Source organism: Lepeophtheirus salmonis, chromosome 13 (genome assembly GCF_016086655.4).
Source record: "Lepeophtheirus salmonis chromosome 13, UVic_Lsal_1.4, whole genome shotgun sequence".
In the NCBI taxonomy this organism is placed as follows: domain Eukaryota; kingdom Metazoa; phylum Arthropoda; class Copepoda; order Siphonostomatoida; family Caligidae; genus Lepeophtheirus; species Lepeophtheirus salmonis.
Window position 1 is genome coordinate 29,567,517 of NC_052143.2, and position 69,491 is coordinate 29,637,007.

Sequence of the window (69,491 nt, forward strand, 5' to 3'; positions counted from 1 at the left end):
CTAAACTATTTAATACAAATTTATTTCAATTTTAGACTAAATATAAATAAAGGCTAAATTTAATTTTCATGGCCAAACTGCTTAAAAATAATTAAACTGCCAAAACTGTTAGAGTTTCTCAAAATACAAGATGACGTCAAATATTTTTCAATGTTTGTATGTATTATGAGCGTTCTGCTTATTTTGATGATTTGCAATAATTATGCTAAAAAATACTACTTGAAGTGAAAATGAGTAGTGGGCCTCTTCCAAATATTCAGTGGGCCGTATGTTGCCCTTTATCCACAGGTTGAACATCCCTTCACTAGATTATAAAATTGATTGCAATGAAATTGTATCAGAATCAAATCCTTAATGATCAAATTGCTTGTAATTAATTGTTCAATAATCAAATTACTCACAATCCTTTTACCAGAAAATGTAAATGAAGTTAAAATTACCATTGACCACTCTATTAGAAATTTTATAGATTACCCGGGCATTTTGCAAAATGCCCCATTTTCCAAATTATCTATAACATATATATATATAATCCTGTGTAAGACCGTGATAGCAAAATGTTATTTTTTATATATTATTTAAAATATTAAAGAATCGGCATTGGGTATTTTTTTGGAATCGTCCCATCACTAATTATTTGACTAATTTTAATAAGTAATTAATATCTTAGAGGGCAGGATATCAATATTTAATTTCAGAACTTTTCATGCATCCTTTTTTATTTTTTAAATATTCCGGAAGAAAATTAAAAGTTAAACTGAAAAATCTATCAAAATTGACCTTTTTTGACGGCAGATCTCTTTAAGTAGTAATAATATAAAGGAATTGAAAGGAAATATTAGCTTCCAAATATGATCTTTCAATTCATCTTAATTTTGTATGATTAGACACATTTTGTAAGAATTTCAATCAACATAATATAATAAATCAATAATCTTTCATATGCTGCAATGTTTTCATCAATTTCATAAACCGAGTGGTTCATTGAAATCTGAAAACTCACTCATTGTATAATTAATTAAGGTTGAGTTATTGAAATTAATTCATATTTCGATATATTAAAGCATAGAGAATTAGTTACAAAACAAAACAACCCAGAGCTCTGTAGTTTATGCACATGTCGAGAAAAGACCACTTGAGCATGATTGACAAATTTCCATTCGCACACTCCAAACAGTTTGGTGTCTACAGGATCACTGTCTACACTGTCAACAAGTCTGAAACGTTGAAGTGGAAGAAGGGCTCTATCAAAAAGGCCAAACTGGATCCTGATAATTTAAAGCAAAGGTCAGGCCAACCCCCCCACACCATGCACATCCAAAAGATATTGTGGTTTCACCCCAGACTATCTTGAGAGCTATCAAAAAAAGTGAGTGGAAAAAGCTTTTAGAGGGTGGAGAGGCGAGTTGGACACCAGAAATGAAAGAAACCCATCTCCTCCGTTGCAAGACTCTTATGAATTAGTCCTTTGAGTTATTTTCGACAGTTTTGGGCCCCTACAGCCCGGATACCACCCCTTGAATACAACTTTTAGGTACATGTTCAGGAGAAGGCTTGCAGTGTCTGTCATCCAAACACCGAAGCCCTCAAATCCACTGTCTTCTGCACTGGAACGCCATGACAGAGGACTACATCTGCAACTGGTACCAGGCTTTCCAACACCACCTGGAAGCCATCATTGCTGCTGAGGGCGGTTACATTAATAATTAAGAGAGCTCAGATACACATCTATTTATAATATTTATTTTGTTGAAATTATATGGTTTATTAATAAATTATATCAAGTTGAAGTTGAAAATTCAAATTGTTTAGATTTTAATGGATCACTCGATATTTTCATCTATACACAAACAGTTATTTTACGTCGAAATATGGTATGAATCCTAAACGCTCTAAAAAGGCGATTTAAAAATTTAAAAAACCTCTAAAAAGCTTTTGATTGTATGTTTGTTTTTTACGGCTAAAATAACAATAATAAATGCGGATTTTAAGTGGCAGGAATTCCAAGACATGGATTTTGTTACAAATAAAAAAATTGTGGTATTTTATAAGGTTGTATCGCCGTTAATAAAAGAGGATGAATCAATCCCGTCATGGAGAAAGAAATGTATAGAGACGACAACATGTGCTAATGATTGAGTCAAAATATCAGCCGACAATAGTGGAAATATTATGATTTCTGGATTGAGAATTTGTGAGCAATTGCTCAATCACTCAAAAAAATTATTCCTTTGATGATTTTGCCCTTTTTTGGCGTGAAAATTGTTCATTTTTCTAAACGGGTATGAAATAAATAGAGTAAATTATGATATTAGTTGGATTAAAAATAAGCTTTAGATTATTCTTTGATGATAGGTTTCGAGGGAAAATCCACGCTGCAAAAACCATCTCTTTTTGGAGGTAAAACTATGTACGAGTATATGATTCAATTATGTAGGGTTAAGATTACATGATCGGATATGTAGGGGAGACAAATTATGACAACAACCAATAAGAGAAAGGATAAATTCGCCCCAAAATGGAATGTTGAATGACACAGGGGAACATATGGGGAAATTTTGTACATAATCTAATTTATCTCTGAGTGCAGAATACAAAACTGATCTCAGTTTTTCTCTCAGTCATTTGAATTCTGAAATTTAAGGGATAAAAGTACTCTTATCTTGGGACTCTTATCGTTCAGTCATTTTTCACCCTTAAAAAAATCCCCAAATTAAAAGTAGGATTAATAACACTTATGTTAAAGTGTTTTTATTGATTCCCTAGATCTTATTCTGAACTTGTTATATTTCCATTTTTAGGCTGAAAAATGATGAAACCCGACAGTCTTCTTTAGACCCTTATAACTTATTAATAATAAATAGTGATGAAGTGAAATAGTGATAGCTTATATTATAGAAAATATTCAACGTATAATGTAAAAAAAAGATCTACTTAAAAAATAAGCATTTCCGAGGATTTTTCTTAAACTTTAAATTTTTTAAGTGATCCCACTTTTTACGGGTGGTGTACATGCAAATAGTCTACATTGTCATCATGCTTTTTTCCAATTTCATGACATCATGGCCCGTACAAGGAAAATCGAATCAATTGAAAGAAGATATTTCTAACTTGATCATCCATCTCAAGAGATATTCGAATTCGGATTCCAAATTCCACGAGGGACGACTGGTGGAGAATTCGTTGAGGAATACTACCAGACCTCATATAGGAGTAGAGTGGACTCCATTCTTGGGAATTAGATACCAGGATCGAAACAATAAAGTGATCCATTCACAATGGGTAGATAATTTTAATATTTCATAATGGGATCACTTAAAGAATACAAAATGGAACAAAAATCCTTGAGTTACCATGTTAATATTCGATATTATTATTTTTTTATTTTTACATACCGAAAAGGCTTACAATTTACAACACTAGAAATTTTTACGTACTACTGTCAAGAGCAAAATTATAAAAACGAAGGAGCGAAACGCAGCTGTTAGCATCAGCCCCTTTCGGAATTATATATATATGTATTTATATCAGTCCGATCTTTTTTACCATTCCAAGGTCCTAAGGACCTAAAGTCCTAACTTTCTTTTTATTTTCTTCACTCCTAGCTGGTATTGAAGAATATAAAAACTAAGAAAATTGATGGCTTGAATGTATAATAATACTCTTTGAAAGAGGATATGAATTATGATGAAACTTCAGCCACTCAAATGACGTACTTAGTGGTAACTGCAAAATTTAAGCTTTCGTAGTTTCTATAAAAGACCGATAAGGACCGGTTTTATTCGGACTTGACTGATATGACTGCAGTTTTTTAGACCGATCCAACACTAGCCATCAGCTGTTAATGTAGCATCTTGATCAAGGTGTTAGATAATACAGGTCTGTCGTTCACAACTTTTATAATTTGACATAATTTAGACAGCCCATTTTAATGACGTCACATATGTGTGGAAAATGCTAGCCCTTACTTGTATTTTGCTCTAAGATTACAAGGAATCTGACTCAAAATGTAAGATTTTCTACTTGCAAACTGGGCCTGGCACTATATAAAGAAGGATTACACTTTATTTTCATACTATACCCTTGTAGGTATGGAGAAAAAAAAATAGGTGAGCATCTATCCAAGTTTAGGAATATAATACGGTAGATAACTATTACTATTAGTTGTCTTGTAGTTGTAAATTTGAAAAACTGCATCTAATCAGTGTGAATATTTTTCAATTTTCTTTGGATAGGGGGATATACACTATTATTTTAATATTAGGTATAGTTTTATAATTAAAAAAATAATCATTATGGCGAAGAAATCAATTGTATATTTTTTTAAAAGTGGATATTATTTTTTCATAACATGTGAAAAAATAAACTTTTAACTAGATCTTAATTTGTTATTTATGTTGATATAGAATTTGTCTTGCTAACAGAACTGAAGATGATGCAATGAATAAGCCTCTCTCCAGAAAGAGATATATATTTTAGTAAATAATTGAATAATACTCTGGCAATCAAATTTTCTAAAGATTTTATACTCTCATGACCAAAATAAAACTGAATTAATCAATTAGAAGAAGAAAAAAAACATAAGAGTTTCATAAATTGGGAATGTAAATTTTGAAGAATATCATTGATACTTTATTATTTTTTCAAACAATACTAAAACAATTGTATTATTATTATGTTAAATTTTAACTATTGTTTTCAGTAAAAAAAAACTTATAATTATATAGTATGGAAAAACACTAAGCAACACACCTTTATTATCCACTCCTTATATCTTGATATGGAACAATAATGTAAATCCGGTGTGTTTTTTAGCTGGCCCGTTATTTTGTAATTGGTAATATAAAGAAGAATTTTCTTTTCCTTAGCATTTGTCATTATTATTTAATTCCTGAGTAGTGAACATTTTTTGCTAAATATATTTAATTATATTCAAACCCTGATTGAACATTTGTATGTACTCGTAAAACCTAAGAATTTGTTGCAGAATTATAATTGTAAGTTCTTGATACACTCAGAGTAGAATTGGGGATCAAAATAGGATTACAACTGCCTAATTTAGTATACCTCCCCCTTGAAAAATAATTGTCAAGCAACCAAAAAATCAACTTGGGGAAATAAATTTATCCATTTCCATGTACATATTTTGACTGTTTGATGTACAAGAACGGCAACTAAGATGCACTCTATCCTATCACAACCTGACATGATATCAAATTGTAACTACTAAGAGATAGTGTTACCAGTCCTTCAATATTCAGTCCAGTCCAGTCCATTGTTAGGACCGATCCGATCAGTCCTAAGGACCGTTCCTTAAGACTGTCGGTCCTTCAGACTTTAAGTCCGAGAAATGATTTTAAAAAAGAAGAGATAAAGTTGAGTGACGTCATCAACGACCGAACTTTATAAGTTTAAGGATTGATATGTAGGACTGAACTGTACTGGACAGAACTGTAATCTTCAGTCTTAAATAAGGACTGGCACGACACTACCAAGAGGAAGTCGGAATTTCTGTCGAAAAATGCAATATACTCTGGGGTATAATTTTCTTCTGATATAAACTTTGCTTCGAGCTTGGATTTTTCACATCATAATGTTTTCAATCCTAATTTAACATATAAAATCCAATTTAGTTTTTCCAAGACGTGCAGGACATTAAACAGTCCCTTCATCGTACATACAACTAAAACATCTAAGTCCATATATTGTTGTGTTACTCCCTATTTAGGAATATAGACTGCAGTCCCTCCAAGTACAGTCTCAGTACTGTACAGTTCAGTCCTAAAACTTATAAAGTTCGGTCCTTGATGACGTCAATCGACTTTATTTTTTTAATCAATTCTAGTACTGACAGTCTTAAGGACCGATGGGACCGTTCCAAAGAATGGATTGGACAGAACCGAACAAATAAGAACTGATACAACACTATGAATATCAAGTTATAGTTCAGTTAATAACTTTTAAAAAAGTCATGTTATGATGAAATTTTACGAAACATATAACATTAATATTAAAAAAAAGAATCTATTAAGTATTATTTAGATATCAAAATGTTGATACGATGAGGGGGAAACTTTTTATGCTAAAATCCTAGCACACACATTTGTATTTTGAATTCCTTTTAGGAAAATTAATTGGATCAAAGTTCAATCTATAAATAATTATATTAAAACATTCACTAAGATAAACTATTAAGCTAATGTAAGTGAACCACTCCGTACTAAGAGTTAACTTATTTTAAGATCCTAAACGTTCATTTCAACATATTTACTCTTCAGATACAAACCCAACGTATTTTGTAAATTTTTATCAAAAATTGCCACTAAATACCAATCAGGTTAATATTGAATAAACATCTATTAGAATAAAGTATTAAATGCCTATAACTTTCAACAAACAAAATGAATTAGCGTCTATAAATAAATGTGCTATTAGGAAAACTAATATAAAAATCCCGAACATTATGGATTATTTTATTGAAAAATATCAAAGAAGTTCAAGTCCTCAAAAATAACACATCAATTACAATAATTTTTATTAACAAATTATTGATTTAGTATAAAATATTTTGATTTAAACAAGACTAAAACATAGATACATAAGATTTTAAAAGAAATACCAATTAAGCACCTCACTAAACACTAAACTCAGCTTTCCCCTCTAATATAGATTCATAATTTTTCAGCACGGGATCAACTTCATTCTTAATGAATTGCTCCACTTGTTCACAAGCTCGTCCAGTAAATGATTTTTGATCAAGTAACTCATCCATCTTAGATATAATTGGAGAAAAGTAAGAATCTGACTGAATGCGTTGAATCAAATCATTCTCTTTTCCCATAACTTTTACCATCTTTCCAGCTTCCATTGAGTGTTCACGGATTTTTTCGTGGCATACCTGACGATCTCCACCTGCTTTCACCATAGCCATTATTATGTTTTCAGTCGCCATGAAAGGTAACTCTTGCATTATATGTTTTTCGATTACCTTTGGATAGACGACCAAGCCTTCAAAAACATTTTGAGCTGTTTGCAACACAGCATCTGCGCATAGAAATGCTTCAGAAATTGAGATTCTTCTATTAGCGGAATCGTCCAAAGTTCTCTCTAGCCATTGAGTGGAATGTGTGTGACTTGCATTAAATATGAGAGTCATTAAATGACGAGATAATGCACAAATGCGTTCACATCTTGTAGGGTTTCTTTTGTAGGCCATGGCAGAGCTTCCTATCTGAGTCTTCTCAAATGGCTCCTCAATTTCCTTTTCATGAGCCAATAAACGAATATCCGAACATAGCTTATGCATAGTGGATCCCAGTCCACTTATTGCTGAAAGGATGTTCACATCAACTTTTCGTGAGTATGTTTGTCCGGTGACTGGATACACTTCTGAAAACCCAGACATTTTTGCAACCAATTTATCAAGTTGTTGAACTTTTTCCGAGGGGGAATCCTCGAATAATTGCATAAAACTTGCCTAAAGAGTATGAAAAAATTGAAACATTATGTAAAATATTTAAAAATTATCCGTACTTGAGAACCAGTTGCTCCTTTAGTACCCCGAAATTTTAAATCATCTCGAACTCTTTTCAAATTAAGCTCATCCATTAGCAAATCCTGAACCCAGAGACATGTCCGTTTACCAACAGTGGTCAGTTGTGCAGGTTGAAAATGTGTATAACCCATGGTTGGTAGATCCTTATACTCCAAAGCAAAAGTGGATAATCGATTAATACACCTGGCAATCTAAAAAGAGCCGTTAAGTTAACACAACTAATTATAACTGATATTGTTTTTTTATTACTTTGGGCAGAAGAATATCTAAACCGTCTCTAATGGCAAGCAAGTCCGCATTATCAGTTACGAAACATGATGTAGCACCGAGATGAATAATTGCAGCGGCTTCAGGAGGACAAACAGTTCCAAAAGCATGAACATGCGCCATAACATCATGTTTGACCTCTTTTTCGCGTTTCTCCGCAACAGAAAAGTCAATATTATCGATGTTGGATCTCATAGATGCCAAAATCTAAAGGGCATTGCCGTATTTAGACATTAATTTGAGTCTTAATCAATGTGTCAATTGTGAAAAAAACTTAGGCTTGCGTTGATCAATATGAATGCAATCATTTTAGTCTCTTTATAAATATCTATAAAATTAGAAATAAATTGTCAAAATAAGGCAATGATTTCCTTAGGATCCATGGGATGAGATTCTCCTTTGGCGTCTCGGATCAAGAGTCCAACTTCTTTTTCAGCTTCGGCAAGATCACACCAAAGTGTTCTCCATCTTTGAATTTTCTTCACTTCGCCAAAATTCAATCTCATGGCTTCGGAGGCATAACGAGTGCTGAGTGGAGAACGCCATTCCATATAAGGATTTGACAGTGCCATCGTGGGTTAAACGCTAGTGTTCGTTGACGTTGTTGCTGGGAGAAAAACAAACTTTGTACTGAAATTGAAAGGTTGTTTTTTTACAGCAATAGGAGGAAGAAGGGAAGATTCAGCAAATGCATAAAGGAATACTTTGCTATTCTACAAAACAATGAAGGACTATTGAAAATAATGTATGCATATACATGCAATACTTTATCAATTAACCTATTCATCAATATATTTTGTGATTCAAATCTGATGTAAATTATCTGTTAACATTAAATAAATTCCTTTCACTACATAAATACCAGTTGGGACATCCTAATGAGTGCAACAACACTATATTTAGTTGGATAATTTGTAAATTATGCCATTATTAATTAAAAATACCCGGAAAATGATTGATGTACTTATTACGTACTCTCATACAAGATACTTAAGAGTCTCTTAGTACCTTGCTCTCACCAGGATAAATAATATGAAAGTGGGAGGAGTCTAATGAAATACGTCACACACAAAAATATACGTCACATCAGACAAATATAACAATAAAATACGAAATCAAACACAAATCTAGCGTTTTCACGGATGTCATAAATTGCTTTATAATTAATGGAGACGCCATTTTGGGGCTCAAAATTGATATTTTTTACTACATAAAATAGACAACAATCCAATAAACCTTGATAATACTCCATCAAATGACTTTGAGTTAAAAAATAATTAAAACTTTCATTGAATACTACTAGATCCCAATGATAAACACCGATATTAGAATTATATCAAGGTATTATGAACCAAAAATCCCTAAAATGGCTAGATAAGTACCATATTTTACATTTTTTATCGATTAGGGATGAGAATAGTAGGACATTTTCAGAAAAATATCTTATTCTTTCCATTGCAATAGTTAATTATTTTTCTACAGTCTGAACTATATTGTTCAGAAATAATATCTAACAATATGGAAATAATATTAGATAACAATGTAATAAGCAAGGTAACTTAAAATATTAGATTTATATATTTTATTATATTGTATTTCAAACTACCTTAGTAATAAAATATTGTTAATAAATTTTAGGGTAATATATCTAAAAAACAAGGCAATTGAGTGATACGATTTTTATAGACAGTAAGGTTTAAGTCTTCTATTTGTTGGCCCTACTTTGATATCCAATAGCTCATTAGTTTTCTTAATATCAATAAAAAAAGAGGTTTGATTGTTATAAAACTTGGGTGTTTAGTTTAGGCTACCAAAATGACCAATGTCAAAATTGTAACATTTAAATTTTGATATGTATTCTTTTTTAAATAAAACATAGGACATTTTTTCTATAAAAGTGCAATTTGATATAACAATGATATTAAATTTGAATAAGTTATATGGGTTTATGCTTAATTGCTTCTTTCTAAATCCATTTTTCATTTATTTGTTTAAAATACATTTTTGAAACTTCATATCGATGTACAAAATACTCAAGTTCATCCAGCTATGCTGAAAAATCCAGGAAAAACTTGCCAAAAGGGAATTTAAAATTATAAAAAATCACATTTTACCTATTTTTTTGCAAGTACTAAATGTCTTCACACAACACGGAATTTTTATGTAGCCAAAAACCATATTTTTATGATTAAATCAATAAGAAGAAAAATTTTAGAATGCAGTTTCTTCAAATTTTGGAAAATGATCTGATTTTTGCCTTTGATGAGCTTTGATATTATATTGTTTCCAATTTGCCCATAATTTATTATTGTTAAATTATTAAGTCCTAAAATAATCAGTGGGGTTAGCAATAAGTCAATATCAGCAGAGCCAGACATAAAATTGAAGCACATGGCTTTCCAATATGGTAACTTACAATCATTAATAGTTATGTGACTTCAAACATCACAATATGAGCAATTTCATTACATTTTTAACATTTATTCGAAAATTCTTTGAAATGATCAAGATAATTGTTTGGCTAACGAGCTTCTAATAATTTCATAGATACGTTTACATATTATAAATGGGCATTCATTACTAAAATTTGGTATGTGGTATTATTGGTGCATCTTTAAGGCCTCAGAACTGAGCGTTAGATTGAGATACAAAATTTCATTTCTGAGCTCGTCTAATGTCTACATTATTCTTCTTTTAAATTAATTATGAACAGAATGGACAATGGAGTTAAGGAATAAGTAATAACAATACAACAGACAAAAAATAATAAAGTATCTGAAGAGTTGAGACAAAAATTTTATAACCCTCATTAGTTTATCTTTATTTATTGATTAATAAACAATTAACTAATTTTTGTAACAAATGCGTTTTCATAAAAAACAAAGCAACGCTTTCGCCACTTCGGTCAACATAAGGGTGTGTTAATGAGGAGGCTCTGGTGCGAAGTGAATGACCCGCTTGAATGTGATGAGTACGAAGGATGGAAGTTATTAAGAGAATAAAGAAGAGGAAAATAACGAATTTGTATTCAAAATGATTACTTTTAACGGCCAGGTATTTAATGCTCTTAAAACTTATGTAATATAAGTTACAGGAGGACTTGAGGACTGATGTTAACATTTTAGACCCTTTTTAGAGCAGAAGCAAGGATTTATTTTTTAAAGATGTAGGCCCGTAGCTATTTTTATTATGGTGTAATAGCTGATTATTTATGTTCAATTTGTTGAAACATTAAAATTGTAAGAACCAGGATATATTTTATCATTATATAACATCCTGGTTTATTTTTAGGTAAAATAATTTATAAAAGAGTACTATATTACAAATAGAATTATCATTTATTAATCAATTATGAATTATTTGCGGATTGGCGTAAGGCCCACACGTAAATAAATGTACGTGTCTATTCTTGGCTGAAATTATTTGACAAATAAATTTATAAAATAATTTTCTATTAGAATACTAATAGAAGTAATATATAAAAAATAACTTGATTCGTACAACGGGTTCTACTCCCGGGCGTTAATGGGTCAATGACTAAAAGTAACACAGATAAAAAAAGTAGATATATAAACTTAGTTTATAGTCAATAAGGTCATAATTTCCACGTAGTCCAATATACAGAAAAATGCAGAAATGCGTTGATATGCCGTTCATAAATGATATACCATGTCATCGTACCTTTTTTGTTGCGGTACCTATTTGGCATTGATTGACTTTCGTAGCAAATCGTAGAGAACTCAATGTTTCGTTGAAAAATTCTTCTCTGGGTGAAATATTAACAAACATAAGTGTCTTGGAATTTCCACCAAGGGAATTTTGAAGGAGATGAGTTAACTTGGAATTCCTAAATGGAACATGGGATTCCTGAAAAAGATAACATAATAATGGATAACAACTAAATCTCAAGTTTTAATTTGAATGCTAATGACTTACTTTTTGAGCTAGAGCCATGATGACATTACTCAAGTTAGCTAGTGACTTATTTATACTAAGTGTTTCTTTGAGTCTAGCACCCTCCGACCCAGAGTGTTTCAATCTTTCAGAGCCAGCAAGATCCACCAAATTCAGACAACCTTGACAAGCTTCACTCGTTGTTGTATTTGATCCAGTTATTCTTAAAATGAAAACAGAATGCGAGCGAGAACTTCTTTCGTTGCAATTTGTGGCGGCGACAGCACGATTCTTCATTGAAAGCTTCAATAGATTGTTGATTTGTCCTTGGGATGTAACGACTTCAATCTATTTATAATCCCAAATAAATAAGAATAACGAGTATAATAATTTAATCAAACGAATCTAGAAATATCAAAATTGTTCTTAAATCAATCATCATACCTTGGCATTGCTCACATAAATTTCTCCTTTTTTATTCGAGTCCGACATTTTAATTTCGTATTTGAGGTTCTTTTCTGTTGCAAGTAAATCGTGAATCTCTTCATTGTATATTTCAAGAAAACTTGCTTCTAATTTATAAGCCCATCCCTTCATTATAAAAAATAAAATATGTAAGCCTAAGATGTTGCACACCAATGATTAAGATACACTACCTTTCCAACAAGTTGTTTAGTTTCTTCGAATATTTTTTTAATCGTCTTGGGTATCATGCCCTCACAACCAGAAGATTCGCCTCCCTCCATCGTGAATGTTTTACCAGATCCTGTTTGACCGTACGCAAAGACACATACATTATAACCATCGATTGCACTCTGGACTAATTGAGAAATTTCCTCGAACACAACATCTTGAGTTGAATCAGGTCCAAAAACCTTGTCAAACTCAAAATCATAGTTTGTGTTCTTCGCCTTTAAGCCCGTATCATGAGAAGAATCTGAAGATTTGAGTAACTCTAAGGATTTAGAGTCTTCTTTGATGGAAATATGATTGACTTTCCCATTTTGATGTAATACTTCTTCGCCAAGCAAAGGACGAAGACGACAAAAGACGCGAATGTTACCCTATAAAGAATTAGAGTAATTATTTTAAAACATCTACTTTCAATGTTTATGGCAATTACCTTTAACTCTTGTATAAGATTATGCAATTTCCGTCGTTCCGACTCAAAGGCTCGAGCTTTTTCTTCGTAGATTCTAATTTGTTCTTCTTGATCAGAAGACAATTTGGAGAGGCGACTTATTTCGGCTGTACTTTTTTCGTTTTCTAATTCAAAATGTTTAAGTTTGGCGTCCATTCCTGCGGAGGTGGAGGTTAGGGTTGCAACGGTAGACTTCAATCCGCGTAGTTCTTCTCTTTTAGAATCGAGTTCATCCCCAAGACTTTGGATGGATCTCTTTTGCGCATCTATTTTGAATTCAAGATCATTTAACTGGGATTTCAGGCTTTTGATTTCCATATTTTTCTGTTCTTCCATGTTTGAAGCTCTGGATTGTGCTTGACTGAGTTGTTGCATGAGTTGATGTTGATGCTCCTTCATTTGAGAGAGTTCTTCAACGTTCTGATTCACCATGTTTTCCTTTTCCACAACGTTGGACTTGAGTGCCGTGTTCAGATGTTCCAGATGCTCAATGCGATTTGCGTTGTTGGAAGATTTCTTCTCCATGATTTCTAATCTGCTTTTGAGGTCCCATTTCGGAGGTCCCGCTGGTCCTTTGCCTTTCCCCAACTGGGGTTTGTCCGTGGAGCGGAGTGAAGGAGGAGCAACGGGGCGAGCAAAACTGTCCATTTTGGCAGTGTGATTGAAAGAGCGGGCTGCACTCAAAGTGCTGTTGGTCCCTCCAACACCGCGCCTGGAAGGTCCCTTCATGATCATCATGGACTTGCTTTTGGCTTTATTCAAATTCGAAGGCAGTTTCGGGGTGTCCATTGCTAGGAAAATCAAAAAGGGACAAGGGTATGAATACGAATTGAGTGAAAAGGGATTGCACCTGCTGTTCGAGCCCTCTTGGCAGTTCCTTGCTCCAGATCCGTCGTGGTCGACCTCATAATATTACGTTTCTTAGTTGTTTCATTGTTTGAAATGCGGGGAGTGGGAAGAAGACTCGAAACTGGTCGAGCAATTCCAGATGCTTTTGAATCCATTTATTTATAGTTTGTCTTTGAATTAGAGAATGACGTTTGATACCAACTTTAGCAACCGATTTTTGAATTGAATTTTTCCTCCTTTTTCATTTTCTTCTCTTTCCTCCTTCTTTCCGATCTAACAACCTGCCACTCTCTGCCACTATTATATTATTAAAGCTGTTTTAAAGCTTTCTGTACTACTAAAGCTTTAAAAGTACTAGTCACACTGTATATGTTTAAAATATGGAAGTTCGAGCTTTTTTTGTAATTGCTGCCTGCAAAGAATTTTTTATTTTTCATAGCTGTTATCATTATTTTTTTACTCTTGAGGAGAGAACAATAAGCATAAAGTAATAGCTAGTGGAAGAAAGACGAAGAGTAACACTGATGATTTGTTGCGGAGTTATAGAATAGCAGAGATGAAAAAGGATATTTTGAAGTCGTTACCTGATGTTTGTACTTATATTTTATGTACAAAAGCTGTCATGATTTTTGTTTTATTCTTTTTCATTCTCGCAAGGCGTATCTCCATCATAAAGTCAATGGAGTCCTAAAGTTGTCAGGGATGAAGGAAGAACTTATAGGAAAGGATATTAATATTGCCTTAGACGATATTACATTTAAATCTGGACATTAATTATTTTCTCATTAACCCAGAGCATAAGGACTTGGACTCAGAACTAAAAAACACTAGGTGGAATCAAATACAGCTCTGAATATTATAATGAAGAAGCAAAGTAATTAATGATAATTGTGATAAAATAGTTAGATACGAGTATAAAATTAAAAATGTTTCTTAATATTTGGTTTCTTATATTGATTGAATTATCTAAGTTCTATTGATTATAATCTCGACGAAAATGTGTAATGGTCTCATTTATCAGTACATATTTAAGTTGTGCATACAAATTTTCCTATAATAAAGGTCTTATTTATATCATGAATGGATAACATTATCGCTGTTGATTTATTGATCGCATCACTATTTTCATTCATACCACTAAGACTAAATTTAAGAGTTTGGCGTAGTAATCGATCAGCAGAATGAATGAACAAAATTATTACTTCAGAGTTAAGAGTGTTGGTATTTTCAAAGTAAATAGGACAAAGTGTTACTATTCTTTTCAGACCATGAGTGAGACATGGGACATACAAAATCATTAAAAAAATGCTGCTGAAGGTTTTTGACTGATTTTATACAATAAGCTGCACCATCGATTAGTCTCTCACCTCAAAAATCGAAACCAAAAACGTTATTGAGACTTTTGACTTCAATACATGTAATTGTTCTGTTGTCAGCCTTCTTAACATCTTACAAATTTATTAAATAAGGGAAATCGAACAATGACCATACAGAGGACCAATCAACACTGCAGTCATGGATCGTAGTTCTGTTTTAGAGAAGAAGATTAAAATCTCCTACAGTTTTTTCTTAACCATTGACAACACTACTTTACCTTGGGACTCCATTGACTTTGTAATAGCGTGGCGAGAAGAAATGACTTTGCCTGTATAAAGTTCCATAAATTTTACAAAATTTGGATGACTATCAATATGGAGTGGGACATAGAAGGAGACATGTATCTTGTTCATATCAGTTATAAAATTAGAATAATCATGTCTTGATTCAATTATATTCCTTAAATACGGCTTTTCTTATGCTGTTGAGATTCAAATTTTCTAAAGGCTTGTATCCCAAAATAATAAAGGGCACATGACTAAAATCTGAAAGACTTACCATAAATCTTGTCCTTATCTCCTTCATGATCGGCGTAAAGGAGTTAAAATTAACATAACAATTATATAATGAACTTTAATCTTAAAAAAATGAAATACAATTGTTACATTTATTTGTTTTTGTCAAAAGCCTAATATTTTATATAAAACAAGTTAGAATTCTTCATAAGAAAAGTGAGCGATATTGGAATTGTGGGTACAATGAGATCTTATAATAAATCATGGATTACTTCAAGAATAAATACACAGAAAAAATTGAACTACCTATAATAATCGCATTATATTTTATTTTATCTTACATTAAGGAAGACTACAAGCTATAAAATTAACATAAGTTTTATTTTTAAATTGCACATCATTTTTATTAAATTTTAAATCAAATTTCGGTAATATCCTTCACAATTACACATTTAAACAATTTAAGTTTTTTTTGGGGGTCTTGATGATGACTATGTATTTTTTCTATGACGTCCTACATAATATTGAATCCAATTCTTGGCAATAACAATCTTGTACTTAAGAAACTAATATCAAATATGATTTCAATATTTAGAGGATATGGCATTTTAATATTCCGATAATAATATATTAAAGATCCATATCGTCTACTCTTACTATGTTTAAATTGAGAGTATTACCATTTTAGGACACAAATGATCCAGGACTAGATTATTTTCCTCATATTTGAACGTTTGGTAAGTCATTCAACGTTGATGAAAACTAAGTAAGATAATGAATTTATATTATAACCATTCTTGGCTAAACGATATTGTTTGGGAAGTTATGATTATGATATAAGTCCTTGTTGAACTAAGACTAGAGTTTAGGATCGACTTAGAAGTAATTCTTGTCATTTTGTTTTACTTGATACAGAGTACAATTTGTGTTTACTTACTTTCCAACCCTCTCAGACCTCCTCACAACCGATCTTATAGTAGGAATGATAGCGAGACTGCTCTTTTCAAAACATTCTTCAAATTGTCAAGGTTACCACGTTAATTTTCGTTTATTTAGCATACCGGTGGATACCATGATTTCCATCTCTGGTTATAAGTGTAAGTCCCTGTTGTACTCGGAGTAGAATTGAGGATCGATATCGTAGTATTTTCTTCCTAGATACTGTGTGGGATTTGTGTATATTTCCCTAATCTCATAGCTACTTGCCTATCTCCTTCTCCTCCTACCTTGACCTTTAAACTTCCCCCCTCATCACACCTGCTCTGAGCTAATTTAATCAAACGTCATGATAGCTGAACTGCTCTCCTCCCAAAGAATCTTTGAATTGTCAGGTTGGCAACGTTAATTTTCGGGTTCTTTAATATTGTTTACATATAGCCGTTTCATATTATTTCAATCTTTGCCGATGAGCATCACTACTTAAGGTGGGATAACTGCCAAATTATCATAGCTGATATATTTACTTTACAGAATTAAACTTGGAATCTCTATTATTTCATTATGAATAATGTCTTGATCCTATTTTTCGCAATAAAATGTATATAAGAAAATCATTTCAATAGACTGAATTTCTCTGTCCTAATTCTTATAAAATATTACTACTGTTAGATCGTCTTAAAAAACTAAAAAGACTACAGCCCTGCTATTTTTCCCACCTAACATTCTCACAAAATAAAAGTTCCAGGTTCCAACATCGATTATATCAACTTGTTTGTATTAAATTCTCGTGTAGGTACACTTGGGGGGGGCGGTAAGTTGCTTGCTACTTAATGTTTTTAGTAATCACCGGTAGTGAGGCGGGAGTAGTGTATTGCTCAACATGTCGAATAATTAATCAAATCCTTTTTGTTTCTGTACCTATATGACATTGATTGACCTATGTAAAAAATTATAGGCAACTCAGTGGTTCATACCTAGAGGGTGCAGGTAGGTCGAGTACTGTTCTCTCTTTCAATGCCAAGTTGGATGCATTTGCCCACCCCAATCCTCCTCCACTTAGCTAGACTAACAAAACCAACCAAGGAAAATCCAAGGACCCTGCGGGACCTCCGAAATTGGATCTCAAAAGTTGATAAGAAATCATGGAGAATGAACCCTCTAACAACGCCAGTGATTCCTATAAAAAGATAACAGGTATAGAAAATACCTAATGACTAATTTGAATTTGAATGCTAATAAATTACTTACCGAGCTAAAACCATGATAACATTACTAAGTTAGCTATTGACTTATTTATAATTTGTGTTTCTTTGAGTCTAGCTCCCTTTGATCCAAAGTCTTTCAATCTTACAGAGCCAGCAAGATCCACCACATTTAGACAACCTTGTCAAGCTTCACTCGTTATACTATTTGATCCAGTTATTTTAAGAATGAAAACCGAATGTAAGCCAGAGCTTCTTTCGTTGCAGTTGGTGGCGGGGAAGGAATGAGTCTTCATAGAAATCTTCAGTAGATAATTGATTGACCCTTGTGATGTAACGACTTCATTTAATTTAAATCCCAAATAAATAACCTCAATTGGAACATCTTAATAACGCACACAAGTACACCGCTGTGACAAAAGATAAGTTTGACTTAGAAAGTTATTGATGAGAAAAATCTTAACAAGAATAACAAATGCGAATATACGAAGAAAAGAATCACGACCTGGAATCATAACGTCGGAGGTTTCAGTCCTAATCAATAATCAAAAGTAATTGCCTAAAATCATTAAAATTAGCTGTTTAAAAAAATAATATTAACTATAATTATTTATAGGGTAACATTGCGTCTTTTTTCGTCTCTGTCCTTTGTTTAGAATACGTTTTAAAACAAAACGGTCAAGTCAATGACATTTCCATCAAAAAACACTAAACCCTTGGGAGTTTAAGTTTCAAGATTCTCAAGACATATGACTTAAAAGCTAAGACAACTGACTACCAAGGTTTTTGGACCTAATACAAATCAAGGTATTATTATAAAATAAAATTATCTATAAGTCCAGAGTGTGAAGGATGATTATAATGGGTATGTCTTAGCGTATGGCCAAACAGTAACTGGCAACACATTTATAATAGAGGGACAAGAGTCTTTCAGTTGTGAGTGCAGGATACCCAAGATGATAAAAAAATGTTCAAAGAAACTGAAACAACTTTTGAAAAAGTAGTATATCTTAAAATTGACACAGAATAGCTTAAGTTTACTTATTTTTTTTAGTGAAGGAATGGCCATGTAAATTAGAATCAAGTTTTCTCTTCAACGGTCTGAGTCGCATTGTCTTCATTCACCGAAACATTGGACTATTTTTTTAGAATAGCTACTTGTAATGATTAAAGGCAATTACTTTCTAATTATTGAATATGACTGAAACCTCTGACGTTATGATTCAGAGTTGCGATCCTTTTCTTCGTATATTCGCATTTGTTATTCTTATTAAGATTTTTCTCATCAATAACTTTCTAAGTCAAACTTATCTTTTGTCACAGCGGTGTACTTGTGTGCGTTATTAAGATGTTCAAATTGAGGTTATTTATTTGGGGTTTAGATAAAATGAAGTCGTTACATCACAAAGGTTAATCAATTATCTACTGAAGATTTCTATGAAGAATCATTCCGTCCCCGCCACCAACTGCAACGAAAGAAGCTCTGGCTAACATTCAGTTTTCATTCTTAAAATAACTGGATCAAATAGTATAACGAGTGAAGCTTGCCAAGGTTGTCTAAATGTGGTGGATCTTGCTGGCTCTGAAAGGTTGAAAAATTCTGGATCAAAGGATGTTAAACTCAAAGAAACACAAAATATAAATGAGAACTTCGATCATTTGAGTAATGCATCATTGCTTTAGCTCAAAAAGTAATTTATTAGCATTCAAATTACAGATGCAAGTCATTATCTATATCTCTTATCTTTTTCAGGAATCATTAGCGTTATTGGAGGATGATATCGATCCAATTTTGGAGGTACCGCAGGGTCCTTCGATTTTCCCTGGTTGGTTTTCTTAGTCTAGCGAAGTAAGGAAGGAGGATTAGGGAGACCAAATACATCATCCAAAAAATTGAGTTCCTTACTATGAAGGTCAATTAATCCCAAATAGGGCCTGTAACGAAAAGGTTACGATGAATTCTATATCGTTTATCAACACATTTCTTAATCGTTCTGTAAATGTACAGTGTGGAAATTATGTTCTTATTCACCTTGAATTAATTTTATATTTCGACTTTTTTGTATCAGTTACTTTTAGTGATAGCCCCATTCATGTCCGGGTATAGAACCCGTTGAATGAATTAAGTAATTTTTTATGTTACTATATTACAACTTTAATAAATAAATATTTTATAAATTTGTTTGTCAGATAATTCAGGCCATGAATAGGGACGTACATTTGTTTACATGTGGGTGTTATGCCAATCAACAAATAATTATAATTAATAATGGATAAATAAATAATGATTTTATTTATAATAAAGTACGCTATATAAACTATTTTCCATAAATAGAAACCAGGATGTTATATGATGATTAAATATATACGTGGTAGTTACAATTTTTGATGTTTCAACAAATGGCAAATTTATAATTAAATAAACACCAAAATCAAAATAGCTACGATTTTACAACTTATAATTAAAACTATATTTAGGAGCTCTAAAATGCACGTGAAATGTCGACCTTTGTCATCTAGATATGATGTATTCTGTCAAAATAGTACCGGGAATTGTTAATTTAAAAATATTTTTTTATGTTGGCAACTCTCTTTCATTATGAAGCCGAGTATGAGCGCAATTTGTAGAATAATTTGCTTGCAACACCTGGTCAATCTATCCTTGAAAGATCCCAGGTCTACCTTAAAGTACTTTTAGTGTACCTCACTAGTGCTCCACGATTTTTACAACGAACAAAGAGTTGCCATAAATTTTGTTTTGCGAACAAAATTTCATGTGCTGACGCGTTAAAAATGTTAGAAAAATAAACCGTGCATATGAGTAGTACGAAGCGTTCAAGTTTTTTTTTTATATTTGCCGTATGGTGTATCATGAATTCGTTCCAAAGGAACAAACGGTAATCAGGAGAACTATTTGGGCAAACTAAAGCATTTGCATGCAAAAATTTGTCAAAAACGGCCAGAATTATGCAAGAAAAACTCGTGGATTTTACACGACGATAACGCGCCATCGCAGAGAGCCACGACTGTGAGTGAATTCAAAGCCAAACGTGCAATAAATACCATCGATCAACCACCATATTCTTCTGATTTAGCTCGGTGTTACTTTTTTTGTTCCCCAAACATAAATTGCCACTCCGTGGAATCTGTTTTGAGTATTGAATCCATAAAACAAAATTCGTGGAAGGAGCTAAAGGACATACCAAAAAATGCCTATAAATTTTTTTTTCGAGGACTGGAAAAAACGTTGGCATAGTTGTATTGCATCCAATGGAGATTACTTTGATGGGAACAAAATAAATTTTAATGATTTAACGTGAAATTTGCGTTTTAAACTCCCGGTACTTTTTTGACAGAATGTATAAAGGTTAACTTAAATTATACTTAATCAATACAACTCGCATCTGACCAATTAAAGAAACATTTAGAATAAATATCGATTTAAGTTTTTTATAAAGAATCGTACTGTCGTCATTAATAAATTGCAACGAAAGAAGCTCTCACCAACATTCGGTTTTCACACTAAGAAAAACGATCCAATATTATAATCATTGAAGTCTGGCAAAGGTGCCTAAATTTGGTGGATTTTACTGGTTCTGAAAGTCCAAAGAAACAAAAATATTATGGGGATTTTTCTTCCTCCAAACACTTTTGTTTGGTCCATCACTTTATAAATAAAACTACAATTTAAATTATAAACCGTTCTTTTCTTTGTCAGTGGTCAAACTTACAAGAATTGCAAGCCATCAAATACATATTTTCTCATCCGTAGGCCGTTTATCAATTAATTATTATCATAATTTATGATTGCTTATTAAATATAATACCTAACAGAGACGAATTAACGTCAATACCATAAACTTTTAAAGGCCATTCGATCATGATTGAGTTACGTCCAGATTATGATTATCTATCCATGACGATATCAATGAATTTTAATAATATTGTATTACTTTTAATATTACACTATATTATTATATACTAATCTTATAACAACTGTTTCAATTCCAGAACCCAAGAGATAAATAGGGTTTGTATTTCAATCAACTTCTGAATATTTCTATAATCAACAGAGCAGCTCACCATTTCTTGGAATCAATTGGAGAACATAATTATTAAGCGATATTATGTTATGTTTTGTGAATATGTATAATACTTACATGATTAATGCATTTTGTAAAAAAAATTAGATTGTTTACAATAGCATATTTGGCATATTTATTTATTTATAAATAGGAACTCAATCGAAATTTTTGAATTTAATGATCAAAGCTTATTAATTCATTTAGCAGACTTACTTTTGTCTAATAAATTCTTTCTTTTTCTAGCAGAATGATTTTGGCTGTTCATTTCATAAGAAAAATAAATAATTAACAAATTGTACATATTGTACTAGATATTTTATCTAAAAAGTGATTAGATTTGTAATTATTTTGCCGTCATTATCCAAGACAAATTGTCTTCTTTTTTAATTAATGTATTTACAGTAACAGCAAATACATGTCTTGGATTCTTAAATGTAAATAATGTGTTTCTTTTAGTATCTACTATATCGCTATTAAGTGCTTAACTCATTCAGGGCTCAAATTAATCATTGCTCATTAATCATTTCAGTGAACCCGGGGCCACGCGGTCTATGTATCCAAACAATTTTAGCCATACCACTTCTCGATCTTTTGTTTACTATAGAACCCTGTTTAATTTTTTAAACTTATTAATTTCAAATGTTTTTGACAGCTTACACCATTTGGTAGGGTTCTTTAGGTAATATATATTAATAAGATTGGAACGAAACAAATAAAAAAATAGGTAGTTTATAACCTATTTAAAATTACATTCATGGGAAAAGTGATTTGATGCTCTGATAACAATTTGGCTTCAAATTACTTGGGTTTAATCTCAAGTACACAACACAAATATTATATCTATTATGTTTTATACAAGTTGCGATTTTGTGCAAGTTGCAACTTGTCTAAGCAAATTGTACAAGTTGCAACGTAAATATGAGCGTAATAATTTTAAAATAAGGATTTACAGTACTTGGGATGACGATAATGCAATAAATGAATCTTCCATAAATGATTGATAATGGTGTCATTTTAGATTATTTTAATAATAAAAAATGCTATAATATAAGTATTATGTGGCACATTATAAAGTTCAAATGTCAACAGTTATATTACTCATAAATACATAATAACCATGTAGTTTTAATGGATCAAAATGAAATGATAGTATCAATTAATAGTTGGTAATTAGAATGATCAATGTTGTAGTTAAATAATAGATTTTATGACGAAGAAATTGTAATTTGTAAACAACATTTTTAGCTAGCACTGCGTTATCTCGCTAACACAAAGATACCCTATGTATTTTGTTGTCAGCTGTGGATTCCCTCTTCTCCCTTGATACGTCATGGTTATTTCATAATTTATTATTTTTCATAAATACACGAAGTAAATAATTTATTCTATCTTATGGTCCGTTTCCAAAAAAACAGGAATACAATTTCTTGTTGATCCCTCGTCGTTTATCTATATATATATATAAAAGAGAGATTGTGTGTGTGTTTATAGATCTCCTTTATACGTTCCCACACCATTGACCCTAGGGGGCTGGTATTTTGCATTGGTCCCTATTTTGAGATTGGACGTGCTGAGACGGGGGTTTCGATTTTTTTAAGGGGGGGGGGTCATATAAAGGGGGCGCATGCCATGCCCAAAAACACACAAACAGTTTTTTGCAGCTCATGGAGACTAGATAGGGATTTGAGTTATTACTTATTTATCAAAAAGAGATTGCGTTTCAACTAACAACTGTAGAATAACTACGTTTTCTAAATTGATTCAAAATCAAAAAAGTTATGGGCAAAAAAAAGAAATCGGTAAAAATTGCAATTTCGTTTATTTGAGGTGCAAAAAAATGAACTTCCCATGGAATATGGGATTAGTAAAAAGAATAAAATTTGTAGAATTTTGTCTGGAGATTGGTTTGCATATAAATTTGCCAAATAAAAAATGATGTTTAACTGAAGTATCTGTCATTTTCTGGAGTATTTTTCAATTTTTTTCATTATTTCTCTCTTTCCCCCCTATTTTTTCATCAAATGTCAATTTTCAATATTTTTAAAAGAAATGCCACAAAACAAAACATTTTGGACTCTATCTGTTCATTGAAATATTTACAATTTTCTGAATATTTTGTTAACTAATTTTTGCAATATTTGTAAAAATGAACCAGTTATCGAAGTTTATGTTTTCGACAACATTATTCTTCATAACTTTTTGTTTTTGCCAGTACAAAAAAAATATTGATAGGTTTGTGTTTCTTTTACAATTCCAATAAATGCTTTTAACTATTTTTTTTTGCAAAATTAGTGCAAAAAAAGTTTTTTTCACTTTACTTTACAAATTTCGATTTGGGAATTTTTTGAAGTAAATAGAAATGGATCTCTCATCTAGACAATTTTTAGATGCATATATGTTTATATGTTATTTGAAGTTTATAACACATTTTTTTTTTTATATTTATAATAATAATACTAAGGTTACAAGAGGCAATAATAAGAGGGTTTTTTCGGGGAAGAAGTTGCTATGATGAGACGTTGTAAATTACCTTACTTAAACGGATTTATATAGTCTGAAAATCCAAGAGAAATTATCATTAATTATTAGAGTTATCAGGTTCTTTTTTGACAATAACGAAACATTTATATTTTAATTAATAGTATATAAAAGTATTTTCTGAATATTTTTTTAATTAATTGTACCATTTCCCTCTCCCTCCTTAGCCCGAGCAACCCCAGGTAATCTTTAGCTAGTGTAATGTATACATTTTAGCCATTTTATTATTTCTATGTAGAAATATTGGCTATTTCTTCATAGAAATAATATAAAAACTACTCTCTTAATCAAATATTACTGAACAATATTATAATACAATATCAATACTATGTAGATTTTAATAATATGTAATTTATTTTAAAAATTGTGAAGAAATAATTTGACAGTGACAGTCTACGAGTATATACAATATAAATAGTAGCTTGTACAACTGACTTATTTGGCTAACTACCAGATGATTTTGGGCCTTTTTTCTGTTTCTTTTCGGATGAAAGGTTGCGTGATACATAAAATATCACGACGTGAGCAAGATATTAAATAACATGGTAGTGGGAGGAGTCGAATCATTACGTCAGAATATAGATACATGACGTCACATTACACAAATATCATATATAATAATATTATTTATTAATAATTAATGGAAGATGTCATGGAGACTTCGACTCAAATATCCTCTCGGACTCCATTTCAGGTCTCTATCAAAAAAGGGTAAAACTCACTATGAAACCCTTGGAATTTCTCAAAATGCTTCAGTTAAAGATATCAAGGATTCATATATCAATTTATCCAAAGTTCATCATCCGGACTCTGTCAACGGATCTGCAGAGGATTTTCGAATCATCTCCGAGGCTTATGATATTCTATCCAATGCTAATTCAAAAAGAGTATGATGCTTCTCTTCCAATAACTGTGAGGGGTAAAGATGGGTACGACTATCGGAAACATGTTCGAGATACTCCTCCTGTGAGTAGAACTAGATCCATTCGAGTGGATATGAGTAAAAAGCGAATGGAAAATGCGTGGAGTCTCTATAAGGATCGCTGGGAGCGGGAGGAGGCCCGTTGGAGAGAATTGGACCAGCTAAAAAAAAGTACATTATTATTAGAAACAAAACCATTTCTGTAGAGCAGTGATTCTTAATTGATCACTTGTAATTCCATGCATAACTAATAAGTATTTTTTAATCCAAGGTTTGTGGAATGTTCAGTCTGATAATATAATTAATTGCTTCATAAGTATATAACTTATGCATAGGTGGGCATGACTGTATCAGGGCAAATACATTTAAATGTACTTAAGCATAGTACTTTATTAACATTTAAAGTACAAATATTAGGCTTATTTTTAGAGGTATTTAACTACAAAGTGCAAGTACTATGAATATTATATTGAATTATTATTTTGTCTCAATCCCGTTTTATGATTTAGTCTGTTTTGATAGGAAGTCAGCCTATGAATTCTTTGTAAAGAAGACAATTTATCGTCCGAGAGGACAGATCTAATGATCGTAAGCTGAAAATTACATCTTGTTATATTGTCAGATTGAAACAACTTTTCATTTTTCAATATATAGGTAGCAATTATAGATTTCCCTAACCAACGTAATTATATAATAGGTTTTAGAGGCAAAGATTCATTATATCAATATTTATCTCTTACAACTACATAATATTAGAATTGATGAAAATATTTATTGTTTTTAAAATATTTTTAAATGAAATACGCCCAATATTTTTCATAATATCCGCTCCAAAGTACTTAAGCGTTCCTTTTTAAACCAAGTATCAGCATTTGTGTTTGATGAATATTTAAGTATATCTATTAAATTATGGCACAACCTACTTTTGTTTTAAACTATTTTGCCTCAGGACATTTTGCCTTAAACTAGTGATGTTCCACGAGCAAGACTCGTTAATTGGTACTCAAGTTTTATGAGGTAAATCAAAAAAGACTAAAAAAACTCTGCTCGTGGGCATAAAAAGCAGAGTATTACTCGGAACTCGTCAAAACTTGGGATTTTTTTTTTCGAGCCAATCATAACATTAAATCTTCCTAGATTTAATTTATTTTCCAAATTTAGAATTTATGTTTTGCCGCAGGTAGAAATGTGTTGACTTTTCTGCAATGTTTACTCATAATCCCAGTTCTTTTTTAAAAAATAATCTTTGTTTGATTTTTTAAGACTAGCGGGAGTACACGACATTGTTTGGAATTACTTGGTCGTCTATAAACTTTTTTTTTATATTATTAATATGCATTAATATTAATAAGTATCAACATAATACAACATATTTGCTACAAGTTATAACCAGACTATAGTAAAATATTGATATATTGACTATATAAACTGTTGAATTACACTTATGACTACGATTCAAATAAGTTAAACTAATTTTTAGATTAATCTGTGGAACATAAACTACGAAAACAATTGTTTGTGGTCATCATTACCTTATATTAAATGTATTATAGTCCTTCTGGTATACTAGTATTAGTGTTAATATAAGATCAAATGTATAGCTAAGCTTTTAATAAAATATGACATTTATACAGTAGACTTAGTTAATGTCTACTATTTACATACATAATATATTCTATCATAAATACAGATCCTCTAGAGAACTACACAAATTTTTAAATGACATGTTTCAATATTTCATTAAAAAATAGGATTTTTTGACTGACGAGTTTTTAGGGAGCAAAAAGTGTTCGGGTGATTATCGAGTATTCAAGCGAGTAATGAGTATTCGAGAAAGTAACGAGCGATGCTCGTAATTCCTCGAGTAGTTTTTTTAGAAAATCGAAACTACTCATATAGTAAAATTCAGCTCATGGCACATCACTACTTTAAACCATTTCACCTTAATATATTAATTAATGATGTTTATATGTCTTTATTGTATTTTGATGATCTCTTTGAATTTTTTAATCAAAGAATGCAATGTTTATTACTATAAAAACATAAAATGGTTGTTTTCTGTTGGAAAAATGAAGGAATTATGCCTCAAAATTTCAATGCATACATACAATCAAAATCTCACAAGGCAATGAATTCAAATCAAATCAGAGACAAAATAGGTAATAAAATGAGTATAATAAAAAAAAAACCAATTCAACGACTCCAATAGAAGAAGTGCTAATCACTTCTCCGTTATTAATTTATTATAATTATACATGATGGAATATTCATATCGGAAAATACTCATGGATTGACAAACAAGCATAGTATGAGGCAAGTACATAATTCTATCATTATTTCAATAGAAAACAAACCTTTAATGCATTTTATAATAATAAATATTCCATATTTTGATTTATACATTCAAAGGAAACATCAATGTCAACTAAAAAAAAAACAATAAAGACGTATAAACCTCATAAAGTTATACATATTAAAGCAAAATATAATAAGGCAAAAATACTGGACTCTAAATTATAGGACTTGAGTACAATCTAAATGGTCTACGGGGAATATATCCAACAATTGACTTATTCAAAATGACCTCCTTTTACCTTCACAATGGCGTTAAGTATGTATATAAATTATTTGCGTGAATCATGCAGCATTGTTAATGAGCCAACCACCAATTTGACCTCCATGTCCTCTCCCTAAGATTAACATCCTCAAGTATAGATAGTATGAAGTTATCTTCTACATCATTCAAATTTGGGATTTGTTATAGAAACTCCCTTGTTATATACACAAAAAATGGACGCGTTTCTCTTGGCTTACATGGGACATGGGAAGATTATTATTTATAAATGAATTGGTATATTTTTGTTTCAAAGAGTGGAACAAAACTATTTATATTAAAAACCAATTTAATAGAACTTTCCATGTACCCTCTAGAATAATGCAATAATGTACATGTATTTATTAAGAACTACTGTTTTAAAATATTTATTAAGTTTGTAGATATTTTATTGTTTTTACTCTGTTTAATTAAAGCTTTCTTGATCTTAGGAATTTCGTAAGGACATAGATGAAATCAGAGCAAATATGAAAGACATGTCACAAGAAGAAAAAGAAATATTTTTAGAAGGAATGCGACAGTTTCGTCGACCCGAGCATTTTAAAAAATTTCGTAATAATAATAGAACCAAGCAAAATACTACTACGGGGACATCAAATCCCAATTTTTCATCTTCTTTTTCAAACAACTGCAATCATAATGACACTCCCCATAACTCCTTTTATTCCCAATTTCGAGAGGAAATGCTAAAAAAATCCAAGGAATTACGAAGTAAAGCGGAAGAAGTTAAAAAAATTTATGAAAATAGTGAATTCCTAGGAGAAAATTATGACCCGGGTAAGAAAAAGTCTGTCAAATATGACATTGATCAACAGGGTGAAGAGTTTCGTATATCTCAAAGAACAATCGTGATTATATTCGGTCTCTTTTTTACTTTTTTTATCATTGACATGAATTACAAAAACGATGTTAGAAAAACAAATCGATTCTTTATCATGGAAGAAGAGAAGAAGAGAAAAGAAGTAAACATAGAGTGATTCCTCTCATACTTTCTCTACATAGAAATTCATTCGTTCTATACTCATCTTACAATTCTGTCATAAACCAATTGTTATTAAAGTCATGCTTCATATATTGTCTTGTTGGTCAGGGAGGAAACTATTTTTATTTATCTAATGAATTATAGTGTTATATTATAATGTATACTCAGTAGTTTATTTATATAAGATTTCGGCTGTCTGGAAGTAGATCTGCCGAAAAATAATTTAACATTTGTGCATGCATGGGAGTTATAAGCAGAAAATAAGGGCTACCGATGTAAATTTGTAAAAATAAAGCGGAATCCAATGACTATGTGATAATACAACTATGTTACATGTCAAAACAAACTTAGTTTGTATGAATTTGGGCTACCTGTCCGTTCGGACAACATATACACTCTAACAACCTGTACGATAGCATAATTAGCCTGTCTCGTACGGTCGGACAAGTGTTCATGTGAAGTCCCGTCGGACTTCGTATCTTTGGTCCATTTTACATTCCAGTATTTATATAAAAGGAGATTGTCACACACTCCAATAACGTTGGTTAGATTATGCTCCTTAGAGTACGAGTTAGTCTTGTGAAATATTTTTTTCAACATCTTTCACAACTTATATTTGAAATTGGTAACATAGGTCAGATCTCAGTGCTATATATGAATTCTATATAGACAATATAAAGTAGATTCTACTTTAAGTATTTTTCTTCAATTTATGAAACTTCTTATATCCAAATCTTATCAAGTTCAGATCTAGAACGGAACAGTCTCGACGATTGAAAGAATATACGACTTTTATTTTGTATTAAAAAATAATACCAATCAAGAAAATTATAATTTTATACATCTTAATTATTGGCAAATGTATGTTGTGATCATGAGAAATATCGTGGATTGAACGTAATTTCTGTAATTTGAGGATAACAGAAATGTAATTTATTTGTTAAGCGCAAATATAGAGGAATTGGGGGGGGGGATATATAAAAATTGCCGACAACTCAACATCAGTGATGTCCAAAAGAATTGTTTTGATATTCATATCGGCCTCATTACCAGTTAAAGACACAACTGCTTCGTTTACCCATAACTTTTAATACCTTAACTGTATCCACGTAATACATACTTATGAAATTATGAGATATCTGAATTATGAATCAAGGAAATAAATTAAGAAATATGGAAAACAAGATACTGTGTGGACAACGCGCTCGGAAGAAATGATTCTCTTGAGCTCAATGTGCGTAGGTTGGATACTCTGTCGTTCCTAGAGAAGGACAAAATATGTTAAGTTAATGTATATGGACTTCAAAGAGAATTCCTAGGTCAGATGGAGTATTTGTAATATTATAATGTTTACTTATACATAATTTAGTCCAACTCCATGGGACCAATTAAATGAATATTAAAAAAAATCGTATAGGTTGTAAGCTTTTTCCACTTAATTATATACATGATATCAGATGACTCATCAGTCATCACGCAATCAATCTTGAATAAAATTTAAGAAAAGAAGAAATTCCCTTTTGCTTCTTTAATTCAAAAAGTATATATACCCCAGTATTTCATTAACTTATTTCGGTCATTTATGGGCTTCATATTTCATTTTGTGGAACTAGTTGAGATACTTCTAAATATTAGCTGTAGTCTGGGGCCTTTATTTGATATATGATACCTTCTTTTTTCTAATATGGCTTTTCAAATATAAATTATTTTATCTTTTTTCTATAAATAATCTTGAGCTTTGTCGATCTTCAAGTGGCATTTGGGGATTTCAATGGATATATCAATATATTTTATTAATAGAAATGTAAGATAATTAGATTCAAATTACAAATGTAGCCCTGGTACAGTTTCGAGAAACATCATCCCAGTTTGCTGATGTGTTGACGGTGCATGCATTTACAATCTGGCTTTATTATGATTAAGTTAGTTCATAGCTTTACTTTGTAATACATTTTCATAGAGTACTTCCCGATAGTTTAACACAAAAAATTAAATAAATTATAATTCTATCGTTCTATATATATTTTTATTAACCAAGGAAATACACTCATGGACAGTTAATCTATAAACATAATTATATAGGTAAATTACGAAATGCCGATTTACAGCGAGAGAAAATCTTGCAGAAGGCGTACACGGAAGTCTATAAATGTTTTGGGGATCCCGTAGAAATGCTGGATGTTTATTACTTAAATTGGGGCAATCAATTTCACGTCACTTATATTTAATGTAGATAAATTTTTAATCTTTCTCTCTGCTTAACTTTTTTTTCAGTTTGTTGCTTTGTTTAATCGCACCATTCGTTGGAAAATAAGCCATTTCAAAATAGCCTTCAAAACCCCGGATAAAAGTGTAATAGATTAATTAAAATTATAATGGACTTATAAACATTTATTTATCTAGTATCTTGTAAATTTTTCAAAAATTATGTTCATACGACGTACATCAATTTAAATCCGACATTGGCACCTTCAATCTTTATCAATGGGCAATATGAAAGTAAATACTTCGTCTTAATTTTTCAATCATTAATTGTCTGGAGAGCGTGGGAAGATATTCATATACTCGAATTTTGTATTATACAATTCAATTACTGGTATTTAAAAATATCATCTTTTGCACAACACTCAGGGGTGTCCGCAGGTGGAGGGTTTGTAGCACCCCCTCAAAATGAAGAAATTTATAAAAATCACTTCTATGGAAAAAAAATTAGCTCCCCCTCCAAAAAAATCAATTACCAAGACTCTCCGCCCCTCCAAAAAAACAAAAAAATCCTGCGGACGCCCCTGATCCTGTATTCTTCTATTCATGAAAATTTCATTTAATTCTCTTGATGTTTAAGAAAATTGTGTTGTTTTATTGAAATATCATATTTTATTAGATCACCAATTTTGGTGTAGGTTATAACATGAACACCAAGAAAATAAGGCATGGAATTTGGATGATAAATTGGTCATAACTTCCTTAATATTGAAGCTAGGGACATGATTTTTGTATCAGAAATGCCTTTTTTACCATTATCTGTTATATAAAACAAGTTTAAAAGGAAAAATTAGAATTAGAGTTTTGTTGTAACATACTTAAATTATATGAGTTAGACTTTATTGAGAAATATTTAACATAGAAATACAGCGTTGATAAATAAATTATACATCACTTCAAACAAAAAATACATATTTAATTTTCAAATGTCAAAACATTAAACATATAAAACAGTTATATTTTTTTCCCTTAGAGTCAGTAAAGGAAAAATTGAGAATTCAATACTGTTCTTATTTTGATTTAAAAATAGTACGAGAAGGCAGAATCATTCATGCATGCTTATAAAAGAGAGCTTTTTTGTTGCTTAAACGTCCCTTAAATTCAGAACCATTTCCAAGAACATCAAGTCCTCTTCATCAACAGTGACGGCCTGAGCACTTGAGTTTTTTGGGATTATTCTGATACAGTATTGGAGGAGGAGGAAGAAAAGCTATGGATTCCTGTAGTTGAAGAGACTCTGAGAGTCCGGATTGAAACGTTGTACTCTCACTGAAAGGTTAAAATAATGTATAAACACATATTATCAGAGAAGGAGTAATTATAATGAGGCTTACCTGGAGTATGCGTTATTTCGATTGAAATCCAAGTTCAAAGGACTCTCAATACAATACGTTGAGGGTTCTTCGACAATGACTGTATGTCGATAATCTTGGTCATAATAGTTCAATATCCCGGATTGGCATGCTTCGGGCTGTCTTGGTAGATCCATGAGCGCACTAAACTCTTCAACCCAGACAGAGTTGTTATAATCAGTCAGTGCGTTTGCTTGATGCTCAGTTGATGTAGCCACAGCATGAGGAACCTCATTTTCAGGGTGATTAAATCCATGAAGATCCCCTAAGGAATTACTCCAATCCAGACTCTGTATTTGTTCAAAACTAGGCAATTTAGTATCAACATCAGACTCCTCCTCCACGGCCTCTTCTAATTCGTCATGAATGTGTCGTTTGGCCTGATGAATCTTTTTGGCATACTTGGATTTAAAGTTTTTATCACAGTGAGTACATTCGAAGGGTTTCTCCTTGGAATGACATTTGTAGTGGTTTTTGAGGTGATGAGAAATCATAAAACTTTTGCCACATCCATTTTCAGAGCACTCAAAAGGTCTTTCATTCGTGTGAATACGAGAATGCTTCTTTAAGTCTGAGCGGGTTGTAAATAGCTTCGAACAAATTTCACAATTAAAAGTAGTACCATTGTGAAGTCGATTGTGAGCATTGAGTCTATAGAGGGTCGTGAAAGCATAGGAACAAATAGAACAAACAAAAGGTTTCTCTTTTGTATGAATGCGACAATGTACTTTAAGGCTGTATGATGATAGAAAGGCTTTGGAACATGAGTTACAGCGATACTGATAGTCACCAGTATGAACGCGTTGATGTGTTTTAAGATTTCCTAGAGTTGTATAGCTTCGTTGACACCCTTCGTGCTTACAAACAAACTATAAGAGGAGAAAACATACTCTTCAATTATCATGCCCTTGATACTACTACATCCCTTAATGGTACCCCCCACCCCAAGCCACGTAAACTTAAATTTAATGCGCCAACCCATATGCCGATGACTGGGATATACATTTATCTATTAATTAACATACGATGCAATAAGAGTTTACAGCACCTAAACAAGACCCAAAAGTAATATTTAATCCATTAAAACAGTGATTTCCAACCTTTTCATCATTCGGAAGTGTGGACCCCTTAGTTTTGGTCTAATATTTGGTTGCAGATTTTTATTATAAACTTTTTGAAGTCGTTTTTTTTTTTTGAAAATACATTTATTAAGGATCTTTTTTACAAATGACATTTCTTTATAACTACATTAAAATAACAGCACGAAATTTAAAAAAAAAACGTCATACGAATCCTCATTCTTTTTTAAAGAAATCCATAGAATACAATATGGATGAATAAGATTTTATTAAATTCCATATTTCCCTCCTTATATTCCCCACTCTGCCCATAAATGTCGTATATCCACACAGTGTGCTTACAAGGGACTGCACTTCCTCTAAATACATTTGTAGGCATAGAATAATTATCACCTTTTTATTATTGCTGACATTTCCGTTATGAATCTGGGATTGATTTATATCCTCCAAAGGAATCTCAGTCTCATTTGACATCTTCTTCCTCTCCTCAATCAGAATTTTAGCATATTTTCAAATCACATTTTCAACAAGCTTCACTCTCCTCTCTCCGTGTTTTCTTTTTGGCATCACAACGAATGAAAATTTGTTCTAGATTTCCTTCAGGAAAACACTTTTCAACTTAAAAACTAACTCAATGTTAAGAGTATTGTGTTTTTTTTATAAATTATATATATACACATATGTAGATAGTCAACACTGTTTCTTCCTCAAAGAAAGTAAGTTTTTTTACAACAGAACTTTCTTCGATTATTTTTCATAATACCTACACGCTCACGAACATCGTATTATTATGTACACTAAATACGTTTGTATATAACTTAAAGTTATAATAAACACATTTATAAATATGAAGCAAAAGGAGCAATTAAAATGGAAAAATCTGCCAAAAATCTGCTTTAAAATATTAAAGTTAAATAGGAAGAATAGACACACCTAAGGTGAACCTCTTGACATATGACATACTATGAGCCCAGTCCTTAATGATGTGATCATTCTTGGATCTTTGTGTTTGTATATAAACTAAAACGTATTTCAAAATTACTCAGCAAAAATTCCCAAAGGGGCTTCAAAAGCAAGTGAAAGTTATTTGCTCATTTTTCTTCCGAGTTACTTTTTGTTTAAACTACATATGTGGGCTGTCAATACAAAAGCAAGTCTGAATGATTTATCTCAAAATCGAACTTGCGGATTACATATTTTGTTTTCTTCGACGAGTTAGACGTCGGCAGATTTTATGGTTGAAAGGGGCCATATAAGGGGGCAATATCAGGGGTGTCCACAGGGGCGGGGGTTGGAGGGCCGGTAGCCCCCCTGCCCAATTAAGAAATATGTACTTTATATGTAGCAGAGCAAAACATGTAATATTTGATTTTTTTTCCAAAACATTTAACATTTATTTTCCGGAGAATTTAATTTTTTCCAAATAGCTGTGGATTTTTGAATTTTTTTTCAAAAAATATTGGAACTTTCATTTTTGAAATTTTTTGTGAATAGCTTAAAAATCGTGTTCCAAAAAATTTAATAAATGAATCTACCGCTATTTATATGTAAATATATTCATGTGGTAGATTTAAAAAAAAAAAAAAAAAATCAAAAAAATTTATATTATAAATTTTTTTCAAAAAAAAAAAATATTTTCTGTGAAGAGCTATGGATTTTTGATTTTTTTTTCCATAATAATTTATATTTGTAATTTATTTTCGCAAAAATTTGATTTTTTGAGAATAGTTGTGGATTTTTGAAACTTAATATTTGAAATTTGATATCTGAAATTTAATTTTTTTTTTTTTTTTTTTTTTTAAATTTCCTTTTTCAAAAAATTAATTTTTCTGTGAAAAGCTATGGATTTTTGATTTTTTTTTTCCAAAAAAAATAATTTTTTGTCAGTAACGATGGATTTTTCTATTTTTTTGCAAAACATTTTAATATTTTGAATTTTTTTTTTTTAAATTCCAAAATCCAAGGACTCCCCAAAATATTATCCTGCGGATACCCCGGAATATAAGTCTCTTAAATAAAATAAAGGTTAACAACTATAGCTCCAATTCTTGTGTATCGTAACTCATCCCACAAATTTGAATAATACCCCTATAACTAACTCGAATATGTCTGAAATATTTGGCAGTATTTATTGTATATGAAGTAATAAAATATATTGGGATTTTGTCTTTTTCTTGATTTTTGTTCAAGATTGTTTTTAAGTTGATGCAGCACATATGTAAAGTTTTGTAAATTATAAAGTACATAATATGTGTAATTTTATTTCTGACGACACAAAAATTATTTGATTTGTTAATGATCCAACTTGTTTATTTGAAGAATTCAAATTCTTAATTAATTAGGATAGGGTTGGGCCAAGCGGGTGTATTTTTGCATACGGAGACGTGTCACAAGTAGAGTTGGCATGCTTGTAAAGAAAAAAGCGCGAGGAGAACGTGGAAGCGAAGCATATGGTACTACTGTATTAAGACCCTTGTTAATATCATCTGCCTGTTATATGATTATGGAGGAAGGAAATTAATAACTTCAATAAAGAGGAGAACCTTCTTCATTTAAAATAGATTAGTTCAGGGAAAATATTGCACCCTCCTCCTTATCTCCTTTTACCTATTTGTTTTCTTTAACTTTTAGAGACTTTAATTTGTTTAACTTATTTAAAGCATTAATTGCCTCAAAACATATGCCAACGGTGATTATATCGAATGAATGGCTACTCTATACCTATATGCTCGTCATAGTTTTGATTTTCAATAAAAAAGTTAAAAAATGTATATTTTGTGTTGTCGACAATTTGATCCCCGCTCCCTTTATATTTTTAGTCATAGACACTCCAGATTTGTATTCCTTTTCAATGGTAGCTATATGAATAGGTAGAGATGGAGTTTGTGTAATACCACGAGGACAAGGCGGGAGCAAGATATATGGTACTAATGAGTTAAGACCCTTGTTCATATCAGCTGTTTTTTATATGATTTCGGGGGGGGGACGAAAATGAATAACTGGTATAAAGAGGAGAACCTTCTATATTTAAAATATTTTTAGTACATGGAATATATTATATTTATAGTTAAATGAATATACATTCACATTGTTATTAATTTTTAAATAAAATTTTAACCAAAGATAGGCAATAATTCTTTGTTCACCCTACTGTAATGAACCAAAAAGAAGAAAGAGCACACACATAAACTGTTTTTCCTTTTTTAATCAGTAAACTTAGTTTATTCTTTACACAAATCCCTTCTTTATGAATAAAGAATATCTAATATGCAAATAAAGTATTTCTTATGATTTTGATAATTGAGAACATAACATGAATTTGAAGAATATAATTATAATTGATAATTTCTGTCACTTCAGCAAACAACTTTCATAGGGAAATTGGAAGAGATATTAGTCAAATTGAAAATAAAAATCTAGTTACAGATCTGACCCCTTTTAGAATTGTGTACCTGAGCTCTCTTAATCATTTATGTAGCCGCCCTTAGCGAACAATGATAGCTTCCAGGTAGTAGCGGAAGGCCTGGAACCCGCTGCAGATGTAGTCCTCGCTCATGGCGTTCCCGTGCTGGCTGACAGTGGCTTTGAGGGCCTTGATGTTTGGATGGTGCACATTGCAGGTTTTTCGCTCAAAATGCACCCAAAAGGTGTGGTCGGGGGCCTGGCAAAATTTCTGTAGGGGGTTCAAAAGTGTCAAAAAAGAGTTCAAAATAGCTTAAAAGAGTCTTGCTACAGAGGAGATGGGGTTCTTTATTGTGTGTATTAAAAGTGGCTTCTCCACCCTCACTAGGCTCTTTCCGCCAACTTATTAGATAGCACTCTGGACATTCTGGTGAGAAAACTAGAGATCTCTTGCATGGGCCCTCATGGACTTGAAGGGATTGGCTTGGACTATTTTCTTTAACTCCTCTGGGTCCAGTTTGCCCTTTTTGACAGAGCCCTTCTTCCTCTTCAACACTTTAGACTTGCTGACGGCATAGATGGGTGGTCCTGGAGGCGCCCGACTGTTTGGAGACTTCTGTCAGGGGATTTCCAGCCTCAAGAAGTGAACGAATGGAAATTCGTCGATCACATTCAAGTGTTATTTTCTGGACTTGTATATAGGCGAAAGAGCTCAGATTTGTTTTGTTTTGTAGCTAATTGTTTATTTTTTAATATATTAGAACATGAATTAATGTCAATCATTCTACTTTAATTAATTATTGAGTTAGTAAGTGTTTAGATTTCAATGGACCAATCAGTGTCACAATCATTTTCTGTTCCTTTTATTTTTACATAGCAGCAGAATATATTTTATACAAGACTGGGGATCGGACACAGCGGTTAAAAAAATGATGACTGATATATGTTGTCCTTAAGTTGATTGGTTTATATTTTGTAGTCTAGTTACTGGACAGGTTCCATGATCTTGTGTTTTCCTTCATAGCCTTAAAAGTATATTGCTATCTATGTAAATATATGTATGTCTATTATTTGAAATTGTCTCCTTGTAAGGATGCCAAGTTCATAATTCAGGTTAGATCCTGCATTAATATTTTATTTTAGTTCATCTTGTACTTTATGTCTTTTTGAGGAAAAATATATACATATAACTAAATATTCCCTATCATATATTCAAAAATATCCTTCGAAGATTCTCTACTCAAATCCTACTCTTTTAAATCTATTTTAGATTACATCAAATATAATTCATGTCATATATAGATTTTTTTTTTACGTAAAATGATACAATAAATATAATTTGCAAAATATGGAATACAAATGATGCAAAAAATTACATAACATGGATTGTTTTGCTCGATTCAATGAATGATTAATCTTGTTACATCGTGCATAATATTTAAAATGAATAAAGAAAAAATTATGGAGATATTAACACTTTTTAAATACCTAATATTTGTCTAAATTATACTGTAATAATGAATGTGATTAGCCAAATTACAAAGCGAGTTTGTTTTTCAACAGCTTTTGACCTTTTTAAATCGTAGTTTAATTTATACTGGGTGTATCAAAACTTTTCTCCGATCAATTTAAATGATAATATCTCAAGGTTGCGTTGACAGGGTTTAAAACTTCCGGTGAGAGATGATAGTTAAGAGTATAAGCTTTAGATTTTCCATGTTTTGTCTTGTTATTTCACAACTATGGATAAATTGAATCGCGTAAAAGTTCTCTCTTAGTTTCGTGCAGGAGTTACAAAAAGAACATTGTAAAGCAGACCGATTTGGACCCCAAAGTTGTACGTTTCAAAGTATACATTCCGAAGGGCCATCAAAAAGTAGGATGAAGAAGCCCCTTCTTATGGATGCCCTCAAGTCCAAACACCTTCTTCGTTTTCAAAAATAGACTTGGACTATAGAACCAGTGTTTAATCATCGAAATTATCGCTATATTGCATTTGGGGATGTTCCTGAGGGTGTTAACATAATATTCACCACAAAACACCCACCCTCAGTCATGAGTTGGGGATTTTTTTTGCATTAAATGACCTCAAAATTGCCTTGATTTGGTTCCCGAGTGAGTATAGGCTCAGAGCAGCCGACTATATCATTCAATGTATGTAGGTCAAAATTGATCCCATGGGATCCCATGGGTCAAAGCCAGTGAAGTGACCCAGTCCTTCCTCCAAAAGAACTTGGCTGTTTGGATCAAAACAATAAGGACACCATACTCACCAGACGTTAAACTTATGAAGTACAAAGTTTTTGATTAAGCTCAGGGTTCCGAATCAGGAAATAGTCTTGATACATCCGGTACATATCTACTAATACTATTCTATTAATTTGGAATATGAAGTTATTTAGCTATATATAGAGGTGGGTAAAAGCCACTATACTGCCAGTTCAAGTCCAGTCTTTACTCACAAGTACAAGACTTTGAATATTATCATCGAGTTCAGTTCAATTTCTCAGAAAATAAAAGATACTTTAAAGAGTACTTTATATCAGTTGAAAAAAATTGAAACTAGAATGGACACTCGTTGGAGCGCCAAACCTCTGCATAAAATAAAATTGAGTTATGTATCTAATTTTTCCTATGAAAAATTCGAACAACTGATAGGACTGATCCTAAGACTGACCTGGACCAAATAAATAATGACTGACACAATACCCAACTACTCAGAACTTTTTTCAATCAAATTACATTAAAATTATAAAATTTGTTTGCTGTATATTTTTGTTTCTGTTGGGAATAGCCAACTTGACGTACAAAAAAGTGATCCAAAAGTTTGATAGAATTATGAATTAGCTCTGATTTATCTTCTGTGTTAAAGTGTATATTTTATCTACACCAATGATTTTTTTGCTTCTTTTTGTTAGTTTGTTAGTCACCAGGATTATCCAAAAGTTACTGATCGATTTTGATCAAATTTGGTACAAAGATTATATATACTCACAATAAGAGACCTTTAAATTTTTAGAAGTCAAGATCAAAGATTAAACCGTACGAAAATCATATTCGATTATAACCCTGGAACAAATTAGGATACATAATAGGTAATGCACTCTACTGAGAGCCCATTCTAATATTTATATGTGTTCATTATCCAATTTGGTTAAATTAAAAATTTATAGTAAATACATATTCCATTTTATTGAATTGATAATTGTTTAAGGGTTAAAATTTCTATTAAAACAAATTAAACTAGAATAGGGGACTCTATAGAGCACCAACCCTTCCCCAGAAATCAAATTGAGCTATGTATCTCAATTTGTTCCTAAGTTATGCTTGTTTTTCGCCAACACAGTTAAACAGGGGTTATGTTTTGCCCCAGTTTGTTAGTCAAGAGGATTGCGGGAAAAGTTACATATTTATTTTGATCAAACTTGGTACGAAAATTATATATGGTCACAGTAAGAGGTCATTAGATTTTGAGAGGTCCAGGTAACCCAAAACGTAAAATGTGCATGATCGACCATAACTTTGGAAAAAATTCAGATACATAACTCAATTTTATTTTAAGGGGAGGTTTTGCAATCTATTTAGGACCCCTTCTAATTTACGTTTTGTATTACCTCAACCTCTCAAAATTTAATAGCCTCTTACTGTGACCATATATAATCTTCGTACCAAGTTTGACCAAAATCGATCTGTAACTTTTGTAGTAATCCTGGTGACTAACAAACAAACTAACAGTGGCAAAAACATAACCTCTGTTAAACTTCGTTTCAGAGGTAATTACTTTCTAGTTCAAGTCGATTTTCGAGCAGGGATGGGCCAAGTACATTTAGAAGAACTTTAATCAAGTACATGTACTAGACTTATTTTCGGAGGTATTTCAGTAGTAGGGAAAAGTTACGGATCAATTTTTATCAAATTTGGTACGAAGGTTATATAAGGTCACAGTAAGAGGCTATTAAATTTTGAGAGGAGAAGGTCAAAGTAACATAAACAATTAGTTTTTATTATAAATAAATATATATAATTTATAATAAAATGGCCAATATATATATTTTACATATAAATTAAATTATAGTAAAGAGATTTTTACAAATTCTTTCATATTGTCACTGGGAAGCTTCTAAACGTGTATAAAAATTTAAAAAAAGAACACTCATGTAGTAATAAAAAATAAAAATTGTAAAGAATGTGACTAGTGAGAAAGGTTAACGAGTGCCAAGCATTTCATCCTCAATACATTCCGGTATTACTGAACTGTTTAACTGGACTCCGCGCTATTTATTTGTGTAAACATTAAAAAGATAACACGTAATAAATGTATCGATCTTCATGTCCACTTCGTCCTTACAGAAACTATATTTTCTTTCTTCTTCCAGGGAGTGTTTGGAATTCGTATAGTGAGGGTCTATTGTTAATCGGTAACAAAACCACTTCTGATGTGAGTTTGTAAAGGGTTTATATAAAATTCGCAAAACATTCGTTAAAAATGCATAATTGACAATAACTTTGCAACATATTGAGGTACAGATTATAATGTATGTTTAATAAAGATGCTTCATATTTCAAAAATCCAACGTAAGAAAAATGAGCATAGGAGGAGGTTTGCCCTTTACCAAGTTCCCATTCTAGTTATTCATTGTTGTGTCTCCATCCCATTTTATGAGTTACATGTAGAATTCCTTGCATAAAAGTTCTCAAAATAGAGAAGACAGATCAAATCATCATATGCAATTTCATATTTTAACAAATCAGTAGCAATAGGGATGTAAAGCGCTAGTATCGCGTCAAAACCTCATCGGATTTTAAACGGTAATTCACGTCGTTACCTTTATTGTATCACATCGTTACCTTTATTGTATCACGCAACCTTTCTCCCAAAAAGAAACGGGGAAAAAGGCCCGAAATCATCTAGTAGTTAGCCAAATAAGACAATCATACCAACTGCTATCTCTTAACTACTAACAGACTATAATTCACATATTATTCTCCACCATTTGGAAAATGAATTACATATACTAGCGCTAACACGCTATCTTAAAGATAGCCAATGAAAAATAGCTTATTGATGTTATAATTCTAAACTAAAATGATCTACTAAAAACTTTAATTGTATAATAGGTAAATTCCTATTGTAAAACCTCCTTGTATACAATATTTTTTGTTGCTTCTGTCTATTTCATGTGAATATTATCAAACCTGGATTTCCATTGACACTCTTGAAAATGCAACATATTGACCATGTAAAAATACTGATTTTGGTAAACATAAAGCAATTTTTTAAATGTTTGACCCAGTGATTTATTTATTATCATTGCCATTGCTATCTTGCATTGTTCCTTCTTCAACCATAAATATAATGAAGATTGAAGATACATACTAGGATTAACTCGCTCATTCTCTTTCTAATTCCCTTTTTTTAATTCGTATTTAATATAAGTTTTTCCTTTTTCTGTTACTAAGGAAAAGACACACACATAAATTATTTTAATTATTTAGGATTTATATATTTAATTTGATTAAAATCCTACATAGTATTTTATTTGATACTGCCAATATAATATTGCCAATTAATATTTTAGTGTAAGCGTAGTTATACATTTCTATTTATATATCATACACAAAATTTCTTCATCGATATAATAAAATGGCCAATAAATATATATGTTACAGGGAATGTATGAAAATCCAGCATTATATATAATCCCTAGATAATGTATATAATCCCTGGCAAGGGGGGGATTACTTTCAAATATAATAATAATTGCCCCAAGCCGTAAGATCTAAACAGAGCATTAGTCCGCTCAAAAAATCCTGAGCGCGCTCCCACTTAGTTAATAATTTTATGAGCGCTCTCTCGCTCCCGTTTGTTTTATAAATCAATGAGCGCGCTCTAACTCTATTAAAAATAAGCGGCGCTCATTTTTCGCTCGTATAGGAGTATCTGCATCTGACAACTCTTTATGATTGCAATTAATTTTCGGACATTTATATCCTCATATACGGGTATGACTTTTTTATAAATGAGCGAAAATTCGAGCAATTTTATTGCTCTTCTAAAATGGCGAGTACGCTTCCGCTTGTTAGTCAAAATAATGAGCGCGCTCCCACTCTTGCTCAAGAATTTTGAACGGCGCTCACTAATTATTTGGATCTAAATATATTTGAAGATGCAAGAAGGGGGTTTAAATACACAAATTGAAGTTTTCGCATGGGCAACTTAGGTAATTCAGGATTGAATCTGCTTTATATTCTTATAAGTTATAACTTATAATGTGAACTTTTGATGACATCTTAATAATGAAGTAATATTTGATGAGTTTTAAAATGATGGGTATCATTCTAATAGGAGTATATCATTTTCCCCCATTAGAAATGACGCATCAAGTATAAAGGTTTCTTTTGTTTGGCGTATCAGAAAAATACGACAAAGAAAATAATATTTATTTTTAAGGTTTATTATTTCAAATGCTTAATTCATAATAAAGTTTTTTAATCATATCTTGTCAAAATTTGATACTTTGCCTAAACATATACTGGTCCATAGGTATATATAATACTTAGGAAAGGTATAACACAAATGTCATTTATAATATAGTTTGCTTGACACCATCAGGCATTATATACATTAACTAAGTATTCGATATAATGCCTAATTATACATATTGTCGGTAATATATATATATATATATATACAACGACTACTAGGGATTAACAAGATATTTTATTACTGTCCTTTTGAAAACAGAGCATGAGTACAATATTATTTATTACTTCATTTATTTATGAAAAAGAATAAATTATGAAATAGCCATGACGTACCAAGTGAGACGAGGGAATAGACAGCTGACAACCAAATACATATAGTATTTTTGTGGTAGCGAGGTAACGCCGTGAATGATGACTGAAAACATTATGAAATGTGAAGAAACTAAGCTGAAAGTAAAGTGTATAAAACAATCCCACGGATTAAATTGAATTTTTCGATAGAAATTCCGACTTCCTTTTCGTTTCTACAATTAGGGATCCTGTCAGGTTTTGATAGGATAGAGTACACCCTATTTTCCATTCTTGTAAATCCAACAGTCTCTATTGTAGATTAAATAACGGCTGCAATAATACATTAAGAGTCAAAGACTCCCCATCGGCTGTGTTTGATGTACAATAATAGTTCAATCAAAACCTGAGAAGATCTCAACTTTTAAAACAAAGAGGAAATCCAATTTCTGTCAAAAAATTCAAATTACTTTTATTGTGAGATAAACTTTGTTGTGAGCTTGAATTTTTTTAAAATTTCATAAGGTTTTTAGTCATTATTATCGTTTAAAATCCTATTAAGTTTTGTTGTGATACTAGCGCCGTACATCTGCAGACAATCCCTATATAACCATATATTGTTTACATTTAGAAATAGATATTACGCTTGATAACAATAATCATTGTTTTAAAACATTTTTAAACAAAAAAATTCAAATGCATATGTACCTCTCATTACTATTGACATAATATTACATGAAATATTAAAGTGTTCATAAGTGTTACTTTTTCACTCAAGTAATAGTACTCCTGTTTTATAAATATAGATTGCGGGAACACAATGTCCTTTTTTATAATGCATGACAATCAGGCTGTAGAAGAAGTAGCAAGATGGTTGTGGTTCCATTCTAGAGGCAAGATCCTACGGTGTTATGAAAGTATTTTAAATAGGTGCTTTTTGTCCAAATCAGGTAATTGGAACTGGATTTAAATAGGAAAATCAAACATTTTAAGATATTTGCAGAATATTCAATAACTTATTACCTAATCAACTCATCATCTACAATTACAAAACAAAAAAATGTTGTAATTAAATTTGGCATCTTTTTGAATAAAATAGCCGTTCCTTTAAAACCTCTCAATCAAAAGATACTTCAAGAGAAACATTAAAAAAAATAAAAATCCTTGCGTATTAAAGTACCAAAATTCGGTTTATTCAGTGTATGGATAATAGGAGACGTCACCTATCTTTTAAAATTGTGTCAAATAAAACTTTAAATATCTACTACCACGATTGAGTACTTAATTTAAGGACCTAAGGCCATCTAAGTCCAAGTATCAATTTACTTGGCTCCATCCCTGGAACTTTTGAGTACGAGTCAATTATTTGATCAAGTTGAGATAGAAATCTTCAAATATGGACACTAGTCCAAGTCAAGTCGCAAGTCTCCCATCACTGGTTATTCCTTGAATTATAAGTTTGATTTAATGTTCATACTTCCCGTGAGTAGAAAATGCATTTTTACTCATTTTGAAACATTATTTCGGATAGAAATGCATTTATAAATAATTTGTATTAATTATTTATGTACATAAGTCATCAATCTTTACCCTGTCAAAATAAATTAATTGACATTTACAAAATGCAATTTTATTATTCAAGATAGTAACAATAAGTAATAGTGCGCTCATAGTCGGAAACATCCTAAAAATATCTTAATATATACATTAGACATATATAAATATTAGGATTTCTCTTTAGGGACTCCGTTTTTCCGTGATTTCTCCATAGGAAATTTCATGGAAATACTTATTATCCTAAGAAATCCTGTATTTAATCATTTCATAATGTAAGCTTCATAAAACTAGCAGAGTGTGCCTGCGTTGATGGGCATACAAAGAGTGAAGGTAGAAGAAAAGAAACAGAGAAAGGGATATAGAAAGAGACAGAGAGAGAAGAGAAGAGGGGAGAGACAGAGAGAATGATAGAGATATAGAAAGAGAGAAACAGGTTTTCTTTCAGTCCAAAATAGCCTTTTAATGACCTGGGATGGTCAAAAAATATCAAAGGAACATGCTTGGTTATTTTATACGTAAACTTTCCGACTGATATTGTTTGACAGTTCTTGTTTCCACGTGTCATAACACCGAAAACAAACTTATAAATGTGCTAGCGGTATTACCTAGTATTGCCTGAGTAATTAGACGTAGGCTAAAATACAGATTTTTTTTTAAGAATCTGAAAGATAACTCCCCGATAAATCCTCATTGTTGCTCTCCGTTTTTTATGAGCACACGTACCTACTCAATACTTATATCAATTCATATGACGTGTGCTCTCCTCAAGAATGAAACTAATATAATAAGAGCTTGAGATCACCATATTAATATGATGGTATGACTGATGAGTGCTTTAGTTTAAAAGCAAAACAAAGTACTACAACCCTTTTGACTATGTGCCCCGTGTAGAGTCCAGGGCATGTCCCTTCAGGCACAAAAACATCATGCCCATAAAGGCCACTGTAAACGAACACTGGGCCGATAGGTCCAAAGAATACATAAAAAAGACGTACTAATCCCTCAGCAGGCGTCTGGAGGACATTGTGGAAGATTAGAGGAGACAATATACCCTAGAAATTGGTCTCGAAGTATTTTTTAATATGTCTCTTTTGATTGTTCAGATTTTAATGTTGCACCCGGTGGGAGTAATTCATTCTCTCGCCCAAACTCACATAATAAGGTGCTGATATTAATAGGGGTCTTAATTCAATAGTACAATATGCCTCACTACCGCCTTCTCCTCGCCCTCTTTTTTTTCCTATGTCTCATTTTCAAAGGATATATTTATATCCCTTTTTCTATGAGCAAGTTCTTATTCATTAAAAAGTATTGTGAGCATATTTTAAAGTAATATGAGCTCCTTAAGTTACTTACTCTTTCCTTGTTATCTCTTAAATTAGAATAACAATATAAAATATATCATTTTAACAAGATAAATTGTTTTAATATTCAGCTCAAGAAGTGTTTACAATAATTTTGGGAAAATTTGAGATAAAATAAGAAATTTTTAAAAAGAAAGGGCTTTATCAAGACAAATAAAGAGTTCCATATCATCTGATTTAATGTTTCTGGAGCATACTGAAAAGTATTTGCGATAAAATGTGGATTCAAAGGAATAAGAATCAATTTTATAATGATCATGAAGGTCGTAGGTTGCTTCCAAAGTCTTATTTACAAGATACTTTTGTATAGTGGTAGATCATGGAGGACGTGGATACCGTGATCACCAGAAGTCCAGCCAAGTCCATGAGGAATCATGCCAAGGCTGTCAATGCCAGGAGTCCGGACTGTAGGAGGTATGTGAATCATTTGGGGATGTCTTCTAATGTACGACGAAATCAGCAACTGATTTGAACAGCAAACAAGGCCAACCAGGTCAAGAGAAGCCAGGAATTGTTGACTTAGTGTAAACTTAATTGTTGAATAGTTAACCCTCCTCCTCAGACTCTCGACTATGCTATTTATAGAAAGTCAAGAAGAGACCGTGTGCTACCCCTCACCGAAATTTGAATTACTCCAGGCCTATATCAAGCAGCAGTGGGTGGCCATGTATGAGGCCTTCATAAAGAAGTGCCGCTGCGCCTTAGACTCAGGTTGGAGGCCATAGTAGCAACCAGAGGAAATCATTTAAAAAAATAGAAAGATACTCGTATATCAGTTGAACTCCTTTTCATTCTTGAAAAAGTTTAGTCTATTTGTTTGTTATAAATATTTTCATCGATTTCTCAGATTTCATTCGAGTTTGTTTCAATTTCACAATTATTATATCGTGTCTATAGCGTTAAGACCTCATGTGAATGCAAGCCAAAAACATATAAATATCTTGCATTTTCTCAGAAAATGTTTCTGTATGGACGGGGCATTAATATTATTCTAGAGTTGAGATGTTTGTAAGCAAAAAATACTTTTAAAGGTTAGAAAATGAACAACTGTTGGTGCTATTTTTTTTTTTTTGTAAATTATTGAATAGGTTGTTGTGGTGTTGACTAATCCCTTTGAAGTAAGTATTCTCTCACATCCTTGCTGTAAATTGTTTTAAAAATGCATCATAAAATAAATATATAAGAATTTCAATATTTTCTCTTTATAGCACTAATTCATTTAAAGAACAAAACAAAAAACAAGCTGCTGATATTAATAAGAGTATTAATATATTAGTACCATATATATTGCTCCAACTTTCTCCGCGTGCTCTTTTTCTCCCTAGAAAAATGTCAACTCTACTTATTAGAGGTTGGGAAAACGAGTGAGTTAAAATGAATTATTCTTTTTAACTTGTACAATTTTCTTATACAAGTTACAACTTGTACAAGTTATTTATGCGTAAACCGCGTTATCAGATTCTTCCACTCTGGAAGCCGTTTTTATTCCACCACTATTCCCTTACTTTTTGTCCAAGGACACATGTCCTTCATCCCACCCGAGTGGAATCCACTGGACTTTGCTGTACAGAGTGTCTTAGAGACCAACATAACTCCCCACTAAAGTGTGAAATCGCCTCCATCGTTGCTGCGTTAGGCAATAAATACAAAGAGTTTGTGAGCAACTCATACAAGGCTTTCCAGCGCCGTATTGAGGCTTTGATTACTGATAATGGTGGCCATATTGAGGGACTAAGTTCGCAAAGGATTTGTTGACAAGTTTTGTTATAAAATAAATTATTGTAGAAAAAAATAAAATTTGTAAGATGGATCAAAAGCTACTTTTTGAGTCCACGTTTTGCTTACGAACCTTGTATGTAAAATGTTTAAACTGACAGTTTTTTGTTCAAAGACATAAAATATATTCATCATATTGTGCGTTTAATGTCAACGTCATAAGTAAATGTATATTTTGTGTTGTATGTATTATATTCTAGGTCAAGGCGGATTATTTTAGATTTGTATTCTTGAAAAGCTGATTTGAGCGACTTTTTCTGATTTTTCCAAGAAATTTGACATTGACTAGATACATTTTTTATGGTCCTGCAATATTGGACACATACTCTGTAGTAGGCTGGGTCGTACTTTCCATTTTTTCGAAAATGAAGAACCGGTAGGGTTTCTTATAACGTAGATTTCAAAAACGTAATTTTCAAAAAGATATAATGACCTTAAGCTACATCAATTTCACTTTGAAAATTAGAGAAAGGCAGTTTTTTCTATATTTTCCAGTGCTGGTTTTCTTTATGTACTTTATTGATATTCATATTAAGAGAATGTATATGTATTGTCCTACATGGGAAGAGTTCAAATATGAAGAATATTAATCATAACTTAACATTAAGTTAAGTGAATTACGGTTTGATAGTTTGATGACTAGAAGGAGATAATCATAGGGGTAGAATGAATCTTGACTATCAGAGGAGAGAGTGGACCAAACGGAAAACCGAGTAGTCTATCTGTCTGCATCAGAAAAACGCCTCGTATAAACAGTGGGGCTTCTAGCATCATTGACCGAATCAACTGGTCAGAGGGAGTGTCAGAGCCACCTCTAAACTTCTCCTTAACAACTTCCGAGTCGAAGAACTCTATCCAAATACCAATGAAAGGGTTGAAATGGCCATGCCACACACAAAGTTGTGAGAAGGTTTTTTAAATGGTTACACCAGATTCTTCACTGTATTTCTCACAAGAAAAGAGAGATGGAGTAATTAGGAATCTGGAGGCCAACTGGAGAGATATGTCAAAGAATGACTCCGAGCAAGGCCTCTATAACCCTCTAAAATTAAATAAACTATAAGAAAGGTATATTGAAAGAAAAAGTTGAAACTCTTCAATTGGTTAAAATGTAATTTAAATATTTTAATTATTTAATGAAACAAAATTTTTGGAAATAAATTATTCTGAATTCTGAGATTTATTTTCTCTTATTACATATTTAGAATCAAAATAAACAAACTCATAAAATATAGCATTACAAATATGCATCATAAGGTTAATAAATAAAAGTATATGTTTCCAAGTATTCTCCGAACAAAACAGAGAATTGAAATTACTTCTTATTTATCTATTTTAAAGTGCACAAATAACTGGGTTAGGATGATTTAATGATTAAAATTTTGTAAAAATTGAATTCTTCACATCAAGAGCAATAAATATACATGCCTTTAATATGAACATCTATAAATTATATAAAGGATACCGGGAAAGGAAAATATAGAAAAATCTGCAATTTCTCTAATTTTCAAAGCGATATTGATGTAGCCTTAGCGTAATTCTATCTTTTTGAAAATCACACGGTAAAAAAAAACACTACCAATTTTTGATTTTCGAAAAAATGGAAGTACGGCCCACCTTACTCTGTTGGCTATACGTAAGGCTGTAAATCGTTAGCACTTTGGCTATGTAAGAATAAAACTTACATGAACGCCATAACAATTTCAATAATATTTGGGGAAGTGGAGTGTAGGTGCCATGGCGTTTCACTAAATTAGGTGCAAGCAGCTATGAGAGGGAGAAAATAAATGATGACGTAAGTAGGAATAACTATCATCTCGATTCTTAATTCTATTCAGAGTCCAGTAAGGACATACACTTTTAATCCACTAAGTAATCCTTTTCCATGAGCGCACACATTGTATACTGTATATCAACAGGATAATCTTGACAATTTGAACGGTGTTTAGCTGTCATGACGTTTCATTAGAATAGCTGAGAGTATCTCTAAGATAAAAAATAAATACAAGTTGCCCTCTGTATCTAGCAAGAACATAGGCAGGAATTATTCCAGGGTTTCTTTAATTTATAAAGCTGTCATCATTATTCGGTCATTCTTGAGCGGGGAACATCTAACTATAAAGACGTGAGTTCATGGATAACGAACATTAACACTGATGACTTGTTTGAGAGTGTTAAGTGTAAGTCCTTGCGACTAGGAGTAGAATTGAGGATCAACGCCGTTGCAAATTTTTGCCTATATCATTGCCAGATACGCTGTGAGATTTGTGTTTATTTCTCCTCTATTATAGCTGTGAAATGTTTACCTAATATAACATAATGACAGCTAAGCTGCTCTTTTTTCTCGAACATTATCTTATGCATTATGCGTGTACACGTATATACGTAGGGTTATAATTTGTAAGCATTTCTGGTATGTAAAAGGTAAACTATCATGGAAACCATGACAGTTTCAACAATGTTTTTTAGGAGATAAGCTTAGCTGTCATGGGATTTTGTTAAATTAGCTACAAGTAGCTGTGATATGAAAGAAACAAATAAAAGTTACATTTTGTAACAAGCAAGGACATCAATACTATACTCTTATTATACGACTATGTGTGAAGCCTGTGACTTTGAAGCCCAGGTGCTATGCCGAGTACTTAGCAGTCAGGTTCCGGAGTTTTACTGTATAGTCTTCGTACGAAATATAGAAATGTCTCTATTTGACTTTACAAACAAAACAGTCAACATGCTTAATGAATATGTATATTTAATATTTATGTATTTCCCATATTTTTTATATTTAATTGGCCATGACATGAAATGTAACCCTGTTATTTTTTTACTTTTTCCGCCTCATTCGTTATAACATTTTGAAAATTAAAAGAAATTACACACTATTTACATAAATCAACAACAAAAGATCATTACATATATACACACTTTATTAGCTAATGATTAAGGTAGATCGAAAAATAAATGACATAATTCCATTGATTGAGTTATTAATTACATGAGCTGCATCTTTCCGATTGCGGAGGATAACCCTATGGAAAATTGACGGCCATTATACTACATTTATAGTGATATATCTACAAATGAGTCGGACCCCTTTGAGAATCCATTGATAGTTTCCCCATCTTCAGTTGGGTGACAATACAATTAATCACCAAATTTAATAAATACCACCAAAGACACATGGAATTTGTTTATCATAACCGTGTGACCTCCAAAAAGGTAAAAAAACCACCGCCACCACTTAAAGAAAACCTATAACATCGCATGTGCTCGAGGTCAACAGGTGGCTTATAATAAGCTTTGGGCCTTGAGGCAGATTAAAAACTGCTCTCACTGCTTTGAGAACCATATAGGCTTCCTATTTCCTAATACTTTTTTAAATGTGAGTTTTTACAGCTGCTATCTAACAGGTTTGCTGAAAAGTTCATTTGTATTTTGGTGGTCATCCAATCAAAAAAAAATCTTCGATTTCAATGCGAAACGGTAAAAATGGAACGATAATAAAGTAACCGAGTGAATTCTTTTTTTACTCGGGACAATGACCTCAAAAACATTATGGGACGTATTGGAAAGAGCCAAATCTCAGATGTTGGGCAGTGGTGCAAAATTGTTAGGGGGAGCTGCAGTAGACTGGGGAATATTTTATTAAGAATTTTTTTGTTATTTGAAAACAGGAGTAAAGAATGTTTTCAAGGATTTCTTTTCAAAAAATACCATACGATCAAATTCTGAAACTGATAAACAATTTTAATCTTGTAAATTTTTTTAATGAATTACAAAAAAAAAAAGACTCCATCAATAATACGGATAAGGTGGGATTTTTTTTACATTAGAGGCCTCTACACAGTATACAGCATTAGACCTATCAAAAATATACCACATTTCCCCTCATGCTTTAAGATATGAGAATCTCAAAAACCAATTTTTAGGCATCTAAATATATCATATTTTGATGATTTTGGCTAGTTTTTGACAAAAATTATAAGTAAAAACAACAAATAATTGTCAAAAAAGACATAAAGCTAAAATATGATCATTTTGAATAAGAATTTTTGTATATGATATTATCCCAGATTACCCAGTACAATGAAGGTAAAGATAAACATTTAGATACGCGAACGGCACTACTAAAATAGTATACTCTCATCTTCAATATTATTTTCTCTTATATTTACCCATCTTTTGGGAGAAAAATATAAATATTTTTGACTTTTGCGAGTCATAAACACAACTTTAAACGAGAAGCAGTTATAATTAAAGTTTTACTAGTCCTCTGCAAGGCTAGATCTTGCAGTTCCAAGATACCCATGGGGCTGGATAAGCTCAAAGGGATGTCAATCTCCATTTTAGACACTTTTAGGGAGGACAGCTATTGCAAGGTTCGTATAAAGCTTACCAATAGACCAGGGAATTCTCTAGACCAGATATATTAGAGATGGCTCTTTTTGGTTAATTGAATTAAATAAATGAACAAGATTCCCGCGTCGTGGCGTCAACAAAGAGTTGATGGAAACTACGTCATAGATATAGTTTATTTTTACTTAATGATATATTGGAGAAAAGGAAATGAGTGTGTGAGGAGTCTTTAAAGGAAAGATAAAACACGCATTCAAAAAAGATGTTGACCTGTTTTTATGTTGGTGCATGTGCAATATTTTATTTATTCATTTAAAAAAAATTGTAATCATACTTCTAATTTAATCTAACTATGTACTAGTATTTTCGTTTGAATTTCCAATAATGTAATAATTACAATCTTGGATTGAATAAATCAATATTCACCTTGAAAAAAAAAAATATTTTCGATACACTTATCTCAATTTCTGTTTATTTATTACCTTTTCTAATACCAATATCAAAATCAAAATAATATACCGTTTATATTATTTATATATTTTCTTATACTTCTAATACTAAAAAAAGTAACATGATTTGTCAACATATAAACAATTTTTTACAAAAATCGGAAAAATAAAGCTATCTCAATAATTTTTTGTACATCATATACACAAACATCCAAATATTTCATAGACATAGTTGAGTCAATGATAGCCTTTGTATTAAAATTTGTGGGATGAGTTAAATTACACAACAATTTTAAGTATAGTTTGGAACTTTGATTTGATTTAAGGGGGGGACTTATAATGGGCCCGATATGATCTTTCAAATAAAATCTGTCAATGATGCTATCTTGACGATCAATTTTGACTACTTTAAGTACAATTAACAGCACAACCAAAGGGTTGATATGTGTAATTTATTCATACAAAATTTACAATAATTCGCCCGAGAATATCAATGTAGTCTACACTCAACTTTTAGAAAATTCATTTCGGTTTTCTTTTGTGTTTACAGGGCACATATTTAAATTATATTGGCTCATAACAACTACTTCATTAGACAAAAATAATAGTGCGATCTAAAATGTGACAGGAAAAAGCAAAACGGCAGTGGGTGTGCCATCTCCTTCTCCAACAATAAGATCTTCACAGTGGACGCTGTTCTGAACAGGAAAAATGATCGCTTCTTGCCTGAATCAAGAGCTCAGGTTAAGGGAACCTTTAGGACCAAACATCCAGCTCAGTGCATGGTCCTCGGTGCCGTGGCGTACGACGACAGTAAGAGGCATCACTACTTCTTCAAGGCCGACAAGCCAGTCACCACAGACTTCTATTACAATGCCCCCAGGTCCCATGTCTTCTCATAGTTGAAGAGCACGTTCCCAAGGGATAACCATATGTTTGCCCAAGACGGCGCCCTGGCACATACGTCCAAGAATGTGAAGCATTTCTGCTAGGAGAACATGGCTGCCTTCTGGCTGGCAGACTTTAGCCTTAGTCATCACCCGATGGGATCCCCCTCGACTTTGTTGTTTGATGCATCTCGGAGGACAAGATGAACAAGACTTCTCACCCAAATGTAGACGCCCTGCTGGCTTTGATCACGGGGGATTGGAGCAACTTGTTCTCGGACTTTATTAAGGACAGTTGTGCTTCTGTTTGTCTCCGTATTGAAGCCATCATTCAGAATGGAGGGGACATATAGAATAATAAGTGTAGAAAATTGTTAAATTACCTACTTTTGCTTCACACATTTGCCATAAGAATAGCACTGAATAAAAATATGTAGAAGTGAAAACGGCTGTTAAAATTTTCTAACTTTTAATTCCTCACCCTGCATATTAAGATTCAATAAATTATCTCTTTTGAGATAAGAAAGTAAATGATGTCTTTGCTTTAAAAGTTTTAAGTAGTGAATACTGTGATAACATCTCCGCTAATGTATTATGACATTTGTATTGAAAATGACATATCCCTTAACTAAATATAAATCAACTTGAGCTATTTTAATTTGTTGAGTCAACTCTTCTAGGAACATTTATTTTGTAATAAATGTTATCACAAGAGACGAAAAGGATGTGATAATGGAAGATTGAGTTTTTTATGTAGTTGCAACCTGAAAATGAGTTTTATTTTGCGAAGCTGTTATCAATATTCTTAAATTCTTGAAACAGGAACATCTAAATATAAATTAATAACAAGTGCAGATGAGGGTTTGATCTGGAAGTATACAAGATACAGAAGCTATCTATTTGAAAATATTTGTAAAAACCATTTACTTTAAACCTGAGCTGGGAGCGACAATATAACAATTGTTCTAATTCTGGGACTCAGTGAGACTTTTATTCAGAAGGTTGGGAGGGAATTTAAGGCCTATGAAGGGGATTTGAGGCAACAACAATGCAGGTAGAGGTTTGCTCCGAAGGCTACATCTCCCAAGGTCTTCGGGTCAACACTGATACCTATATGAACGTGTTAGACATCAAGGTTAAGCCCGGGACTTACATGGTTACTAAAGAGAGACCTTACATCTGGTATCAGGACCCCAAAGACAAACTTATCAAGAAGGAATTCCAGGATTTGCCAGGGGACGAATTGGCGAAGGCCTGCTCGCGCTTTTGGCCTCTTATAGATACTTTAATTGAGGATGTAGGTGATTTTATTAAATAAAATAAATTAGAATCCATCCAGCTTGTAGAATCTGGTTTCATTTTTTTAAATTTGAAACCTGGTTGGAGAGAAAATTACCTTTGAAAAAAAAAATCATTATTTTCGCGGCACAGATAGTTTACATAGAGATAAGATATGCAAGCCTTGTTGGAACTGGAGTAGAATTGAGGATCGATATAAGAGTAATTCCTGCCTATATGACATTGCAGTGGGATTTGTGTTTATGTCCTCTATCTCACGGCTGCTTGCAACTGATCTATTAAGACGTCATGACAGCTAAGACACAATATTGTACATATTGTTCATTTTCGGTTTCTTTTTTTTAGGATACCGGGAGATCATATGCACATAGGGACGACAAAATGCGAGAATGATTGAACAAAGATATCAGCAGGACTAAGAGATACATGACTAGAGGTGGGCATTTCTGAGAGTGAAAGAGAAGGCCGGAGCGAGACATACGGTACTTCAGAATTAAAACCCATGTTAATATCGGCCCTCAGTTATAAGAAAAGAATATATATACATAAATTGAGCTAGAAGAACAATGCTGGTAGTTCAGATGAATTGATAGCTTTCTTTTATATTGCATTAAAAAGCTGAAATTCAGGCCAACTTTTGATTATAAAATATAAATCAATATTTACCAGAATATCAACTTACATGATTATAATTTCTTCTTATTTTCTGTTGCTTGCTCCTATATCGGAGTAATTCTTTCCTATGTCCTTGTTTATTTCCTTCTCCCCTTGTCACAGCTGCTTATAACAGGTTTAATGATAAGTCATGATAGCTATTCTTCAAATTGTCAGGATTCATCTTTGGTTTCTCTTTTTTAATATGTCTAAAATCTTACCGATTAGCATCACTGGCTTTTAAATAAGGGAAGTTCTCGTATTTATAATAGTAATTTACAATTTATTCAATAATAAAAAAAAGAAACCTGTCAAATAAATTTTTTACAATACATTTTTACACGTTGGATAGCTGTTTACATCAACTATGCTTTAAAGTTACGATTGAAATATTTTGTTTTCTTAATAGAGATAATAAATGTATAATATTTTGCACTTTTGCTACCCCAACATTGTTCCTCATTCCTCTGTTCATCCCTTTCGAAAAAGTTTTGCAAACATCTTAACGCGAACTTGGCAATATTTTCTAATAATTTTTGTCTTAATGTTATGAAAATCGGGTAGCAATATATTTGTTATTTCTTTTTCGGATTTTGTTATATTTTTTAAATCATTAATTTTTATTTAGTTTTAATAAAGTTGGCAAAATTGCTTCTCGGCTGCATAAATATACTTTCGAGGATTTCCTTGATACAGCAGCATAAAAATTTGCCGGTATAATCTTTTAAATCAAAGAGTTTTGAATACGGGCCACTATCATTAGTGTCCAAAATAAAAAAAAATAAAACAATCCGAACAAACAGACTGATATGTCTTAATTTGGTTTAAAATATAACCTGCAATATAATATAAAATATCATTTTGTTGTTCAGACAACACACTATCTTTTTTGAGCTGAGAAGTTAGTTCTTGAAGAAAGGATGCATTATCTTCTTCGTCAGATATCTTTCTTCATTTTTTTAAATCATCTAAGAAATCGATTAGATATTCGCCATCATCATATCGATAATTAGAAGATCCTTTTTCCTTCATGAACTGACTTAAAGTAATAATTTTTTTAGATTTTTTTGAGCATCTAATGATGTTGGAGTTGGCTCTTACACCTAATACGGCAGAATTAATTTTCAACGGCATCTTGAGTAAATCTTCCAGGAGTTCCTTGTGCAACTGAAGGATGGAAGTTCTCGACAAAATGATACCAGTTCGCTATGGCTTCCAATAACCTTTTTTCCCCCATGACATTGACGAATGAATTTGATTACCTTTTTTAAAGTCTGAAGAGTCCCAATAATTTCCTCGATTGAAGAAGACTTCCTCCCTATTGGTAAAAAACTTGAACAACTCATTTTCACAACCTTTGTTGAGGCTAGTTTTGTACCATCAAGAAAATTTGCAAATGCTTGAAATAGTAATCATCACTTAGTACCAGGTATGAACTATACAGCGGGTGTGTTTGAACCTCCCATCTAAACTCTTGGAGATTCTGGCGCGTCGTTAAAGATGTGTGTGGTCTGGAGTAGTCTTGATGAAATACAAAACCCTTTCTATTGACCAATTCTGACCACTTCTATCTGGTCCGTTGTTGACGATATAAGTTCAAAATGAGTGTTCTGCCAGATGAGAGCACCTTATAGTGGATGATTAATTTCGAATCCTATCAAACACAAAGCATAACCTTCTTGTCTATTAATAAGGGCTTGGAAAACGTTTGAGTGGGTTCATCGTGCTTTGACCACAATATTTTTCGTCTGTTGTTCTCGTATGTGACCCATTTTCATCGTCAGACACCATACCTTTCAAAAATGTATCCGTTACGTTTCCGCATAAAGTGGCAAACATCAATTAGATAAAAAAGATTCTTTTGCATCAATTTGTGTGAGACCCATTTATCGAAGTATCGAATTTTATTCTTTTTTTACTTCCATTTTGGAAAGCTGTAACACTGTAGATGAACTTTCTTTAGTTGTACACTTAAACTTTAATCATACTTTAAGCTTTTTGAATGAAATCATTAGATATTGCTCACTAAAGACATCTACCGAAGAGCGCTCAGAACTTTTTACTTAATCTAAATAACACTGAAAAGGGAAAAGAAGTAGACAAATTGACAGCTGGCAAACAATACTGTGACCATCAATTTTTTATGACATATTTGTTGCTTTTGTATGTCTTTACTTTTTCGGGTTCGAACTTTACTATTGTATCTCGATCAGATAGTGATTAAATAATTAATAAAAAATCATAGATCTGGGATGATGAGTCTATTTCCAACGGACTGTTTGATTTGTAAAATGTTAATGAATCATAGTCGTAGTCTAAATTGATGTTAGAAGAAACTCCATCAATTTAAAGAAAGGAATATTTCTTGAAGAATCAGAGTTTTGGGCGGAAGATTTACCTTTCCTTTATTTCTTGTAGGGTGATGCAATCGCACCCGAAACTAGAAATCCTTGTTAGAATCAGTGGAACCTAATTTTGGTAATTATTTTACTCCAATTTCCTCGATTGTAAAGTGCAATAAGTGATCGTGACTATACCGTATATTTAATAGACATTACTAAACTTCAGTTAAGAAAAAAAAAAAAAAAAAAACTTTCCATCCTTTTTTTCTTATTAATTATCCTTTTAATATAACATAAATTTAAATTTAGTATGTAAATATTGTACAAATATTCCAATGTTGCAGTTCCCCCTCCTCCCCAAATTCTAAATCATCGACAGAATCATATGTCCCTTTTTATAGTATTGCCATAACGCCAGTTGAACATATATATAGACACAATTACTAGTACATGTGTCGAATTTTTCTAAGTAGTGTGAAAGTAATCCTTTTTTTTTGTTTAAAGTAGGTATTACTGATTAACGAATTTGTATTCACTGGGTATACTTTGTTCATTAGTAGCATTGGTCAGTGTTTGAGTGTTGGGTTAAACTAATCTTTAGCCTAAGTCATTATTTTGCTGTGATATCAAAAACCTCAATTATCCATCTCTGAACGATAGACTAGAAGAGAAGAAGATAATATCCTTCAGCTTTGCAAAACGTTGTCCACTAAGACTTTTGTTAGAGGGGATTGTAAGAAACTGGTAATGATAAAGTGATAAAAATTTCGACAGGTAATCTGTCATAATACCTTATTCAATGCAAGGATCAATTTGCTCAGCAAAAATATAGTTCAAGATTTACCTAAGGAGACTGTATTTGTAACTGGACAGCAGCAGAAACTAAATCGCTTGATACACCTTTTTATTTTTGGTTACCTTTCTTGGTAGTTTACAGCTCCACTTCCATCAGCTGCTCCTTTGAATGATCTCATACCAGTAATTAACTTGATCAGTTATATGAATATCTATAAAACTTGTGTAGATGATGCAATCAAGGTATTCTCTGCACAATTGTGGTACCTCACTGAAGAACTCGTACCGTCAGCATTTTTTTTGGATCAAGTTAGAATTGACATCAAAACATATATACATGGTATCAAAATTACTGACCTTCAGAGAAAGACTCTGCAGTAAGATTTATGGCTTAAGATATTCCCTTCAAAAAAAAAAAAAAAAAAAAAAGAAACAGAAAGAAAAGAAAATATTTGGCATTCAAAAATTAACTAATGATCTATGTATTTATATGTTTAAAGTAAATGCTAATTTAAATATAAATATAAAAAGGTGATAATTAGCTAAAAAAGAAAATAACTTAAAAGGAAAAACTATTTTTATATTTCTCCTTCTTTTCTGAACTAAAGGTTAATAATGTAAACTGTCTAGGAGCAATCACTTGTTGCTTGATACAATCAAGGAAAGTGAAATGACAAAAAAAATATAATCTTTATTTGATTATAAAAATATGTTACTTTTCAACATGTTTTATATAAAATCCATAATAAAAAAGTTTTCAACATGCACGTATAGAAATTACAATTGTGCTATAGGGAAACGTTAAAAAAATTTGCTAAGATTTTTTTTAGTGTTCTACGTACCTAGCTGCAGTACTAAAATTAGGTTATGCTGATTCGGATAATGTAGGGGCAACTGCATCCCTCTAATGGCTAGTCATATAATACTACAAACCTGTAAGCTAAGGCTCAAGCGTACTTGTTACAAATAAGGTAGAAGAACCGAGAAATTACTAAAATGATAACAAATAAGTTCATAAGACCATTTTTCATATTAAAAAACCCTCATTTATTATATTGAATTAGTCTAATGTACCTAACTAAAGAGTCCTGTGGTGGGCTTTATATCGGATTTTAAAAAATCATAAAAACTGTGATTTATGAATTTCACAGAATGATTTTTTTTTTTGATTTTTGACTATTTAAATCTAATATACTTTTTTTCCATAAAAATATGAAAAATGTCCTTTTGAACTTCCATTTGTAGTGAGTGCCCTTACATCGTAACTTACAGGCTTCTAGTATTATCTTATTTCTCTAACGTATCTCCTTTTATTATTAGAAAGATTAGTCACCTTGTGAAGAAGTATTTGAAGCTTTTTTATTTTTTCAATGTTTATTGTATTAATAATAATTTATTAATATAATTCAATAAATTAAGAGATGTCAATAAATTAATAAAGAATTTTCAAACAGATTTTTTTAATGCAGTATATTAATATTTTATTCCAATTTTTAAATTTAAATATAATTTATCGAGCCTTTTAAAATATTAATAATGGATTTAGGAGATTATTTTGACTATAATTTAATTCAAGAATCAATAATAATTCTTAAATTGAACAAGGTTTGTGAATATGCTCAAAACTTTGGTCCCTTGAATCCTCTCACTTTCACGTTCTTAGAAATGGTATAATTTTATGCCTTCATAACCTTTTAAATAGATTTAATTAGAGTGAATAAATGGTATAATATAGGAGATGAATCGAAGACATAATCATAAATAGATTTAATTAGAGTGAATAAATATTTTAATATAGGAGATGAATCGAAGACATAATCATTAATAGATTTAAAGGCCTAATTATTTTTCTTAAAACTGATATTTTGGGAAAATTGCTGTTGTGGAGGTACAATTATAAGTCGACATGTTTAACGGGGGACTATATATATATATATACAGCTGAGCCCAAAAGTATTCGTACCCTTTCAATATTTGCCTTATATAATATATCGGAAATCTTTAACAATTTTTTAAAATTTTCTTTTCAGGAAGGTTTTTAATAATAATGACTACTTTTACTTAAGTACTAGAGAGTTCAAGAATTTCCTTGAACTAGCTTCTGAGAAATAAAAGTGTGATGAACTAATTTCTTACTTCAGTCTTATTCAACAATCAACATAACTAAGACCAAGGAGTGTAGGGATTACATCTGCCAGCTTGTAGTTATTACCATAATCAATGTGATAGCCGTTAAGACATTTCCATCAAGTTTTCCATTCCAAAATCCTCTGCCCAATGCCTCATCACAAAATTCAAAAGAACTGACAATGTCAAGAATTTTCCTCGATATGATAGAAAGTCCAAGTTGAGCTCAACACATATACACAGTCCGAGAGGTTGCCAAGAATCCAACAAAAACTCTCAAATATATCCTGCATGGTGCGAAAGCAACATGAACTTTGGTTGGACAATCAACTGTGGCAAGGGTTTTACACAAGAATGGATTCCGGGTTGTGTTCTAAGAAAGTCTCCACTATTCAAGAGTAGGCACATAAAGCCCAGGCTGAAGTATGCCATTGACCAAAAAGATGGTGAACTCAATGGTTGCTGCCAATGGATCTGGAGAACTTCGCAAAATTGATGGGACAATGAAGAATGTATCGATATTTTTTAATTGAAACTGCAATCAATCAGTCAAGAATCTTAAGCTTGGAAGACATTGGTGGTTCTAACAAGACACTTTCCCAAAGCACACATCCAAAAATGATCAAGTATGGCTCAATAGCCATACGGTTAGGGTCATAGACTGGCCAGCCAAAAATCATGACCTTAATCCCATTGAGAATCTATTTACTATATTAAAAAAACCATATGGAAAAGACATTCAACAAATCTCGATGAACTTTGGAGATTCTGTCAAGAAGAGTTTTCTAAAATTGATCCTAGTGATTGCTTTAACTTTGTAAGGATTTATCGCAATCGCATTCAGTATTTGAAGAAAGTCAGAGGCCATGTCACAAATTATTCAGTAATTTTGCTCTTTGAGTATGCATAATTATGAAACGCCAAAAATGATATTTTGTTAATTTACTCAGAAAAATGAATACGTTATTATAATTTCTTTTGTTAAGAGTAGTTTTTAATTGACTAAGGATATTCTAAATGAGTGTTTAGATCCTAAAAGTGTTCCCAAAAGTGTCATACATTATCTCGACATCCAGGTGAGATAGTCATTATCAAGGCTGATGAGTGGCCTTCCAACAGCCTTGAGCTTAACCTGTGTGATTTATAGTTGTGGTCAATGCTGAGAAGGAAGGTAAACGAACACCCCCATAGCTCTTTGAGATCCGTACCTCTCTCTATGAAGAGAAACATGTACCGATTTAACAAGAAAGATATAATAAAGGCTTGCTCAGCCTTTATGTGACCGTTTACAGTTGGTGATCAATGGTGAGGGGGTCATATTGAATGATACGGAAGCTAATTGTTCAATTTGAATTTCACGTGTCATAAATTTTGTCTTAAAATGCCATCTACTATTATTTACACTTACTTGAAAATATTGTCTGGATACAAAACCGGATGGAATGTTTGTATGTACTCCCAAAAGACCAAAAGTAGTCCTGAGGAGGTGTGTTGTGGAGTTATGATTGTAATTCCTTGTTGGACACACTGAGTGTTGAGAATCGACATCTGAGTAATTCTTACCTACCTACATATTTATTTCCTTCTTCTCTCCCTCGTCACAGATGATTGTAGCTGATCTAATGAAACATCATGACGGCTAAGCTGTTTTCCTTCAAAACATTATTCAAATTGCCAAGATTACCATATTGATTTTTTGTTTTCCTTTTTACATATAAAAAAAGCTGTCGTTTTTCTTTCCTTTTCGTATGACATTTATCTCTAATTGAGACTCTAAAATGGGCAGAGACTAAGCTACCGTTCTTAATCGCCTTCGGAGGACAAATAGTCGTTCCCTGTGGGATGTCGTAACCAGATATTGTCTTTGATGGGAAGAACTACCCTGGATTTTGTATGTAGTCGACAAGGTTCCTTCAATTTTTGGGAGTGATTTTTTACGACGTTACAATTGAAGCATTGGCATCACGAGTGGGTGGCTCTCTTCAAAAGACCTCCACCTCAAAAAGCTCATCTTTGAGCAGGAGTTCACGGAGCAGTTCCCTTTGCTTGTTTTTAAATGATTATTTTTTTACCTTGGCGTATAATTTAGGAGGAGCACTAAATGACCTCATACGCTCTTCTTGCTTATACCGTGTGAATATGTCTCATAGAAGAACTCTAATAAAGATCAGTTGAAGTAAGATAATAACTTATTTAGATTTCTTTATAGATATACGGAACCAGATTAATCAATTTAAAAAAAAAATCCAATTCCATGACTAAAAAGCTATCCATTAGCTTTACTGTTAATAATTTATAATGAGTAACACTGGCCTACCTAGCCCCTTTGGCCTCTCCAAAAGTTTTTGAATCCTCCCAAAAAGTTTTATAATATCTATTATAAATGTTTCTAAATATGTTTTGAGTGTTATCACTCATAAAATCAAAAATTGTCGTACAAATCAGTTTGAAAAATAGAAAGTAAACAAATAAAATAACTAATTATATTCCTATGATATTTTTGGGCTCCGCTAAAATCATTAAGAGGCCGTTTTTGCGGAAATGAAGCCTTATCTATGTCTATATCTCTCTGTCTTTTCCTTTTTTTTTCTTCTCCTTCTCTGTATCTGTCTACATTCTTCTCTCTGTTTCTTTTCTTGTACCTTCATTCTTTGTTTATATTCCCCTCTATTCAGCTATGGGCACCCTAGGGAGGTTGTCCAAAAAGTTTACAACCTCAACCTGAAGATGGTAGTTCTTGTAAATAACAGCAAATCACATCTATCTAGCATCTGTTGTAATTTACTTACCAAAGTTTCTGTCATTTTTGATTTGCAGTTGTTATGTAAGCAAAAACTGTTATTTTGGAACAAAAAAACAAACAAAAAAAATGCCTTGTACTATTTGGACGGGTTACAGAGATGGGAGCTCGCCAGGAGAAGTCTGTAGAGTTACAAAGTGACTATGGTCAAAAACTAAATATAATTTAAGAAAAAATGCCTTGGATCTTTGTTAGTTCGGAAACTTTTTTAGACTACTCTATTATATAAAATAAAGCTATTTATATAAGTAACCATTTAACGGTATTGATAATTTTTGGAGTTAATCCCGCCCAAATGACGAAAACTAGCAATACTCCTAATAAATATGTAAACGTATTCAACGACCTTCAATGTTATTAGGGATTATGAAGGTTAAATAAGCAATTGTAAAGTAAATACATATATATATAAATATTGACATACTCAATTGACAGTTAAAAATTGATTAGGTAGTAGTGCATGTAAAATAGATGAAAAATGTTTGTTCATAATGTATTGTGTTAGTATCAGTTTTCTTTATGTAATTTATTTGTTTATTGATAAGCCAAATAAAGTAAGTCTTGTTACTCAACGTTGCTCGGTTTCCGGCCTTTTCTACTGGGGTATAAATAATTATTAGAGATGAGTAGTTTGTAATGAAAAATAGGACACGAGGGGAAGGCGGAAGTGAGAAATATGGTACATCTGGATTAAGACTCTTGTTAATATCAGCTGCTTGTTATATGTTTTTTTTTTTGGGGGTAATATTAATTATTGCTGTACAGAGGAATAACTTCTACTTTTAAAATAGCATAAGCTGCGGGAAAATGTTTTTAATTTAATAATTATCAGAGATGAGTAGTTTGTAATTGTAAAACTACCTATAAAATTATAAAAGAAAAATGAACTTCTCCTTCTGAAATAAGCATTCTTGCTTATCTTTGGTATAAATTGTTTACAATTGTAATATAAAATAAATTAAAGTATAGTTATTTTACCTACATTTTACTATTTTAAATGTAGAAAGTTCAGCTCTGAATAGCATTAATTCAATTTATCCCCCCAAAATCATATAACAAGCAGCTGCCATTTACAAGATCCTTAATTCAGATGTACCATATGTCACACTCCCGCCTTCTCTTCGTACTCCTTTTTTATTAAAAACTACTCCCCTCGAATTATTAAATGCACGACCCATAAGTCTTAAGGCAGGATGTAAAGCAGGTTCGAAGCGTCTGAGAGCTGTAGTCGCCACAAATAGTGACCATGTGGAATGAACTTGCACTCATTCTGAAAGGAATTTTACGCTGATTGCAATACTTTAAAAAAAGTTTTTGAGAAGTAAATATTTGTATACTTTCTTAGCTATTGAATTTTTTCTAACACTTATGGGCCACCCTGTAAGCTAGCAGTAGTACCCTGCATTGGCAGGAATTATTCTGCGTCGACGAATACAAACACTTTGTGTATTAATATAGAAGAATATTGGACATGTAAAAAAAATGCTTATTCAAATTAAAAAAAAAAAAAGGTTTAACGCACATAACAATGCTTTTTAACAAAAAACATTCAATGTCACCAGTGCTCCAAATAATCATCACAGAAGGTTATTATCAATCCCAAATTGACTAAATAAAACATATAAAAATGATTTGAATATACTATCATGGGGATAAACCAGTTTATACCTTAGATAGGACGATAATGTTTCCTTCAGAGGTAGAAGTTAACACCATGACAACCTATTAAATAATTTAAAAAAAGAAGAAAGAGCAGACTCTTAAATATAAAGACTTTTTACAACTTCTAGTACGATTTGAAATGAATTTACTCCTAGGCAGTCTTCCTTTAATTTTACTAACAAAAAAAACTAAGTTATTTTGATAATATTTTTTTCCTTTGGCAATGATCTCTCATAATTTAGTTAATAATGTTTTTTTCTTTAGTGGGCACCGTCATTCACATCCCTATCAATAATTGTGGTTTGGTAACGGAATGAAGATTATAAATGAACTTTGCCAAAAAAAAAAAAAAATATATATATATATAATATGTATGTAAGTTATCTTATGTTTGTATATTGGTAATATGTTAGAGACTGCAATTTGCTTATTATGCATAGTGCCTACACACACCAAAAACTAATAAAATAGTTTTTCGAGTTATACTAACCTTGATCATGTAATACTATCTCCAACAAAGATTTAATATTCAATTTTCATTCATAATACATAAAATTTGTTAGGGATCAAATTGCAGGATCGGACTTAAACCACTCCTTTTCTAAAAGAGGTTATTTTAAAAATAAAAAAACGACATTAAATTGACTATGAGTAAAATTCAATAAAAAAACTTTTCCTAAAAAAATTAATTTTCAAAATAAAATAAATGACATTAAATGCATTATTGCCACAGTTTATTGAAAAAAAGGTTATTAAAAAGCCTGCCTTTCCTAAAAATGGTCATTATATAAAAAAAAGGAAAAAAATAAAATAAAACACAACTCACTTTACTAGAATGGGCACTCGGTAGATGGTAAAATCTCCACCTAAAATCAATTGAGTTACGTATCTCAAAAAAATGGACTTCCAACAGAACATTAGATTCGTAGATAAAATAAAATTTGTAGAAATTCTGGAGATTCTTTTGCATATAAATTTGTTACATCGATTTTTAACTTAAATATTTATCATTTTTCAATTTTTATCTCTTTTTTTCATCAAATGTCAATTTTCAATTTAAAAAAGAAATTCCAATAAATGATGCATTTTGGACATAAAATAATAAACCTCAACATTAAATATATATACTATTTAGTATTTATAATTTTTCGGACATTTTTTGCATAGTTATTGCAATATTTTAAAAAATGAACTAGTAATTGAGGCTTATTTTTTCGGCAATTTTATTCTCCCTAACTTTTTTTGGTTTTGTCCGTACGTCTAACTTTGTATCCCTATTAACCTTGACGCTCATCCACACCAAAAGGGTCTAAACATTAAATATAAATAGCATTGACCATAGTCAATGTTATTTACCACTTCCTCCTTGGTCCGAGCGACACTGGGTAACCCTTTGTTAGTATTGCATATAATATTAATAGATAAAGTAATATATGTAAATATCTATAATAACCTATAAATCAGTGGCTCCTAACTTTTCAAATATAGCAATCCATCTCAGAACAAGCAATTGGGACACGTACCCAATTTTTAAATCATATATTGAGATTATGAATTATAAACTATTTATTCGTGAATTAACTATACATTTTTTAATATGAACGAAATCTTACGGACGTTTAGTTCAACTCCTATTGAAAAAAAAAGAAGTACTTCATTTAAAATTTAAAAAAATGAATGTGACATTAGCTGAGGTATATTTAAATTAAGTCAAAATAATATGTACTAAACATTTCTAAAAATGGCAAGATTTGTACTGCCTTTTTTTTGATCGGTTAAGGACAAGAAAAGTAAAATAATTAGTTCCAAAATATATTTCATTCTTTCCATTGTAATACTTAATTTTTATCTACAATATGGAAATAAAACGATGTTATAACATATTTTTAATGGATATTAGGGCAAGATATATAATAAAACTAAGCAATAGAGGGATATATTTTTTGATAAAGAGTAAAGTTTATTCTAGCTGATCTCATGTTGACCTAAAATAGTTCACTATTTATCTTAATGAAACAAAAGTTCTCAATCTAATAAAACTTAGTTATTTAGACCCCCAAAATGAAGTGTTTTCTTCGTTAAAGTGTGTAGGACTTTTCAGTCCATATGTTATATAGAGGATAGCGATCAAGAAAAAACTACATTCCGGTTCTTTTGGAAACAGAATATAAGTATAGTCTGCATAACTAAAGGTGGGGTGTTTGTAAAGAAAAAGCTAAGTATTTTGATTGTAAAAGGAAAATCGATCGTTGCGTGTGCTCGTTCTTCTTTTTGTTCAATATTTAATAGGCTGTCGTAGTGTTAACTTATCTTTCTGAAGTAAGCATTCTCGCTTATCTTTAAATTGTTTTTCAAATGCATAATAAAATAGATAAATATGTTTTTAAGTATAATTATGATATTTTCCAAATACTAATGCTATTTCAAATGTAAAATGTTTTCTTCTATACAGTAGTATTTCATTTTCCCCCTAATAATAATATAACAGGCTGGCAATATTAACAAAGGTCTTAATTCAGTGGTACCATATGTGTCGCTCCTGCCTTCTCCTCGCTCTCTTATACAAACCCCATTTTACGTATAACTAACTACTTCGTTTATATATCAAAAAGAATAAATTATGAAAAGGCTATGACGTATCAAGTAAGACGAGGAAAACAAGAGCTGACAACAAAATACACATGGTATTTTTGTATTAGCGAGGTAACGTAGTGTTGTTCTATGTTTTTTTCCCCTTGCGTCTGTCGAGATTGGGAGTGAATTAAAAAGCTCGACATAGAAGTTGCGTTGTTTTCCTTCACATATTTTGGTCTTACATATTTAAAATGCCATTGGATATTCTTCAAGCAATTATAACATAAAAGGTAGAAAATATATAATATTGCTCATAGTTCTTTAAGCAATTAAACTTATTTCTTTTTAAATGAAAAGTGCTTTTTAATGGGTATATTTTCTACATAATTACCTATAGCGTTTCTTTTTACAATGTGCATGCACTAATTTTTAAAAAAACCTAATGAGTAAACATTTTTTCCTCTTTTTTTTAACAATTAACATACTCAAAATAGGTTCATTAATGTTATTTTTTATAATATATATTATTAAAAATTACATCAATGAACCTATGGCCAGTAAGTTTCGTTAAATAACTGATTTGAGATTTGAAAAGGAAAAACAGTTGTTTCTTATTTATTCATTATTTCCTAAATCATTGTTGTGATAACATCTTATTCTATTATAAAATCTATTGTTTACCTCAGTGCAATATTGAATATAATTAATATTATTATTAAAATGCCTTTCAAAAATTCTCTTTACGCCTGGATTGCAATTAATGCTTTCTAAGAGTTGATATTTTTTCATTTGGAAATCTTAGCCACACACCTTCTCATCCTCTCTTTATATTCAAGTTCTGTTTAAGAGAATTTGCAACTTTAAGGAAAGAAATGAAGCAGATCTTAATGTTTATAGATCTATAATATATAAATTTTGAAATTATTTCATAAGTTTAAGTAAGTAAATCAAATATTCCTGATACTGAAAATTTTAATTATTCTTATATTAATTCTCCTTTAGTGTTATTTGGAATATAGGAGAAACACGTCATATTCTATCCTTCAAAATCATAGCATCATAGGCAGCTAATTTTTTATTTAATCTTTAATCCATAGTACCATATGTCTCGCTCCTCTCTTCTTTCGCTCACTTTTATGCTCAGCCCTTTATAATTGATT

General features: G+C 31.6%; 4 protein-coding genes and 2 long non-coding RNA genes across 10 annotated transcripts; 2 read left to right on the forward strand and 4 right to left on the reverse strand.

Moving 5' to 3' along the window:
- Positions 1-6,441: 6,441 nt before the first annotated feature.
- On the reverse strand, positions 6,442-8,703 carry Adsl (adenylosuccinate lyase). Of its 2 annotated transcripts, XM_040723345.2 has the most exons (5): positions 8,685-8,703; positions 8,194-8,429; positions 7,805-8,029; positions 7,534-7,746; positions 6,442-7,477 (listed from the first exon to the last, which is right to left on the reverse strand). In XM_040723345.2, the coding sequence occupies exons 2-5, from the start codon at positions 8,392-8,394 to the stop codon at positions 6,635-6,637; spliced, it is 1,482 nt and encodes a 493-aa protein (XP_040579279.1). In that variant the 5' UTR covers positions 8,395-8,429; positions 8,685-8,703; the 3' UTR covers positions 6,442-6,634. The 2 variants fall into 2 exon arrangements, with proteins under 2 accessions (XP_040579279.1, XP_040579276.1); XM_040723342.2 differs by lacking the exon at positions 8,685-8,703 and having other exon boundaries at positions 8,194-8,653.
- Positions 8,704-11,141: 2,438 nt separating this feature from the next.
- Positions 11,142-14,011, reverse strand: LOC121127915 (carboxy-terminal kinesin 2). Its single transcript, XM_040723493.2, has 6 exons — positions 13,708-14,011; positions 12,840-13,648; positions 12,373-12,780; positions 12,161-12,307; positions 11,759-12,064; positions 11,142-11,689 (listed from the first exon to the last, which is right to left on the reverse strand). The coding sequence occupies exons 1-6, from the start codon at positions 13,859-13,861 to the stop codon at positions 11,495-11,497; spliced, it is 2,019 nt and encodes a 672-aa protein (XP_040579427.1). The 5' UTR covers positions 13,862-14,011; the 3' UTR covers positions 11,142-11,494.
- Positions 14,012-15,841: 1,830 nt separating this feature from the next.
- On the reverse strand, positions 15,842-17,283 carry LOC121127575 (uncharacterized). Its single transcript, XR_005867866.2, has 2 exons — positions 16,476-17,283; positions 15,842-16,300 (listed from the first exon to the last, which is right to left on the reverse strand). It is a non-coding gene; the product is annotated as an uncharacterized lncRNA (long non-coding RNA).
- A 21-nt stretch (positions 17,284-17,304) lies between these two features.
- Positions 17,305-19,861, forward strand: LOC121127574 (uncharacterized). Of its 4 annotated transcripts, none has more exons than XR_005867865.2 (6): positions 17,305-17,671; positions 17,798-18,230; positions 18,296-18,486; positions 18,556-18,679; positions 18,734-19,370; positions 19,433-19,861. It is a non-coding gene; the product is annotated as an uncharacterized lncRNA (long non-coding RNA). The 4 variants fall into 4 exon arrangements; XR_011783334.1 differs by having other exon boundaries at positions 17,306-17,671; positions 18,296-18,679; positions 18,734-18,852; positions 19,003-19,370; XR_005867863.2 differs by having other exon boundaries at positions 17,306-17,671; positions 18,296-18,679.
- A 5,018-nt stretch (positions 19,862-24,879) lies between these two features.
- On the forward strand, positions 24,880-28,981 carry LOC121127573 (uncharacterized). Its single transcript, XM_071892992.1, is given in 3 exon segments — positions 24,880-25,188; positions 25,190-25,392; positions 28,268-28,981. Coding segments are annotated over 3 exon segments (990 nt in total). The 5' UTR covers positions 24,880-24,949; the 3' UTR covers positions 28,816-28,981.
- Positions 28,982-31,884: 2,903 nt separating this feature from the next.
- Positions 31,885-34,307, reverse strand: LOC121128113 (uncharacterized). The gene is made up of 3 exons (XM_040723682.2): positions 33,907-34,307; positions 32,417-33,303; positions 31,885-32,351 (listed from the first exon to the last, which is right to left on the reverse strand). Exons 1-3 carry the CDS (start codon positions 33,985-33,987, stop codon positions 32,219-32,221), a joined length of 1,101 nt encoding a protein of 366 aa, XP_040579616.1. The 5' UTR covers positions 33,988-34,307; the 3' UTR covers positions 31,885-32,218.
- Between the last annotated feature and the right edge of the window lie 35,184 nt (positions 34,308-69,491).

Excerpts from the sequence above, each read along its gene's own strand:
- Adsl (XM_040723345.2), bottom strand. The coding sequence starts at position 8,394 with ATGGCACTGTCAAATCCTTATATGGAATGGCGTTCTCCACTCAGCACT. Across the intron at positions 7,747-7,804 it reads TAGATATTCTTCTGCCCAAA|ATTGCCAGGTGTATTAATCG; the intron begins GTAATAAAAAAA and ends GGCTCTTTTTAG. Across the intron at positions 7,478-7,533 it reads AAGGAGCAACTGGTTCTCAA|GCAAGTTTTATGCAATTATT; the intron begins GTACGGATAATT and ends CATACTCTTTAG.
- LOC121128113 (XM_040723682.2), bottom strand. The coding sequence starts at position 33,987 with ATGTCAAATGAGACTGAGATTCCTTTGGAGGATATAAATCAATCCCAG. Across the intron at positions 33,304-33,906 it reads ATGTCAGCAATAATAAAAAG|TTTGTTTGTAAGCACGAAGG; the intron begins GTGATAATTATT and ends CTCCTCTTATAG. Across the intron at positions 32,352-32,416 it reads CGAAATAACGCATACTCCAG|TGAGAGTACAACGTTTCAAT; the intron begins GTAAGCCTCATT and ends TTAACCTTTCAG.
- LOC121127915 (XM_040723493.2), bottom strand. The coding sequence starts at position 13,861 with ATGGATTCAAAAGCATCTGGAATTGCTCGACCAGTTTCGAGTCTTCTT. Across the intron at positions 12,781-12,839 it reads ATCTTATACAAGAGTTAAAG|GGTAACATTCGCGTCTTTTG; the intron begins GTAATTGCCATA and ends AATTCTTTATAG. Across the intron at positions 12,308-12,372 it reads CTAAACAACTTGTTGGAAAG|GGATGGGCTTATAAATTAGA; the intron begins GTAGTGTATCTT and ends TTTATAATGAAG.